Source organism: Capsicum annuum, chromosome 10 (genome assembly GCF_002878395.1).
Source record: "Capsicum annuum cultivar UCD-10X-F1 chromosome 10, UCD10Xv1.1, whole genome shotgun sequence".
Lineage (NCBI taxonomy): Eukaryota > Viridiplantae > Streptophyta > Magnoliopsida > Solanales > Solanaceae > Capsicum > Capsicum annuum.
This window is the reverse complement of record NC_061120.1, coordinates 149,205,502-149,277,590: the sequence shown is the minus strand read 5'-3', so window position 1 is coordinate 149,277,590 and position 72,089 is coordinate 149,205,502.

Here is a 72,089-nt window from a genome sequence, read left to right as displayed (position 1 = left end):
GATGCTTAAAACAATAAAAATATTCAAGTTTTTGAAGTTTTTTTTGTGAGATATGATGTGTTTTGGGTATGTTTTAAAGGAAATCAAGTTTTGGATGTTAAATGAAAGAAAAAGTTGAAAATTGATGTTTTGGGATACTTACTGAGGAATTTATGGGCGTAAGTGCTACTTATCGGGTAAAGGTGGCCAAAGTAGGTATCATAAATTGAAGTCTAGAGGCTCAGAAGCTGGAAAAAGAAGATCCTGTAACATACTAAGGGAACCTATGGTCCGTAGGTGCCACCTATTGCCTGTAGGTGACCTAAGTAAGTGTCAAAGGGCTAAGTAAAGAGAGTTTCAGGAGCTGTGCAGGAGGTCTGGCACTTACCAAGGACCACCTATGGTTCGTAGGTAGTGCCTACGCCGTAGATGGCCTAAGCAAGTGGCCAGTGACCTTAATTTTTCTTTTTTATTTGGGTTCTGATTTAGGGTTTCCTTGTACCCTATAATTACCCTTTTGATATTTTGTAGTTAGTTTACACACTCTTAATACTTATTAACATATATTTGATTCCAAGATTTGAATTTGATCTTGGGATTTCTTTGTTCTTGATTTTGGTTGATAATTCAGTTACAAACTTGGGGTTTTATTTAGTTATTATTGTGATATTGATTAAATGTCTTCAATTATGAATTTCGTTGATCGTTTCACAAGCATGAGTGGCTAAATCCCTTAGCTAGGGTTGTGGGAACCCTGGCATATTGATGAAGTAGGAGAAGTTCTAAGTTGTTCTGAACCAGTATTCTTTCATATATTGTATTATCTTCAGTTTAATAGATGTCTTAGAGGTTGTAAACTATAAGATATCACCTAGAATATCACTACTTACTCCACAATAGAGTAGTGACTATGAAAATATAATTACGACATTAATTTAAAAATTAATTGTCAATCTAGGCTAATTAGTATATCTATGTAAGACAGTTATCTATCATCTAATAACTTGAGACTCAAAAGGTAATATTTAACTGGACTATATGATAAGGGTTAGTAATGCCACATCCTGAGAATCAAAAGGTAAAGGATGTAATCCGTCAATGAGTCCACAAGATAGTTGATGGTACATAACTTATTAGATTCTACATTCAATGTACTGGGTTGGCTCAATAAAGCACGATAAGCCTACTGAGTTGAGAAGCCAGGGGGAACACAATACTAGTGTTCGTCTCTGACTGATTACAACAAAAGTTGAATTCTATTACTTGTTAGAAATTGTTACTAAAATCCCCCATTTACTTTTCAGTTCTACCCATTGAGTTCAATAATCGAGAGATAGAGATCCACGTCTTTCCTGTGGGTTCGACCTCAACTTTGTTGGCTTATTTTACTTGACAGTGATCTCTTTATCCTTTAGTTAGAGATGTAGTTTTGGCATTGATCAGTAAAACCTATGCCTTAATTGGGAAATGTTAAGTAAGGAGTTGAGGTCAATAAATCCTTGAGATTTTTAAAGTTCGCCTCACAAGCATCAGACCACTGGAAAGAAATCTTTTTCTGAGTTAACTTGGTCAAAGTAGCAACGATAGTTGAAAAACCCTCAACAAAGAATCAATACTAGCCTGATAAACTAGTAAAACTCTAAATCTTGATTAAAGAAGTTGTCCTATCCTAGTCACGAACCACCACAATCTTTGATGGATCAACCATGATACCATCTTTGGTCATAATATGACACATGAAAGAAATGAACTTCAGCCAAAACTCTTACTTAAAGAACTTGGCATAGAAATTCTCATCTCTCAATCTCTGAAGTACGATCCGTAAATACTCATCATGCTCAGAGTCACTCTTGGAGTTAACAAGATATTATCTATAAATACAATGACAAAACAGTTGAGATACGATCTAAACACCGGATTCATCTACTCTATGAACATGGCTATGATATTGGTCAACCCGAAGGACATGGCTAAGGACTGATAATGAATGTATCGGGTCTAAAAAGATATCTTTGGAATATACGAAGCTCTAATCCTCAGCTGGTGATACCTAAGCCTTAAATCAACTTTGAAAATACTAAAGCACCCTAAAGCTGATCAAATAAATCATTAATAAGAGAAAAAATATACTTATTCTTAAATGTCTCCTTGTTCAACTTCCAATAATAAATACACATGCACATAGACCCATATTTTTCCTTCAGAAACAAGACAGGAGCACCCAAAAAGGATACATAAGGTCGGATAAATACCTTATCCAATAATTCCTGCAACTGATCCTTTAATTCTTTCAACTCTGCTGGGGCCATCATATAAGGATGAATAGAAATGGGCTTGGTGTCCGTCTTAGTATTAATAGAAAAATCAATATTAGTATTTGGAGGCATATCAGGCAAATCCATATGAAACACATCCACAAACTCATGGATAGAATCCAAAAAAGGCGGTGAAAAAACACTAGTATCACAAATACGCACCAAGTAAAATAAATATCTTATTTCTACTAAGCGATGAAAATATAGAAAGGATATAACTCTCGTTGGACCCAAATGAAGCATATTGTAACACCCTGTGTTTTTGCTATCTTAAAATTCATTCCTAGAATGTGGAAGGTTAGCTTAAAAAATGAATAACATTTATTTCATATGGAATTTTCTATATTTATACCTTCCATTGTGTGGAAAATTGAATAAGCTTTCCATAGATACCAAATTCGCTCAAATCCGACACTCGGTGAAGAAGTTAGAGCATTTTTAGTAATGTAGTGTCCCACCTGGGCACTCACCGCATCGCGGTGGATGCCAAAATGGAAATCATCACATTCCGTGGACCTCCATGATATTGGCTCATCGTAGAGAGGTCTAAATTCCCAATTGTCAATTTCCAGTGGCGCAATGTGATAGTGCCGCATCGCGCCAGACTGTAAATTCACACTTGTCCTTTTCCAGTAGCTTAACACGATTTCACCGCGTCGTGGTGAAGGTGTAATTACCGTACTCTTGATCTATAATTTGAATTCTTGTGTCATAAATTTAATCCTAAGTATGTGAAGTTATCATTAGGTGAATAATATCCATAGAAGTCACTTAGAGCCAATTCAAGAACTCCAAGAACTCATCTTCAAAAGCATTACAAGAATACAAGATTCAAGCTTTATTATGTAAGATCATCAATTAAGGTATGTGGAGTTATGAACAAGGACAATCCTTTTGTCCTTGTGTCCAAAACTATCTTTTTTAAGTTAAATTTACATGATTTGCAATTAGGGTTCATACCCAATTTTTATTATTTGAAGATTTTGAGATTTCAAGTGATTGAATGTTAAATTGCAGACTATTTTCATATAATTATGCGTATAATGCGATTTTTGAGATTTCTTCAATTGAGTTTAAGCATGATATTGAGATTCTTGATTTATTATTTTGATATTATTGAAGTATTTTCAAGAAGCATATTGAGCATAATGTTTTGCTATGATTTTACATAAGTTTGAAGCATGGGTTATTACCCCAAGATTGAATACTATTATTTCAAGAAAGATGATGTTTTAAGAATCCCATTATCAGATTATTTCATAGATTTTCAGTAAAACTTTGATCTGTTGATCATCAGACTAGCTATGGAATCTACTTTTTAGATTGTTATAGATTACAGAATTCAGATCAGCTTTATTTATAGATTTTATTAGATAAATGGATAATTGGTTTTAGATAAACCCTTATGCTAGTTTTAAAATGAATTTCCAATAGAATGAGCATAGCAAATAAAAAGGGAGTAGTATTTAGCATCAAGCAGGAAGTTGGGTTTAGCGCATCTTACTTCCACAGAACTAGGTAGCCAACATAGGTACAGACTCAGATTATTCCCATTTATTTGGATGGAATATTTAGCTTGTTATCGATCACATGGGTAGGTTATACTCCTTGGCAAGAGTATGACGCCTCTCCCCAATGTTAGGTTTCTTCCTTAGGAGGACGAGATGTTGGACTCCATCTCGCATGGTTTATGTCGGTTAAGACAACCTCCCTAATAGTAAAGACTTCCAAAAAAAGATTTATAGAAAAGCTTTTAGAAAACTAAGTGTAAAGGCTCACATGTTTTACTCAGATTATATTTTACAGAGAGATATTAGCTACAAATTTCAGCTTTCAGATTTCAAATTTAAGAGTGAGTCCTTTTTACACTTAGACAGTATGATTTAAAGAGAGAATACAAGTACAAGTTTTAGAACTAAATGTTATAACTCACTAGATTTACAAAGTATGATTTGCTATTCATGATTTCAGATTTTAGTATTTTAGATATTCCATCTTATGTTAGTCATTTACATTTAGCATGCATTGTTTCACAAATTATGATGATGAGATGATATTTTACTTATGCATTTCATCCCCATATACTCAGTACATACTCAAAGTGCTGATGCATATATATGTCTATATGCTATATTGTCTCATAATATAGGTACGAGTTGTAGCATGCATACCATATTGAGATAGTTTGTAGATTCCAGCTAGCAGATGATGAGTCCTCCTACTTCGGGGACTTCAGTTAGATATTATTTATGTTCCTTACTTTCTTAATCCTATGTATTGATTGATGGTAGTTGGAGTCGCACCCCAACTATCTATAGTCAGAATAGTAGAGGCTTTACAGATGTCTGTTAGAGTTAGTCTTGTAATTTAAATCCTTATTTTCAGACTTTATCAAATGTAAAATTGTATTACTATTTATATTTTCACAGATTCCATTATTATGTTTTCGCACAGTAAACTCAGTCATTTTATACTTGTTTATTCCATTGCTTAACATTATGCTAGTTCATGGGTTAGCTTGGGATCACTTGTGGTCCTAAGCACCGTGTGACATCTCAAGGCAGATTTTTGGGGTGTTACAAACTTTGTATCAGAGCATAAGGTTCAAGTTTCCTAGGGTGTCTGTCAAGATATGTTTAGTAGAGTCTTGTGGAACGGCACGGAGATGTCTGTACTTTTCTTTGAGAGGCTACGAGGCATTTAAGAAAAGTTTCCTTTCTTTTCTACTCTAGATCGTGCAGTAATGTTATTGTCTCAGAATATCTTGTCTATTCTTGTGTTACCCTAAAATTCCTCATCTATGACTTCTTCTTGAGATAACATGATTAGCAAGTTCTAATTCCTGTCCAGATAATACGCTCAGATTTACTAGAAGAAACTTTAGAAGTCATACGAAGGGCTTGAGAGGAGCTCCCTAGTGTTTTAAGTCCTTCAAATTGAAAGTTATATCCTCATCCTTATGAGTTGTTCAGTTGAGACCAAATTAGATATGTATTCAGATTGCCCATTGACCCTTTTAATCCAGATAGTGCTCATGAGAGGAGATAGTATGAACCTAGATTATTAAATATAGTGTGCATTCAAGGGATATTAGGAACTTTAATGTTACGATTTATAAAATAGTAGAGCCTTATAGTTTGAAATATGTGTATAGAAGAGTAGTGAAAAGAAAAGTGGGAATGATGATTGATAGAATGTATAGAGATAAACTTAGGCATGTTGTCTAGTTTTGTTAAGGTGATATGCCCTTGTGTGCTAGTTTAGTGGAGGGTAGAGAATGGGTTATTAGTTAAGGTGAATTGTTGTCTTCTTGAAGTATGGAAGCAGTTATTGATGGTATTTATTGTATTTGAAAGGTATAGGATATTAATGAAGTGTTTGGTGGTTTAGTATCATTAATTTAGGCTTTCCTTGAGGTTACAAAAAGAAGGTTTAGTTGAAACTTAAGGAGCTATGATAGAAATCTAGATGTATAGAAGGGTAAATAGTAATGATGTGTATAAGGATGATGTGTTAATAGATTATGATAAGATAGGCCATATGATTTGATCGATTATTATTGTAAAGTTCTAGTAGACTAGTGTTTCTTGATGTTCTATTTTATAGCTTCCAAATGAGAATTGTTTGTAAGGTGGGTTGTTAAATCATGCCTAGCACTAGATATTAAGTTTGAAAAGTTAAAGGTCATCAAGGTAGATGTAATGATTTCTTGGTTAATGATTCTAGTTATATGGAAGTAATCTAGTAGGCTTGAACAGTGTGTGTAAGATCTTAAGTTTATATATTTGTAATTCAGTATAATATTGCAGGTATGATGTATAGGTGTGCCCAATGTGATATGGGGTTGCATTATTTTCTAAGGATATTATGTGTTGTGAGTGGTTAATAATATCGTTGAGTTGCTAAGTGGAAGAAGACTAGATAGATGGTATATAGTGCTATAAATAGCTAAGTTAAGGAGTTTTGATTTATAGTGTTGAGCCTTTTGATATGATCTTAATTCTCATGGTTTAGAAAAAAATATAAGTTTAGAAATGTAATATTATGTTATATTAGTAGATTATGAAGGAAGTTAGTATGGTTCAGCAAGGGTTTGGAAATATCCATGTTAAGTGAAGATTCTAAGTTAGTGAGTGTTTACGTTGTTATATAATGACTTTTGAGGCTATAGAAGTCTAAGAGTAGAATCTCAGAAGGAGGTACTAGCATTGGGAGTTACATGTTAAGATACAATCCTTCAGGGTAAGTTTAGTTTTATGTGTATTGATTCATCCTAGACTCTTGAGTAAAGTGATTTCAGTTTAGATTAGAGCTTATTCAGTGATCCACAGACTTAGAATAATGGCTTAAAGCTAAGGGGGAGATGATAGGATAAGTAACTAAGTCGGACTTCCAGATTCTAGTAGTGATGATGAATACTTGTGTAGATTGGAGAAAGTAAATATGTTATGTTTGGGAAGATTGTTGTATGCTTTTTTTATGTAGGCTATAAATAGAGGAATATTGAGGTGAAGCTTTTTGCGTATGGCTTGGTTAGTTAGGAATATTTTATGTTTGTCTTCCTAAGAATTGAATAGTGCATGGAAGTTGTTATTGATAGAGGTATTAGAGAATTTGAGAAAGATGCTTTTATGAGTGTTTGTTCAGAAGTGCAAATGTGGTTATAAAGATATGCTTGAATGTCATATTTGTATAAATGTAGATGGATGCATTTTGCGTTAGTGAGATACTAGTAGAAGGTTGAATGTAGTTATTGAAGTGGAATGTACAGTATGAGTTAACCCGTTTAGCCAGTAATTCAGTCTAGCAGCCATACAGGCAAGTTTCTATGGTTTTCAATCTTCCCATCTAGTCATATCATTCTAAGAGGAAATTTGTTCACTTTGTTGAATTTCTGAATTCAGCTCAGTTCATGCATCAAGCATTGGTTTCAGATTCAGATATTAAGTCATGATTCAGTCCGTAAGTATCCTGTATATCATCTCAGTCTTTTCCTAGTATTTCAACCAAATCAGTATCATTCGGGGATGAATGATCCCAAGGGGGAGATGTTGTAATACCCCGCATTTTCAAATCATAAACCTCTCATTCATTTTCTTATGAAATCAGATCCAGCCTAAAGTAATGGTTACTCATAAGTTGGCGCTCTCGTTTCTATCTCAGTCATATAGCTATTTTCTTGAGAATTCATGCACTCGCAACTCAGTTCAGTAGCTCATTATGTTTAAGATTCAGTTATTTCATTTATTTCAGTTGTTTATGATAGCTTATAACCTCAGATTTTGTCAGTGATTTCAGGTTAGTTATCCACATTCGAGGACAAATGTTCCCAAGGGGGAGATATTGTAAAACCCCGTATTTTTCCTAGCTTAAAATTCATTCCTAGAATGTCGAGGGTTAGCTTAAAAAATGAATAAACTTTATTTCATAAAATTTTTTCCATATTTATACCTTCCATTGTGTGGAAAATTTAATTAGCTTTCCATCGATATCAAATTCGCCCAAATTCGACACTCGATGAAGAAGTTAGAGCATTTTTAGTAATGCAGAGTCCCACCTGGGCACTCACCGTGTCGCGGTGGATGCCAAAATGGCAATCATCACATTCCAGTGGACCTCCATGATATTAGAACATTAAAGAGAGTTGCAAATTCCCAATTGTCAATTTTCAGTGGTGTAGCGCGATAGCACCGCATCGCGCCAAAGTGCAAATTCACACTCATCCTTTTCCAGTAGCTTAACGCGATTTCACCGCATCGCAGTGAAGGTGTAATTGTCGTACTCTTGATCCATAATTCGAATTCTTATGTCATAAATTTAATCCTAAGTATGTGAAGTTCTTATTAGGTGAATAATATTCATAGAAGTCACTTAGAACCAAGTGGAGCTAAGAACATTAGATTCATTCAAAGTTTGGTGTCCAATTCTACAAGGGTCAACTTTGAATGTGTATAAATTTTGATGTACGTGGAATCTTCCCGCTCAAGACCCACCAAATTGTAGATAATTTAATTATTTTTCCAATGATAACAATTTCTAAAACCGATACCCGAGTAAAATGTTATAGCTATTTTAGTGTGAGGTAGAAGCTGCTACGATGGTATCGCATCACGGCAAAGGGAAAAATTCAGATCCAGGTTACGAATTTCTCCTTTAAATTAATGAGAGATAATGGGGTCTTTCCCCCCCTCAATCTAGGTTGTAATATAGCAATTTATTTTACCCCCATTATCCTACTTTACTCCCAAGAACAAACCCTAATCAATTCTCTTCAAGATTTATCCATTCCATCACCTTCTATTTAAGAACACCATCAAGAATTAAGTTTTGTATTTCAAAAGAAAATCATTCAAGAACATTCCCAAGAACATAAATTTGATTCATCTTCTTCAAGAAATAATATTCAAGAATAAAAATAGGAATTCAAATCAAGCTTATTCATCAATTCTCTTTCAAAAGAAAACCCTAAAGCTCAAACTTACTGTCCAAGAAAACCCAATTTTCTCATCAATTCTCCAAGATAGTTCAAGATTAAGAATTTCAATTCAAGAACTCCAAGAACTAATCTTCAAAAGCATTACAGGAATCCAAGATTCAATCTTTATTCTGTAAGATCATCAATTAAGGTATGTGGAGTTATGAACAAGGACAATCCTTTTGTCCTTGTGTCCAAAACTATCTTTTAAAGTTAAATTTACATGATTTTAAATTAGGGTTCATACCCAATTTTTATTATTTGAAGATTTTGAGATTTCAAGTGATTGAATGTTAAATTGCAGACTATTTTCATATAATTATGCGTATAATGCGATTTTTGAGATTTCTTCAATTGAGTTTAAGCATGATATTGAGATTCTTGATTTATTATTTTGACATTATTGAAGTATTTTCAAGAAACATATTGAGCATGATGTTTTGCTATGGTTTTACATGAGTTTGAAGCATGGGTTATTACCCCAAGATTGAATACTATTATTTCAAGAAAGATCATGCTTTAAGCATCCTATTATCAGATTATTTCATAGATTTTCAGTAAATCTTTGATCTTTTGATCATCAGATTAGCTATGGAATCGACTTTTCACATTGTTACAGATTACAGAATTTAGATCAATTTTATTTATAGATTTGATCAGATAAATGCATAATTGGTTTTAGATAACCCTCATGCTAGTTTAAAGTGGAATTCCAACAGAATGGGCATAGCAAATAAAAAGAGAGTAGTATTTAGCATCGAGCGGGAAGTGTGGGTTTAGTGAATTCTACTTCCATAGAACTACGTAGCCAACGTAGGTACAGATTCAGATTATTCCTATTTATATAGATGACAGATTTAGTTTGTGATCGATCACATGGGTAGGTTATACTTCCTGGCAAGAGTATTACACCTCTTCCCAATGTGAGGTTTCTTCCTTAGGAGGACGAGACATTGGACTCCATGTAGCTCGCATGGTTTATGTCGGTTAAGAGAACTCCCTAATAGTAAAGACTTTCAAAAAAAGATTTACAAAAAAGCTTTTAGAAAACTAAGTGTAAAGACTCACAAGTTTTACTCAGATCATGCTTTACAGAAAGATATTAACTACAGATTTCAGCTTTAAGATTTCAGATTTAAGAGTGAGTCCTTTCTACACTTAGAGAGTATGATTTAAAGAGAGAATACAATTACAATTTTTAGAACTAAATGTTATGAGTCACTATATTTATAATGTATGATTTTCTATTCATAATCTTATATGAGTCATTTAAATTTAGCATGCATTGTTTTATAAATTATGATAATGAAACGATGTTTTACTTATGCATTTCACCCCTATATACTCAATACATCCTCAAAGAACTGATCTACATATATGTCTATGTGCTACATTGTCTCATAATGTAGGTACGAGTTGTAGCACATATACCATCTTCAGACAGTTTACAGATTCCAGCCAATAGATGACACGTCCTCCTACTTGGGGACTTAAGTTAGATATTATTTATGTTCTTCACTTTCTTACTCCTATGTATTGATTTATGGTAGTTGAAGTCGCTTCCCAGCTATCTATAGTCAGTATAGTAGAGGCTTCGCAGATGTCAGTTAGAGTCAGACTTGTAATTTAAATCCTTTTTTTCAGACTTTATCAAATGTAAAATTGTATTAGTATTTATATTTTCATAGATTCCATCATTATTATGTTTCCGCATATTAAACTCAGTCATTTTGTATATATTTATTCCATTGCTTAATAGTATGCCAGTTCATGGGTTAGCATAGGATCATTTATGGTCCTAAGCACCGTGTGACATCTCGAGACAAATTTTTGGGGTGTTACACATAGCCTTCCAAGCTATCCTTGGCACAATCAAAAAAGCTAAAGTCATGGTCTTAGCATAATAATCTAGAATAGCATGATAAAGAGCTAACCAATCCATACCCTATATGACAACCAAATCTACCATATCTAGGATGATTAGATCTACCCAAGCCTCACGCCCAGCAAAGGTCATAACACAGGATCGGTGCACCCAATCTACCATTTAAGAGTTTATTACAATGGTAGATACACAAATAGGCATGGCAAGAGGCTCACTAGTGAAATCAAATCATAAGAAAAATACCCAGACACATAGGTAAAATTCAACCCCAGATCAAATCACACAAATCCAGATCTGAAGCAAATTAGGATGATACTTATGATAACATCAAAATTCTAAAGCCTTAGGTTTAGCGGGTATCGCATAACACTGACCATATCCACTACTAGATTGAGCAACCTCACAACCACCACCATGAGTAATACCACCTCTACCTCATGTACCTCTAGCATTACTTCTACCACCCTGATATTTACCTTTCACTATCAATATAAGAGTAGGCCAAAAAATATAATGAGGGGCAATCCTTTTACACATGGCCAAACTCATCACACACATAGAAACCTCTGCGACCCAACCAAATTTAAGGAGGTAAGTTTGAGATAGAATGACTACCTTAGGATAGAACTCGACTACGCATAGCTTCTGAGCCAGAAGAACTACAACCTAAACCTTATAAAGTTGCTTGCACTGGTCTACCATGGTAACCTCTAAAATATCCATCTTGAGGGGTATGTCCACCAAACTCGCTATGATAGTGCACCCTCTTATTTCATCCCTAAGAAGCTCGAAGGATAGACCCAATCATCTTTGCATGATCTACCACACTCTAAAATGATAGCCCTGGAACTACTATCTGGGTAGTAGCTAACTGAAATGAAACATCCAATCCCTTCATAAACTTTTGAATCTTCTCAAACTTGGTGGAAATATTAGAAATAAAATATCTGGATAAGGTATAAAAACATGCCTTATACATAGAAATAGACACAGAGCTCTGCTCTAAGTGATCAAAATCATCTATCATTTGATCCCTCAAATTCTTAGGCACAAACCTGTCCAAAAAAACCTCAAAAAATTAATCCCAAGTTATCTCTGGTGAACCAAGGGGTTCACAATGAACAAGTTACCTCCATAAATCCCTGTCTACTTCTCTCAACTAATAGGTAGTGTAAGAAACTTCATGCAACTCAAGCGACCCAAGGTTATACAAATTCTCCCAATAATCAATCAAGAACTCGTAGGCAGCCTCTCCCATAACACTACTGAACTTGTGTGGACCTACGATATTAAATCTCTCAAATCTCTTTTGATCCTCAGAAGCCATAATAGGACCCGCAAAAATAGGAGGAAAAGTAAATTTAGTAGGATATGATCCTACATGATGCAACAACATATATGATAGCTAAACTCCCAGGCTTGGGATACTACACTCACATACTGGTACAGAACAAAGAACAATACGTAGAGTCCATCGAATACCATAAGTAGATATCATTATTGATGAAGTAACTACACTTGGAATTAGAGGAACACCATAGAAGACTCTGGCACAGATAGAGGTACAACACTCGAAGCTTGAGAAATACCAGGTGTAGTCAAAGAAACACCCTCCAAATAAGTCAGGAAATGAATTAATAAACCCTCTAAGATTGAGGTAGTAGCACTCTTTGGAAATTAAGTAGACCCTATATCTCTATCATAATTAACTTCGGGTTCAAGGAAGATCCCTCTAGTACTACCTCTAGAAGAGGAATATCCTCTTTCTCATCCTCTATCTTGAGCCCGTATGCGACCCATGATTCGTAATCTATGTTGGGATTGATCCTCAGATACTAGTCAATATCCCTATCCTAAAGGGATCTAGTCCTCACCATCTACGTAAAAAAGAGTGAAACAAAAATTTAGATTATAGGATATGGAAAACCTGCATGAAAAAGAACAAAATAAGAGAGTTTTCTAAATTTATAACCTCTCAAAGATAGATACAGATGTATATGTATTGATCCATAAGACTCTACCAGATGCCTTATTCTTACACTGATAAGACTGATGAGCTTAGTTTCTCTAATACCATTTTGTCACGATGAGAAAACTCAGGTCATGAGGGAAATCATTGTTGCTAATCCTTGATTAGTAAGCCAATCATGCAAATTGATATTTAAGAAGAAAATAGTATATAATTCCCAAGGTGAGACTTCTGGAGCAAAGTTAAACCCATACTAGTACAATAGTAGCAGAAGTCTGAATAACAAATATTCCATAAACCATTCCAAAACCTAGTGTCACAATGTAAGAACAATCTAAATAAAACTTAATCCAAAAACTACAAATACGTCTCTAAATAAAAAATAAAGACATCAATTGGATAGAAGGAGGTCTAAGGTCGAATTTGAATGCGTAGAGTAGTCATTACCTCAAAAGTGTTAATAACCAACCACACAATCTAAGCTGCTCTCGTACCTTAATATACACCGAATGGACACAATAGAGGTGAGTACGACCTAGTTGTACTCAGTGGGTATCATAGGCCGACTGAGAAAAATAGAAAATAAGGTACATAAATATGCACTGTGAGCATGACACTTATCATAAAAAAGTGTCCTAAATGGTAGCTCACATCATTTCCACTAATAGTTCAAAATATAACACACAAATAAGTAAACTGGTATGTAAAGAAAATAAAATAGATATGTGATGAATAAATCACCGAAACACAAAACTGAAGATGCATAATGTATGAAATACAATGATGATGATGATAATATGATATGATTGAGGTTATTGCACAACCTTAGTATACACCCACCAAGCTTCAGCATTTCTAGGTAGTCCTCTTGGGGGTTTTGCATCCCATATACTTTCTCAATACTCAATATCAATATCAATATTTATATTTTCTCTCTGATTCATGGATTATGACAATGTGTTTTATAAAAGAGTCTCATTACCCCAATAGTACTGATGTCTTATGTATGTATATATATGGAGGCAATGCTCCCAAGCAAACCAGTATGAATATCTCGAATTCATTCAATACATGTACACATGAGCTTAGAATTTACATAGAATGTTAACCATCCATGATTTAGTGTAAGTCATGTACCTTTGGAATAAGTACACATGTAAAGTATCATTAATATCGCATTAACCCAACTAAGGTACTTCTATCATGAAAAAGTAACCAATACATATACAAGGATAATAATATCAGATAAAACCCCCACATGGGCTACACACAATTAATATCATCTCAAATCACCACTAACAGCATAAAACCCCACACATGCACACAACAATAATTATATCATTGAAATATGATTTCCATGATTGATTACCCATACCCATAATATGATTTCATATACATATTAACTACTAATAAGTTGTTAGTTTGAAGACTTTTTATCACCTTTTAACCTTAAATTATCATGATTTTTTGTTTACTTCTTGTTAATCTCATACTTAATGCTCATTTGTGCAAGTAAAGGTTAAAAAGGGAAGATAAGCAAGTCGTTCAAGTCAATGAGAGGTTAAATATGAATGAAAAAAGCCATATACTTTGCATCTGCTTTACATCTACTTTGGATCTACTTTCTATCTGCTTTAGATCTCCTTAAGCAGATCAAGAGTAAGGTAGCATTTTTGTAATATTTAGCAAATATGGAATTGGGGCTTAAATAGGGGTTAGCTTATTTTCATTACTTTTTTATTTTTTCATCTTTCATCTTACGTTTTATCCTTTTAAAATCTTTTAGCTTCTGAACATTATTGCACTAATCTTGAGCTAATAAGAAATTAGAGTAATTCCTAAGCAAAAGATTAGCAATTTTCATTAAAGATTTATTGAAATTTAAAGTTTAGATTTGCATTTTATTTATCTTTCATGGATCAATTTGGTGGAAATTTTTATATATCCTTACCTTTCTATCTTTATGAGTAGCTAATTCTTCCTCTTGGGGTTGTGCTTGAATAGGTTGTGATTAGTTCATGGTTGTTGTTTATTTATCTTCCCAATTAGCTTTTTGTGTTGGGTTTTGCATTTATTCTATGTTTTAACTAAGAATTGAGGGTTACAAACCCCAATTACCTTTGAACGTATATCATCCTTGAAATAGGAGGTATGGGTGAGGAATAAATATAAAGAATAACTTAGATTATTTCATTTAATAGCATCTTTTAGAAGTAAAGATGTTAATTATAGCAATAGATTGGTGAAATTGTTACACTTATGAGGTGTTCGAAAGAATCCATTTGTGAAAATTGGTGTTTTATTGAAAGATTTACACCAATACCTCTAAATCTAGCCTACCCATGACTCTAGCAAAGTTTGGATAAATTTTCAATTACCCATGTATACGTTCACATCTATAATTACATAACCCCATGGTCCGCTCCTAATTTCATTATACTATAATTATTCTTTGCCTCAAGTTAGTATTTTAAACACTCAGAAATCATTATTTCTTTGAAAAAATTCTATAAAACCCCCAAATATTTGTATCCTAGATTTGAATTTTGCAAGTTACTCTCATTTTGAGCTTACTCAGTCACCAGTCAAATTTTTCCTTTTGGATTAGACCCTAAATCTTAGTTGGATAAATATATTAACAACGTCCACTACACCTATTCAAGATTGTAATCTCAGCATTATTAGCAATGCCACCATTGTTGGGGAATAATTTGGCTTATTTAGTTAGTTGGAATTTCAGCTTACTTGCTTTGATTAAAATTATGAATATGTATTTATGATTTTTTATTGTTATATAGATTTTTTTTGTCTACTTATTACTATGACATCATGGAATGAAAATGAGTTTGGTGGTTATAAATCTTATCATGATGATCCATGTCCATATTGTGGTGGATCTCACTTTTATAAAAATTATAAATATGCTCTTTGGAATGAGGTGTGTATACCATATCAATCCTATTGGGAGTATGATTGTTCTTTATATGGTAGTCAAGATGGATATTGGAGTAATTGTCTACATTCCCTCCCCTAATTATGCTAACAAAAATGCTAGTTCTTCTTATGAGTTTGATAGGTCTCATGATGTGACAACGGAAAAACAATGTGCCAGATACAAAGTTGTTAAAGAAATTCTTCTAACTATCTTAGATCGGGTGACTATAAAGAGGGAGGACATGCATCTCTTGCATCAATCCAAGAGATGAAAAAGAAGAAGAAGTGATTGAGGATGTCTATCTTTCAAGTGCCATGAATATGCTCAATATTCAAAATAAGGTTGATGAAAAAGAGACATCAAGCCATATAGTTGAGTCATAAATGTGTGATGACTAAAATAAAAGTTACCAAAATGAAGAAGTGACTCAACTAGAAGAAGAAAAAAGCTCGGACTCTCTAAGAAAGCAAATAAAGAAGATATTGAAGGACAAAATGGAGAGGAATGAAAACTGTTGAACAGTCTTGGATAAATGTGGGACTTAGTCCAATATGGTGACAATAAAATTTTTGAAAATATTGACTTTTCCATGGAAGGACTTTTGCAAGAGATTATTGAGTCTTAAAATAAAGAAAAACTTGACAAGGAAGAAATCGTGATCTAAGAATATCTAATGAATCAAACTTAACAAATTCAAGTCCATAAGTGTCAACTTGATAGTGTGTTACTTATGGTGGATGAATCTCTTAGATTTTATGTTGAGATACGTCAAGATTGCATTAAATTTGAAATGGCCACTCAATAATTAAAAACCGAATTAAATGTAAGAATTGAAGCATGTGGTGTAAAAAGATGAGGGTGAGCTTGTGTTGAAGAATTAATGGTGATTTGCCAACCAACCGAACCAAAATTAATAAAGAATGCCAAAATTAAAGAAGTAACACTACAGTTGCAAGAAAAATCCAAGAAATTCCTTCATGAAGGCTATAGTTCATTTTGGGGTGAGAATGTCAATAAGAATTCAACTCTGGAAATGGGAAGATAACCTCATTCCAACCACCTTTCGACATTATTCTTGGCAGACGTGATGGAAGTCAAACCACCCGAGCAAATGAAAAATTTTAGAGACGAGAAACAAAATACCTATATTTTTGAGTTCATCATTCCTAAAGGGAAAAATGCCGTCCTTTACTTGAAGGCCAAGAGGTGTAAAATCTGTTGTCTAACTAGTGGTTTATTTATGTTCTCACCATTACCCAACGAGCCTACTCAAAAGTTTGGGTAAAAGGTTCAAATCTTCAAAGTATTGAGATAGAATTAGTATTATTATGTCCTTACCTTTGCCCCAAGTACCTCAAAAGATATTGATCTAAAGTTGGGCCGATGATTTAAATCTTCTAAGTGGAGACATAATGATGAGTAAAAGATATTGTGTCGCGACTTTAACTAAGGTGATCCTTGGGAGGCAACCCAAAGAATTTTCTTGATATTTTCTAATGTTTTATATTCACATTTTAACTTATTTTTGGTATTTGTAGGTAACATCATAAGTCGGGATGTGTGAAGGAAGCTTCAGGAGCTCAAAACTATGCCTGAATAAATATTAGGCTGGAATATCACCTTAAAATAGTTATTCCATCTTGGACTTATGTTAGACATGCTTTAATAGTCCAAGCGTAGGCCAAGAGCAGCCATAACATAGCTTGGCAGTAACTATACTGGTTGGACCTACGTTGGACATACTGAAGTAGTCCAAACATAAACCAGCAGAATATGAGGCACAGAAGAGCAACTGTAACACTTCCTAGACCTGCTCTATACATGTTGCAGTAGTCCAAGCACAGGCTAGACATATCTATGGTATAGGACATCATAAAATGCTAGGTAACAAACTAGTTTGACCTGAACAGGAGCCGCTTGAGCAGTTTAGGCGTAAGTCCAAAAATGATACATGTTTATGAGATGTCTTAAGCCAATTTGGTAAAGGAATTTCACATGTTTTCAATAATTCAATCTTTAAAATTATTATCTCAAAAATAAAATCCCGAATGCTTTAAATTTGGATTTTATTTCATCATTTGTCTCTCTTAAGTAAGCTAACAAGGTATGATCTTTTATGGTTTTATCTTTAAAGTCTCTTTCAAGTATAAAATAGTGTTCATATCCCATGGTTTATTTTAGATTAAATTTGAGCTTATATTGGTAGAATATGTTTGTTGGGATGAAAATTTTTGAATATGCACCTTGTTTTACACTCAATTGCAAAGACTTTACTTGTTCGATGAAATGCCCACTAAAGTTTGGTTGATAAATTGAGCGACAAATGATATAATTTGGTTATTTTGAGTATAAATGGTGTGTTTGGTGATGGATTGGTGAATTTAACTTGCTTAAATGAGCCTCTATAGTCTTTTTCCAAGTTCGTCATTTGCGTGCACACCATGTGTTTGTTGTAATATTGATAAGAGTGAAATGCCTTATATATTTGTAATGGTTAATGTGATCTTTCTTGGGGAAGTATGTGATCATTTTTAGAGCATAGTTTTGAGTCTAATTGGTTTTAAATATTGGATAACTGGTGATTTTTAGATGATATTGTGGATAAATGATGCTTTCATGGTTTAGTTGGTAAATGTGCTTTTCATAGCATTCACGGGTGAAGTATGAGTAACCCGAGAGACATTAATGCTTAGCTTGCCCTATGATAGATTGGGTGACACCATTATTAATGGTATAGGGTCATTTGCATTTCTATCGGTGCCATGAATGTTTTGTGAGCTAAATGGGTGATAGGTGAAAAAGGAGCGACAGTTCAAAGAGTTGAATGTTGTGATAAACGAGTCCCATGAGTCATAATGATGCATTTACCTTGCATCCACCTTCATTATTCTTTAGTTTTATTTTCTTTATTCATATATTAAAATCACAAGAACATATTTTATCGTTTCTCTTTTACTTTTAGTTTGGTATTTTCTTTTTTCATAGGTATATCTCCAAGGAACATTTGCCATTGGATGCTATGAAGGCTTATGCTAGAATAAGGGATAGGTGGAAGCTACAACCAAAAAGGATAAAGTACCAACTTCTAAAGTAGTCCAACAAGGCTCGGAGGTACAAACCTTTTAGTTCCTAGGATTATGATGAAATTCCTTTGGTAGTGGACCTGATTAGAGGAGCCCAGTCTGATGAGGTTCCTAGTAAGGAAACATAACCATCTATTGACATAGACTCGAGCACATAGTGCTCCAGAGGTAGTCTTTACCCTCCTCTACTCTTACTTTATATTTACATTGGGGATAATGCAATGAATTTTAGTGGGGAGTGGGGTACCTTGCTCTATATTTGATAGTATATAACTGTTGATTTCATTTGATGGCATTGGTTGGATGGATTATGGAGATATACTCTACTTTATTATTATTTACATTTACTTTTGTCCTCGTGGAGCTTTCTCTTTACTTTAGCCCTCATGGATAAATATGTCAAGTATTGCCCTTGTCGAGCTTGTTTCATGTTCTTATTATTAAAGTGATATTAGATTATGATTGTATTGGTATTGATAGTGTATTTGGGTGTTGTAGTGCACATTGTTCTTGTTTCCTTTTGCATATACACATCCAATAAACTTCAAGTGTTTTCTTTGAAACTCAGTTTTTTTCTAAGGAGAAAAGTGTTGTTGTTTTTTTCTTTCTTTTGATCTTTTGTTTTTATTTTAGTTTAGTTTCTTTATCAAACCGAGGTGATAGTTAACCCATGATGTATTACAAGGCAACATCCTTAGGTGACGTATCAATTCTTTTTTGGTTGATTAGGAATAGGTAAAAGTTTAAAAATACTTTTAAAATGTCGTTGACAAGGAATGAAATGATTTTGAGAAAAACCAAAAATATAGTTGTCATTTTGAAAAAGAAAAAGGATGTTTTTAAGCTCTTTTTTTAGTGGGACCATTAAATACAATTGTTGGCTCTACAAGGATGAGTCTTTGACTCGAGGTAACTTACTAAGCTCAAATTGCTCAAATTGGTTGGGAGACTAACTTTTTGCTCTACGTATGATGCCATGTGTGGTGAGATTTTTAAATAATTCTTATCCATACATGTAGTCTAGAACTTAGCCCGAGTGTATTCAAAGTTAAATCCTAGGCAAGCTTGGATTGGAGGATGACCTAAGGCCATTTTTGACCCATCACATAGCCAAATTTCCATCTTTATTGTTCCCTAATTACCCCCTTTGAGACTTTTTCCCCATTTATCTTTATTTTTGAAATGATAACCTTGTTAAAACACCTAAACCCTTTTGAAAATCTTCCTTTTGGCACTTAAACTCCTTTGATATATCGCATGATTTAAAATATTAAAATATAGGCAAAAGCCTAAGTTTGGGGGGTTTATGGAGTTGGGAAAATAATGTAAGGGTGGTTCAAACTCCAAGTATGGGGGGATGAATGTGATGGGATAAGATAAGCCAAGAAGGGTGTATGTAAAGTTGTGAAGTCATGTGCTTAAGAGACAAGAGATATTCTTGATGAGTAAAGTTGAATAGCCTATCCCCTGGGACTTTAAGAGAAATCAGACAAATGAGGGGCTAAGAAGGGCTTGAAGTTAGAAATCTCTTAAAAAAGTCAAAGAAGTGAAGACAGAAAATGGTGGCTTTGAATTGTTTGGTAAATGCTAAGCAAAAAGTTAAGGGAAAAATGGGAAATGATTTGAAGGCGAATAAGGTGGATAATTTGAAAATTTAGGGGTAGAAGGGGATAAGCTATTGTATTAAAGGAGGTCTTTTAGTCACTTGATCTATATATATTCCTTACTGCACCTTAAACCTTTATCTAGACCTACAAAACCTTGGTGATTCTAAACTAGGAAAGTCTATATTAGCAACAAAAAACATAAAGGGCAAGTCTATGGTTCTACTCGTTGTACTTGAATTTATTTTCGAGAGTTCATGAATTCTTTCATTATTTGAGCTCCTTTAGAAATTTAAATTTCTTGTGTTTGTGGATCTAACTCTTCCATGTGAGAGACGTCGATAATTTGGGTAGAGGATGAAGTCGTACTATTGTTTTGGGTAAATAGGTGAAGTAAGGTGCATTGTGAAGATTGAGATAACTTTTGAAGATTTTGTGTCTCCTTTTAAGATGCTTTTTTGATTCAAAAGGTTCATTTGGCACAAACTTGCATCCTTGTTTAAATGTGCTTATTAAAGAATTTTTGTTTACTTGTTGCCATGACATGTTTGGATAGTTTTTTTTAGAGCTTTGTTAGCTTAGTCCTTTAGTATAGCTTTCTTTTTGGTGGATTTTAGTTAAATATCCTATCTCATTGAATTATTCTCTATTTCTTAAGGAAATGCAATAGTTTAAGTTTGAAGGGTTGATAAATCGTCAATTTTACAACTTGCTAGCACCTTTTAAACTTAAATTATCATGATTTTTTGTTGACTTGATGTTAATCTCATACTTAATGCTCATTTGTGAAGATAAAGGTTGAAAAGGGAAGATAACCAAGCCATTCAAGTCAAGGAGATGTCAAATATGAAAGAAAGAAACCATCTTCTTTGCATGGGCTTTACATCTGGTTTGGATCTACTCTCCATCTACTTGGGATCTACTTAAGCAGATCAAGGTCAAGGTGGCATTTTTGTAGTATTTAGAAAATGTGGAAATAGGGCTTAAATAGGGTTGTTAGCTCATTTTCATTACTTTTTCATTTTTTTTTTATCTTTTATCTAATCTTTCATACTTTTAACATCTTTTAGCTTCTGAACATTATTGCACTACTTTTGAGCTAAGAGGAAATTACAATAATTCCTAAGTGAAGGATTAGCGATTTCCATTGAAGATTTATTGAAATTTAAAGTTTAGATTTGCATTCTCTTTATCTTTCATGGATCAGTTTAGTGGAAATTTTGGTATATCTTCACTTTCTGTCTTTATGAGTAGCTAATTCTTCCTCTTTGGGTTATGCTTGAATCGATTGTGAATAGAGCATGGGTGTTGTTTATTTATCTTCCTAATTAGCTATTTGTATTGTGTTTTGTATTTATTCTATGTTTTACGTAAGAATTGGTGGTTGCAAACCACAATTACCTTTAAACCCATATCATCCTTGAAAGAGGGAGTATGGGTGAGGAATAAATGCAAACAATAACTTGGATTATTTCATTTAATAGCATCCTTTAGAAACAAGAATGTTAATTGAGGCAATAGATTGGTGAAATTGTTACACTTATGAGGTGTTCAAAAGAACTCATTTGTGAAAATTGGTGTTTTATTGAAAGATTGACACCAATACCTCTAAATCTAGCCTACCCATGACTCCTAGGTAATTTGAAAAAATTCTCAATTACCTATGCATGAGTTCGCACCTAGAATGCCATAACCCCAAGATCTGCTCCTAATTGATTACACTCTAATTATTCTTAGCCTCGAGTTAGTATTCTAAAAAGTCAAAAATTGCTACAGCTTTGAAAACTTTCTAAAAAACCCCAAATATTTGTATGTTAGATTTGAGTTTAGCAAGTTACTCTCATTTCGAGCTTACTCGGTCACTATTCATATTATTCCCTATGGATTTGACCCCGACTCTTAGTTGGGTAAATATATTGGCAATATCCGCTACACCTATTTAAGAGTGTAATCTTAGCTTTATCACTATCCAACCCATTTTGAAGAAATTTATGCCATAACCTACCTCATGATGTGAAAATCCAACCCTAATACCCTTCAACATGCAGTTTTCCCCTCACAAACGGCCTTGGAACCAACTAAGATATATAAATATAGAATCTACATGTTAAAAGAAAGCCAATGATACCCATATAGCCTATTTTCAAGTCGGGGTTAAAATGAACGCCCACAATAGGTTTTCAAAATGAAAGGGTACAAATGAAACTTTTTGTTTAGAAAGGCCTTACCCATGATTAAAGGAAACTATAGGAGAAAATTCAAGTGAAAATGTGGCTTTAATAAAAGAAATCTCAATTGAAATCAAGTTTTAAAATGTGTTTTAAATGACATAATCAAAGTTAAATAGTTGGAATAGTGATTTAGAGCTTATCCAAGCTTGAAAGTGAAATAAATCATCCCAAAATATATCAACCCAAAGCTCAAAGTATCACAAATGGAAAAAAGTTTGAGAAAATGGGATTTTATTGACTTCCAAGCTATGACCGCTTAAGCGGTAATCGCTTAAGCAAATGGATGACTCTTCAAGTGATCTATCCCCATGTGTGAGGCCGCTAAATCGGTTCGTACCACTAAAGCGTTCGATTGTACTCTTTAGTAGGAGTTTCTTAGTTTGACAAGGCTCGCTAAAGTGGTTCATGGGCCACTTCAGCGGTTAATGCTTAAGTGGCCAAAGGACCTCTTAAGAAGCTGCACCAGATGCAACTAAATCAACAACTTTGCTTAGTTTCAAAGTTGTCGATCAGCCCTCGGGATTTATTCAACATTCCGTAAAGGAAAACAAAATATGCTACTAGACTAAATTCGACACTCTGGACTCTGACAACATCAGATTTTAAAAAGTGGTTGTTTTCACAAAATTGACCCCCGAGATGTATTTCCACTAATTTCCAAACCAAGGGTCGAAATAAGATACAAAAGCCATAAAACTGAACCAACCATACTACCAACCCGAAATAGATATTCTGGATTTTCTAGAGAAACCCAGTTTTCCATTCGACATAGATAAAAACAAGTATTGACCAAAGTTAACGAGCCCCTTTTAACCTCTAAAAACCATAAATTTTCATAAATCATTCTGATCGTATTGAGAACTTTACCAACCATCTTTAAACCCCATAAATAACATATAGAAATCACAAGAAGGGGTAAAATGATCAAAACACATAAAAAAGAAAAGTTCACAATCAAGTCATTACATTAAGTGATAAGATGTGGTCATGAGCCAAACTCAGTCCTAAAATACTAGCTCATAAGAAGTAAAAGATCGTACAATGATAGATAACGATGCTAGAAATCTCTCTCTCAACCAACAACAGACTTACCATTTGGAACCAACTTTTATCTGAGTAAGAAAATAAGATAAAATTATGAAAGTCATTTCTATCATACATGTAAAACTTGATGGTACTAGAATAACAAAGAACAATAATATAACCAATAGAATCTCACGAATAGGATATTGGAAGGGGAGGGATTGGATTGTCTGTTTTGAGTATTTGCAAAAAACTAAAAGATAGCTATGTTTAGTAATTTCTTTAAATTGTCATCATAAAAGATAGATATCATATATATAAGTAGCCTGATCAGGTAATAAATCTTTAATTTGATGGAAGCCTATCCATATAACAATTGATAAAGTGATAATCATGAAATCTTAAGTGATAAGAATAATAATATATCCAGTAAAATTCGATGAGAGGGATATGAAGAGAAAGCACTATTCAAAATGGTTGAACATAAAGCATTTATAGGTAATATTTTTAAATCCGCTGTCAAATCTCAGAGCTCAACCCTAGACAAATGATGGAAACTACCAAGGTTTGAAGAATGGATAATAGAAATTTATCCAAAACTTGCTCTCATTTTTAAGGTGTTAACATTCTTCTTATGATTAGGGGTAGCGAGTAAAATGTACGCAGACCTTACCACTATTTCATGGAATGAAAAAACTATTTTCAGAGCTCGAGTACAACAAATTGAAATAGTATTTAAAAGGAGAAACTCCATATTAAAGAAAACATATCAACAAATATAGAAGCAATAAAAACAACAAAATAGTACAAAAATTGAAACACGACAAAATTTGGAAAAAAAATAAAAGTGTGCCTGCCTATGTTTTGCTATAAATACATTTCCAATACACTCGTTTTTTCACTCACAACGACACCATCTCTCTCATAATTTTTATCTTCTTTTACCTTTGAAAAACCTCAGCACTAGAAAAATTCCCCCATGTACCTTTACTAGCGACCTATTATAACGCCCCAAGACTACCCCCTAGATGTTACACGGTGCTTAGCACTACAGGTGGACCGAAACCTAACCTATGGTATGAACTATACCCTAAATAAGAAACACTTAGTGTGGGCAGAAGATGAAATATTGATTCATAAGCTGAATGACATTGAAATATCAATCTCAATAATACAGGATAAACCAAACCACAACTAAAGTTGAACACCAAATAAAATAAAACAACTAACAGGTTCTAACAAGCCTCTATCTCAACTGAAGAGCCATTGGGATATACCCTAACTGACTTAAAGAAAAATATAAAGTCTGCACTCTACTTATTAGCTGAACATTTGAATAGAGCATACTCTTAGCTCTTGTAATATGAGGACTCACCACTGGTGAGATATAGTAGGTGGTGATCTTGGATAATCAAACTGCTGAGAATTAACACCAAAGCTACATTTTAAAATAATGTAGCCACACATGCAGATATATGGTCAGTACTTCTAGAATATACAAATATATAGAGGTGAATGTAATAAATAAATCTGATACTAATCATAATCATAAAACATGAATAAAGAGACTGAAGAATGAATTAGCATAAGCATAAGTCATAAAACGTCATCTAAGTACAGCTTATGATCCATTACACTTAGTTTTTAAAATCTTCTTTACTAAGGTAGAATCTTATAACCGACATAAACCATATGAGCTAGCATCGATTACAACATCTAACCCTATTGAGGATAGTTGTTCTACCCTTTCCATCAGTATAGATCCTTAACTTAAGAGTGATAAATAAACTTAGCTCCTTGAGGCAAGGAGACACTCTCTAGCGAGGCCTTGTAAACCTACAATGGCATATAGTTTTTGAGAAATAGGATGGACTAAACTCACATTCCACTCTTAATGCTAAATACTACTCCCAAAATATATACTCGTATGCTCATACTTAAGAATATTTCTTAAAATAGCATATGGGCTTATAAAACTGAACACCAACTATGTTGCCCTTACTTAAATCATATTTATAAAGAACTTGTGAATTTCACATCTTACCTGAGATCATGAGATCAAAATTGAAACTTCAATCATGTTGTAATACTTTGTAACTTGAACTAATAAGCTTGAACTTCCTATAAACTGAGTACATAATGCTCAAATTGTAATCATTTTGTATATTATAGAAATTTCATCTAAAAATAACAAAATTAATGCATAAGATCACTTTTATGTTTAAAAACATAAGTAATAATGAAATCTTGTACTAAATAAAGCTTAATTCATGAGGAAACATCATAATATTAAAATATAAGAAAAGTAGTGTGAACCCTAGTAAATCAATTTCTTCAAATTAAATTAAAAATAAAACTTTTGGGCACAATAAAGGAATAATTTTCTTGTTCAAACCCCACATACCTAAACTTAATGAATTCTCTTTGAAGGAAACCTTAATTGAGCTTGGAATCTTGAATTTTGGAGAAGAACCCTTACTTGGTATTCTTGAGAATTTGAGAGGAGAGGAATCATATATTCTCACTTATGAGGGTGAGGAAACATATTTATTATTGTTGTGTGATTAATTAAGAGGTAAGAGACCAAAAATCCCTAAATAAACTATAATACCCCACAAGATCCTAGATAAGATTTCAGCTATACATCTCATGTTTAGAAGCCCCAAAGGCATTTATATCACACTAAGTACAAGAGTCTTACAAATTTCAAGACCCTAAAATTTAAAATTTTTTATTGTTGGCCTTCCTGAGTTTGAAACATTGATTTTTGAGTTAAAATATCTTTAGGGGTGTTATAAGGGTTATCCGGGAGAGTTTCTAAATTTTTGGAAGAGGTTTGTGGTGTTTTTATACCATGAAGGTAGAATGCCTATGTGATTTGGGTGTGTCATGGAGGATCTACCTCAGCGATACACGGCGTGTCATGGAGCTTAGTCTCCATGATACACGCGGTGTCATAGAGGCTAGTTTCCACGATAGCCTTTGTACCACGAAAGCTGTATTTTTTTACAGCCTCATTAAAGGTTCAAGGGAGCATTTTAGTCTATTGCCCCACCCCTTAATTTTCCAAATCAAGATTTAAAACCCAAAAGGGGTATTATTTTCCCCATTCCTCATTAGTTAACAATGTGAAATCACCCCACATTCCTAAGAACACAAAAAATCAAAGCTTTTCTTAAGAAGTCAACCTGTCAAGGTCCTAATTTTAAGTCTTCTTCAAGAATTCAAGCAACTCGGGTATGTGAGGTATTCATAAATGGGTTACTTCCACCCATTTATTCCCAAGAATCCTTTGTATTTCATGTAAAAAAACTTTTCCCTTTCTTTTATGAAATTTCAATGTTAAGTATAAATTTACTCAATGTTCTCTTAGTAGCTTTAAATTCAAGCCATGTCAATATGTTTCCCTATGTGAATTTTGCATTACATGCTTTAAATTTCAATTACTCATATCATGTTCAGTTGACACCATGCTAACTTACCGATTCATGAATTAAACTATATGTGCATATTGTCCTCACAAGTTTAACATACTTCCATACTCATAATCATAGATTCCATTCTTTAGGGATATAATCTATATTTTGGGTCACTGAATTATGATCTCCCTTATATTATTTTAAAATAATGTCATTGTATTTAAAATATTATTCAATATTGGAGGGTTATGAATACCCAATACTTATATGTCTATATATGTTCCCATTTTGACGTAACTAGTAAGTCAGATCATGATTTTACTACCATATTTATATTACCATGCCCATGATGAGCACTTATAAGTACAAGATCATTTTAAATAAATTATAATACCAGTGTTATTCAATTGGGAGTATAGCTTTGAACCGAGTGAATGCAGGGATGATGATTCCACCACCAACTTAGGCAGAATCATTGGTAGCGGTCCCTGAGTTCTAGTATTACGTAGCCAGTGTTGGTTATGAGGGGTCACCCATCATTTTAGGCTTGAATTCCTCTCAGGGGTCACCCACAAGTTTAGGCTTGATTCTATAGTCCTTCAATATATCAGCTTTGTGGATACACATTATCAGTGTCAGTACCCGTGGCAAGGTCTTGATACTCTTCAAACTTGGGTTACAGGTTGGACCCTGATTATCTTAGATTGGGCATATCGATTAATTGTTAGCTCCCACATTCTCAATTTAATATTCAAACCATATCAACTCAGGTTTGTATGACCAAGTGTATAATTTATTAGTTATTTAATTAACTAGTTTTTACAGATTATTTCAGCACATGTTTATGGTTGGTCTTGTATTCCTCTTATATATTCATACATTTATGCCCAGTATTTCTATATTTCTCAGTTGTCCCTATCTCACTAACTAGTACATTCAAAGTATTAATTGCATACTCTTTTTTGTGCTATGTTTTATTATAACAAAGGTTCAGATATTTAGTTACCTAATCACCCTTAGTCAGTTCAGTATCACTCAACAGCAGAAGTTGGTGAGTCCTCATCCATTTAGGAAAAGTTGTTTATAGTTAGTTTTAGTACCTTTTTTACTTCAATTAGTTAGATTTAGTTTGGCATTTTTCCCATCAACTCTCCATGCCTAAGAGGATTTCAGATATTCAAATATTTAGACTTGTTTTCATTCTCTTTTTTATCAGCAGTCTAGACATGTTGAGTATTATTTCAGTAGTATTCCTTAATAATATTTTATCTGTTTAAATTTTGTATATGATGTTTTATTATTGCTTTATTCAGTGCTCACATCAGGTACCAGAAAAGACTTAGCTTCGGGTCACTAGTGGCCTTAAGCACTGTATTAAAATTAGGGGGTAGCTTTGGGTCATGACAAAATTTGGTATCAGAGCATAAGGGTTTAAGTGTCCTAGTATGTCTAAAAGACGTGTTGATAAGAGTCTTGTACATGGGTATGAAGCACGCCACACTTATGGTCAAGAGGCTATGAGACGTTTTAGGAGAGTTTCCCTTCTTTCAGCATTCATGTGGTGGGGAAAGAGCACAACATCAATTGAATTTCCCTTTTTTTAACTATTCCTGCTAAAGAAATACCTCCTAGAAGAAATAACAAAAGAAGAAATAAGGATTAGTCCACCCCACCACCTATTTAGGAAGATCCTCTAAATGAATATATTTCCCACAACGAATTCAAGGCCTCTTTCACAACTTTGGCCTATTCTATGACTGCCATAATAACAAATAGGCTATTTCCCCAGCTAATCCAGTAATGAATACACCTAAAGCTAGGATTCGAGACCTTACTTGGATGGACCCTCCAGTGTTTTTTGGATCCAAGTCTGATGAGAATCCACAAGAGTTTCTAGACTGTGCACAAGGTGACCAATATCATGTGTGTCACTTCTAGTGAGAGTGTTAAATTAGCTACTTATCAGTTGTAAGAAGTATCACACGCTTGGTTTAAGTAGTGGAAGGAGGCCAGAGGTATTAAGGTAGGACCTATAAAGTGGGAGGAGTTTTCCACAACTTTCGTAGAAAAGATCTTCCTATTAGAATTGATGGAGTATAAGGTGCAGGGGTTTATGAATCTGAAGCAAGGTAACACAAGTGTGAAGGAGTACTCATTTAAATTCACCCAGTTTGAGAGGTATACTCCGACTATAGTAGCCAATTCTGGGTCCAGGATGAGTAAGTTCATGTTGGGAGTTTTTAAGGAAGTAGTTAAGGAGCATAGGACAACTATATTGATTGAGGAGATGGACCTTTCTAGGCTGATGCTCATCAGATTGAGGAGAAGAAACTCAAAGAAAAGGAAAGAAAGAATAAGAGGGACAAAATTGGTAGCTTTAACTTCTTACAACAAAGGTTTGATGGTGGGAATCATTCTCAGTTTTGCCAGATTTTTTTAGTTCTAGCCCCATCTTTAGCAAATGCACTAGTGCCTAAGTTCAGGCAGGACTATAGGGGTAGGGTGCTAGGCTCTAAGTCCCAAGGTATCATAAATAGTGATCACACCAATTTATTTTGTAGGAAATATGGTAAGAATCATAACGGTGAGTGCATGGCAGGTGGTGACACATGCTTTGGGTGTGGCAAGTCATGCCAAAAAATCAAGAAGTGTTTTATAGTTGCCCATCGAGGAAGAAATAATCATCAGTAAGGCTGGAATAATTCTTTTGGAGTGCCAGTAGGTTTCCCTACTCAGTAGGGTGCCATTTCTAATGTCACCAGTGGGTAGTGTCTGAATTGAATTTATGCTCTCCAGATTTTAAATGATCAGGAGAGTTCTCCTGATGTTGTTATGGGTACGTTACAAGTCTTCCATCTTCATGTTTATGCATTGTTAGACCCCAAAGCTTGACTTTTCTTTGTAACTCCTTATATAGCTGTAGACTTTGATGTCAGTCCTGGTTAATAGCAGAGCCTTTCTCAGTGTCTACCCTAGTGGGTAGTTGTATTATAGCCAGACGGGTATACAGAAATTTCCTGATCATAGTGTCTCAGAAAAGCACTCCAGTTGACCTTGTAGAGTTAGAGATAATTGATTTTGATGTTATTCTCAGTGTGGATTGGCTCTACTTGTGCTATTTTTCACTTGATTGTAGAAATAGAATTGTCCAGTTCTAGTTTCCTAATGAGCCTATTATTGAATAGATGGGTAGTACTTCAGTGCCTAAGAGTCAATTTATCTCCTACCTTAAGGCAAGAAAGATGATATCCAAGGGATGTATTTACCATCTCGTCTGAGACAAGGACTCAAATTCTGAAACTCTGAGTCTTGAGTCAGTTCGAGCAGTGAATGAATTTCCAAGAGTGTTCCTTAAAGTTCTTCTTAGAGTCCCTCGAAAAAGGGAAATTGACTTTAGAATAGATCTTCTCCCTGATACCTAGCCTATCTCAATTCCACCTTACATAATGTCTCCTGTTGAGCTTAAAGAATTAAAGAAATAGTTGAAAGATATCTTAGATAAGGGTTTTATTAGGCCTAGCATTTCTCCATAGGGTGCTCTAGTTCTGTTCATGTGCAAAAAAGATAGTTCCCGCAGAATATGCATTAACTATTGTCAGTTAAATAAGGTCACAATCAAGAATACGTATCCTCTCCTTAGAATTAATGACTTGCTTAACCAACTTCAGGGTGTAAGCTATTTCTCTAAGATAGACCTCAGATCCAGCTGTCATCAGCTAAGAATTAGAGAATATGACATCCCAAAGATAGCCTTTAGAACTCGGTATGGTCACTTTGAATTACTGGTTATGTCTTTTGGACTAATGAATACTCCTATAACTTTGTACATGTTTATTATAGTCTTCATAGATAACATGCTCGTCTATTCCCAAAGTGAGAACGATCATGCAGACTATTTGAGGGTTGTATTTCAGACCCCTAAGGATTAATAGTTATTCTCTATGTTCAACAAATATGAATTCTAGTTAAGATTAGTAGCTTTTTGGTCACATCATTTCCCATGATGGCATTCTAGTTCATTCTCAAAAGATCAAAGTAGTGAGAAACTGGCCTAGAACACTGGCCTAGAACCATCTCTCTATTAGATGTCAGGAGTTTTTTGGGTTTAGCTGGTTATGATAGATGGTTTGTTGAAGGATTTTCTTCTATTTATTCTCCCATGTCTTGATTAACCCAAAACAAAGTCAAATTTTAGTGGTCAGATTCCTACAAGAAAAGTTTTTAGGAGTTGAAGACTCAACTCACTTTCGCTCTAGTCTTGAACTTACCAGATGAGATAGATGGTTTGTAGTCTATTGTGATGTTTCTAAAGTTGGTCTTGGTTGTGTGTTAATACAGCAAGGTAAGGTCATAGCCTATGCCTCTAGACAGCTTAAACTCCATGAGAAGAATTACCCGACCCATGACCTTGAGTTGGCAGCAATTATCTCTGCCTTAAAGATTTGAAGGTATTACCTTTATAGGGTTCATGCTGTTGTGTTTATGGATTATAAGATTTTACAGTATGTGTTCATATAGAAAGATCTGAATCGTTATCAAATAAATAGTTGAAGGTCAATGATATAAGTGTCTTTATCACTCAGGTAAGGCTAATGTAGTGGCTGATGCCCTTAGTAGATTGTCTATGGAAAGTGTTACACATATTGAGGATGATAAGAAGGAGTTAATCTGTGAGATTCATCATCTTTCTAGGTTAGGTGCTTGGTTAGTTAATTCATAAAAAGGTAATATAGGTTTCAGAATTGTTTGAAATCTTTATTGGTTGCCAGAGTGAAAAAAGCAAGACATGGATCCTATTTAAGTCAAGTTGAAGGAGGTAGTTTGAGATAAGAAGGTTGAGGTTTCCTCCCAAGGGGGAGATGGTGTGCTTTATTGTCAAGGTAGGTTATGTGTTTTGTGTGTTGATGGTTTGAGACAACGAATATTTGCATAAGCACATGGTGTGTGATATTCTATTCACCTAGGAGCCACTAAGATGTACCATGATTTGTAAGAAATCTATAGGTAGAGTTGTATGGAGAAATATATTATGGAATTTATGGATAATTGGTTGAATTATCAGTATATTAAGGTTGAGTACCAGAGGCCTAGAGGTATACTTCAGGAGTTTAGCATCCCTACTTGGAAGTGGGAGATGGTGAACATGGATTTTATGATAGGGTTACCTTGTATGGACCGTCAGCATGATTCAATTTAGGGCATTGTAGATTGGAACAAGGCAACCAGTTTCTTTCCCATTCATACTTCTTATTCAGCTGAGGATTATGTTAGAGTCTATCATAGAGAGATGGTAAAGTTTCATTGAGTTCCATTGACCATTATTTCAGGTAGAGGTACCCAGTTTACGTCTCACTTTTGGAATGCCTTTTTGAAGGGTCTTAGTACCCAAGTTTATCTCAGTATAACTCTTCATCCTCAGACAATGTTCAAGCAGAGAGGATTATTTAGACCTTAGAGGATATGTTGAAGGCTTGTGTTATCAACTTCAAGGGTAGTTGGGATGACCACTAACCTTTGATTAAGTTTGCCTACAACAACAACTATCACTCTAGTATTCAGATGGCTTCATTTGAGGCTCTCTATGAAAGAAGATATAGATCTCTTATTGGTTGGTTTGAAATAAGTAAGGCTGGTTTGATAGGACTAGATTCAGTTTATGAGGTGATGGTGAAAGTTTAATTGATCCGAGAAAGACTGAAGACAACCCAAAGTCGTCAGAAATCCTATAAGGATGTGAGGAGAAGAGATCTGGAGTTTGAAGTTGGTGACTTGGTTTATTTGAAGATTTCAGCTATGAAAGGGGTAAAGAGATTCGGTAAGAAACGGAAGCTTAGTCCATGCTATGTTGGCCCATATAGGATTTTGAGCTATTTTGGGAAGGTAGCTTATGAGTTAGCGCTGCCCATAGATTTTGCATTAGTGCATCCGGTGTTTCATGTCTCTTTTCTAAACAAATGTATTGGTGACTCAGCTTCTGTTGTTCCTTTTGAGAGTGTGGTCATGAAACATATTATTTCCTATGAAGAAGTCCTCATTGAGATACTTGACCATCAGACTCGTAGGTTGAGGAATAAAGAAGTCCCTTTGGTTAAGGTTCAATGGAGAAATCAGTCTGTTGAGGGAGATATTGGGAAGCAGAATCAGATATGCGAGCCAAGTATCCCCATATTTTCTCTATGAATTCAGATTCAACTAAAGGTAATGGTTTCTCTTAAATTGATTCTCTCATTTTCTATCTCAGCTATCCAAGCATCCTTATGTCATAGAAAGTACTCATAAATTCAGTTCAGTCCACGTATCATGTTTTAGATTTAGTTATTTAATTAGGATTCAACTCATAAGTATAAATGATCTTAGTCTTCTTAGAATCTCATATTAACAATTTCATTTGGGGGCGAATGATCTCAAAGGGGAGATATTGTAATACCCCGCAAGATCCTAGACAAGTTTTTAGCTATACATCACATGTTTAGAAGTCCCAAAGACATTTATATCACACAAAGTAAAAGAGACTTAGCAATTTTAAGACCCTAAAATTTTGAACATTTTATTTTTGTCCTTCTCGAGTTTGACATGTTGATTTATGAGTTGAAATATATTTAAGGATGTTAAAAGGGTTATTTGGGAGAGTTTTGGAATTTTTGGAAGGGGTTCGGGGTGATTTTAGACCATGGAGGCAGAATTCCTCCATAATTTGGGTGTGTCACAGAGGCTGGACCTTTACGATATACGACGTGTCATAGAGGTTAGTATCTGCAATACATGTTGTGTCATGGAGGCTAGTCTCCGCGATAGCCTCTATGCCACGGAGGTTGTGTTTTCCTGCAGACTTATTAAAGATTCAAGGGGGCATTTTAGTATTTTTTTACCTCTCCCTAATTGTCCAAATATTGATTTAAAACCAAGCGGGTCATTATTATCCCCATTCCTCATCAATTAACAATGTGAAATCATCCCCCATCCCTAAGAACACAAAAATCAAAGCTTTTCTATAGAATTCAAGCATTCAAGATCCCAATTCTAAGACTTCTTCAAAAATTAAAGCAACTCAGGTATGTAGGGTATTCATCATTGGGTTTCTTCTTTCTATTGAGTCCCAAGAATCCTTTGTATTTCCTGTATAAACCCTTTTCCCTTGCTTTTATGAAATTTTGATGTTAAGTATAAATTTACTCAATGTTCTCTTAGTCGTTTACAATTCAAGCCATGCCAATATGTTTCCTTACGTGAATTTTGTATTACATGCCTTACATTTCAATCACTCGTATTATATTCAGTTGACATCATGTTAACTTACTAATTCATGAATTAAACCATGTAAGTATGTCTTCCTCATAATTTTAACATATTCCCAAACTCATAATCATAAATTCCATCAGTTAGAGATATAATCTATGTTTTGGGTATCTGAATCATGAAATCCCTTATAGTGTTTTAAAATAATGTCGTTGCATTTAAAGTATTATTCATTTGGAGGGTTATGAACACCCGATACTTATATGTCTATACATGTTTCCATTTTAACGTAACTAGTAAATGAGATCAGCATTTTACTGCCATATTTAGATTACTATGTCCATGATAAGCACTTATCAGTACCACATAGTTTTAAATGAATAATAATACCATTGTTATTCAGTTGAGAGTATATCTTAGCATCGGGTGAACGCAGGGATGGGGACTCCCTCGTCAGCTTAGGCGGAGTCATTAGTAGTAGTCCCTACGTTCCAGAACAATGTGGCAATGTAGGTTATGAGGGGTCACCCGTCAGTTTAGTCTTAGGGGTCACTCGCCCGTTTAGGCTTGACTCTATAGTTCTTTAAGATATCAACTTTTTGTATCCACACTGTCTGTGTCAGTACCCGTGGCAAGGTATTGACACCCTTCAAACTGGGGTTACAGGTTGAACCCCAATTAGATCAGATTGGGTCATGTAGGTTAATTGTTAGCTCCTATAGTCTCAATTTAGTATTCAGACCACATTACCTTAGGTTTGCATGACCAAGTGTTCAGTTTATCAGTTATTTAGTTAACTAGTTTTACAAATTATTTCAGCACATGTTTATGCTTGGTCTTGTATTCATTTTATATTTGCATGCATTTATGCCCAATATTTATATGTATCTCAGTTGTCCCTATTTTATGTACCAGTATATTGAAAGTACTGATCACATACTCCCTCTTGCACTATGTTGTCTTATAATATAGGTTCGGACGTTCAGTTCCCCAATCTCCATTAGTCAGTTCATTATCACTCAACAACAGATATGGTGAGTCCTCATCCATTGAGGACAGGTTATTTATAGTTATTTTTAGTATTTTCTTTACTTTAGTCAGTCGGAGTTTGTTGGGGGTTTGTCCTAATAACTCCCCATGTCTTAGAGGCTTTCATATATTCAGATATTTAGACTTGTTTTTAGTTTCTCTTTTATCAGCATTCCAGACATGTTAAATATTGTTGCAGTTGTATTTTTAATAGTATTTTATCATTTTAACTTCAACATATGATGTTTTATTATTACTTTATTCAGTTCTTATGGAAGTTACCATAAAAGGATTTTCTTGGGGTTAATTGTGGCCTTAAGCACTGTGTTATGACTACGGCGTAGCCTCTCTACACCCTTGGGTGTGGCACGCCCTAATCCCTCTAGGCCACTAGTTTTGTCATCAGGGTATGCTATGCCCCCGTGGCATGCCCTAATCACAGACCCTTACTATTTTGGGGTCCTAAAATGCCCCTATACGCATTCTAAAAGTTCTGAAACACTTCCTAATGGTCCTATTAATATTCCTCATTATTATTCAATTTAAAAATCACAATAAAAATACAAAGGAGCTACCAAAATAAAATTATTGAAATCTTGGGGTCTAACATTATCTCCCCCTTGGAATCATTCATCCTCGAATGAAGGTTGGGATGGAGAAATATCTATCTTATAGACTCACTAAGTTGGTGTCTGAAGCTTATCTTGATTTACAACTGAACTACTCACCTTAAACATGAAGTTTCAATTGAAATGATTTATTACACATTTACTTTATAAGATAAATTGATATGAGAAAGTATATCGGTTAGTATAATAGACTATATAGGATTTGTTACCTCAAACTAACTCTATTTGAGAAGTAAATTAATGAGGATATCGACTCATCATGTCTGCCTCTGCTTCCTATGTCGCTCCCTCAACTGATTGATTCCTCTGTAGAACTTACACTAAAGCCCCGCACTTATTTCTTAACCTTTGAACTTATCGATCAAGGATTTCAAATGGAATATCTTCATAGGACAAACTGTCTTTCACTCCAATACTCTCTATGGGAACTATAAAGGATGAGAATCCAATGTACTTCTTCAGCATAGAATCATGGAAGACTAGATGGAAGACGACTAATTTTGACAGGAGATCTATCACTTATGCAAGATCTCTAACACACTTTACAATTTCATAAGGAAAAATATATCAGGCATTGAACTTTAATATTATTCAAAATATCATCACCCCTTCATGGGTGACACCTTCAAAATTACCCAATCATCCACCACAAACTTTAGTTCTCTCTTCCTTACATCTATATATGATTTCTGATGACTTTAAGCAATTTTCAATCTCTAACAAATCAAATGAACCTTTTCCATAGATTTGAGAATAGTATATCGCCCAACCAAAGCTATTTCACTAATGTCAAACCAATCTATAGGTGATGTACTACGTCTATATAAGGCCTAAAATAGAGCCATATAAATAATAACTTAGTAACTGTTGTTTTAGGAAAACCAATTAAGGGTAGATGCTATCCCTATTACCTCTGAAGTCAATCACATAAGTTCTCAATATGTCCTCTAAAGTTTGAATAGTACATCAGCTTGACCATCTATCTGCGGGTCGAAAGAAGTACTAAGCTTCACCTTTATACCAATGCCTTTCTAAAATAATTGCCAAGAATAAGAAGTGAATTGAGTACCTAATTCTTAAATGATAGATAAGGGAATCCCATGGAGTCTCACCAACTTGCGAACATATAACTTAACATAATCTTCAGTTATATCTGGGGTCTTAACTGGCTAGAAATGATCTGACTTAGTCATTTAATCCATGATGACCCAAATCGAATCTATTGACTTTTGGTGTGAGGAATTCCTATAATGAAATCCATATTAATGACCTCCTACTTCAAAGTAGGTGTGCCAATATCCTAAAGTGTACCTCCTGGACTTTGATGCTCAACTTTCACTTGCTGACAATTGAGACACTTAGCCATAAACTCTACTATATCCCTCTACATAAAATTCCACCAATAAATTTTCGTAGGCCACGTTATGTCTTTATGGCACCAGGGTGAATCGAATACTTAGAACTGTGAGCTACTGCTAATATCCTTTATCTCGACCCATCAACACTTAGAATGCATAACCAAACCTAATAGAAGAGGACACCATCTCCCCTTTGGGAGAAAACCTTAACCTTTTACTGATGAATTGCATCTATTAATTGGCTATGTATAGGATCATTACATTGTTTCTCTTTCACTTCAGCCACTAAATACGACTCAAGAAAATTCTGGACCACTACACCACCATCATCCATGTCAAGCATACTCCCAATAGGGCTAATCTATGCACCTCCTTGGCCAACTAATTTTTCTCCTTTTCCATATGGTTTACACTACCCATAGACTACCTACTTAACACAGTATCTACTAAATTTCCTTTAATCGGATGGTAGAGCATATTTATGTCATTATCTTTTAGCAACTCCAACCATTTTCTCTAACAAAGATTTAACTCCATGTGAATAAATACATATTAAAGACTCTTATGATTGGTGAAAATATCCATATGTACACCATATAAATAATGTATCCAAATTTTTAAGATGGACAAAATAGCTGGTACTCCAAATCGTGAGTCGGATAGTTCTTCTCATGATCTTAAAGTTATCTAGAGGCATAAGCTATCTATAATACCCCGTATGTTTCCAAGCTAGGAAATGAATCAGTTCTCCACTGTATGAAACCTCATATCCTAAAATTCATATTTAAGTAATTGATTTACAATGAGTATCCTATCGATAATATAGCTTATGATATGTTAAGCATGCTCATGTGAGTCACTCAGAGTAAGGCAAGCTAATAGCTTTTGGATACATCAAGTTTTAGTGTGTGATTCTGCAAGAGTGAGTCTTGAATGAGGATAACTTGATTTATATGTGACATTTTGGTAGATTTAGACACACCAAATTGTAGATAACTGAATTAAATTTCCAACAATTCCAATTTTATAAAAATTCGACATCCAAACAAGAAGTTATGGCCCTGCAAAGTAGGAGTACGACGCATAAACAATCGCACATGGCTACTGGAATAAGTGTGCCACAGGTTGTGTGGCACACACCCTTAAGTGTGCGATAACATGTGCAATTCACACCTTAGCTTATACGATAGGATTTGGGGTGCACACCTTAGCATGTGCGATGAGGTGTGCCACGCACTCTTATGATTTCAGCCACAAAAAACACTTAGTTTTTGAGTTATTTTGAGGATAATTAAGTTTTTTAACACTCCTTACACGTCCCAATACTTAAAATCACAAAATTTATAGCTTCTAATCACATTAAAACCCTATTAACATCTTAAGCTCATTATCCAAGAGCACAAGAAGGAGAAAAACTACTAGGGTTGCATAATCAACCTTGAAGGTCCAATCTTTCAATAATTTCATTGCCATTAAGGTATGCGTAGTGTTCATCCACAGATCACTTTTGTTCATTGTAGTTCAAGAATCAATCTTTGATAACAAAATCATGAATGTTTTATGGTATATGGTTATATTTTTGTTGTTATTTGTGGTTTGTGTTATAGAGTAGGAATTTGATGAACTTCCAGGAAGATTGTGATCATACAGTTGGAACCCATGAGTTTGGGTGGATTAAAGTGGTTTAAGTTTGTAAATACACCTATGCCTTAAAGAGTGCATGTAAGGTATTTGATAAAATACCTAAGAGACTAGAAATCATGCATTATAGCTAAACTGTGACTAAGCGAAGGATTCATGATAGGCCTCTATGATTCAATGACATCCATGTTGATAATGTGTCTTGTGAACATTATTGGATTACTCATGAACTGGTCTTATGGAATTATGCTATGCTTACTTGCAAAACCTACTCATGTACAAGATGCAGAACACCCATGTACTTCATAAAATTTCCCAAGTTATGATATTATGGATTGTGGTTGTAATATGTAATGAACATAATAATGAAAGCTATGCAAGTATGTACATGTTGTATGAAATTCCCTTCCATGAAATAGATTGTTGAGAACCATGATTAGTATGAAATCCCTTATTTATGATATTATAGATTATGGACTCTACTCTTATGATCAAGTCAGTCATGTGTAAGTTTTCTTCCATCGAGTCCTGGGGGTACTTGTACCCGAAAATATAGCTATGTACCTAGAGCCATGTCATGTTTTCATAATACTCTCAGTTAAGCCATGATCTATAGAAATTAGTCAGTCATGTGACTCAGGAAAACTCAGTAATCTTAGTAGTTTAGTATCTTTAGTAATCTCAGTACTCAGTAACCTCCGTAATTACAGTAAATCTCAGTAACTTTAGTACTCTTAATAAGTCCCCATAACTCATTATATTCCATCCGTCATCGGAATCCAGTAAACTCAATTATCTCCACTAAACAATACCACTAGTATCAATTCAGTTAATTAGTATCAGTTCAGCTAATCAGTTCAGTTAAGTTATTTAGTTCAGTTCAGTGTCTTTCAGATGAGAGTAGGATTCAGCACTGAGCAAACCTAGGGTTGGGGGCTCACCCGCTAGAATAGGACTGAGACCGTAGAAGTAATCCCTAAGTTCCAGAACTATATTGCCAGCGTAGGTATGAGATGTCACCCATTTGATAGGACTGACATACTCAGGGGTCACCCGTTAGCACATTTATATGTATAGGACTAATCCCAGGAGTTGCCCACTAGATTAGGACTGACTCCATAACAAATGTCTTTACTGGTGGCACGGTACTGACACCCTTCCACTCAGGGCAGAGATTGGACCCCAGTCAACTTAGCTTTGGGCATATCGGTTAGATGAATACATCTCACAGTTTTAGTCATAGAAACAGGACTTTCAGACATAGTCAACTAAGCTTAGTAGTACAGATTCAGTACTGTTAGATACAATCAATGCTTATCATTATAAATAGACTTCAATATCACCCATTAGCTTAGACTGATCTCAACTATGATTAATCAGTATCAGAATCATTAGATTTAAAGATCACCCACTAGATAGGACTGATCTTAGACTAATTTAAATCATCCATATTATCAGTATACATATAATCACCCGCTAGATAGGACTGATCTCAGATTTAGTTACTCCAAGTAGAATGGGACTCAGATAGTTCCATCAGAACTTAGACTGTTAGATATAGTCGCTCAGTATCGGTTATATTGATTAGTCCGATCATTACAGTTATATCAACTATATTAGTTGTCATAGCTCACATTACCAGTATTCAGTTTCAGGACTGTTAGACACAGTCATTCAAACCAGTTCTTCATAATTTGAACTATCAAAAATAGTCAATAATCTATTCAGTACCTCAGTAACAGTAAAGTCATGTTGTCAGCATTTAGAATCAGTAGTCAGCATCATCACAAGATTATTATAGTTGTTTGTACATGTATGTATTCTCACGTTCGTATTAGTTAACATTGTTCATGCATAGAACCCTTTGCATTTAGCCTACCTCACTCGTATACTTAGTATATTCAGACGTACTGACGCATTTGTGCTATGGTGCTTTCTCTTATGTTACACCATAGGTTCAGAGGAATGCACTCTAAATCTGCAGTAGCATTCTAGTGTTCAGATTTTGTAGTGAGTCCTTCTCATTCGAGAATGATATGATTATTGGTATATTTACTCTTCACTTGCTAGATAGAATTAGTTGGAGACATGTTCCTTCAACTCCTTATTCAGTTTAGTTTAAGTCTTTCAGACTAGATGTCAGATTAGCTATTCAAATTTCATTATTTTCAGTATTTATGACTTGTTTTGGTATTGTTATACCTTTTTCAGACATTTTGTTATCAGATGTTTATTCAGTTCAAACTTTATAGCCTTTTAAGTTTATGTTTTTGTATTTTATGTATATTATACAGTATATAGGTACAGATATCAGTCATCTGTTAGCTTGTGGTCCTTTGGGATCATGAGCACCGTGTAGCATTCCGGTTCAGAAAATTAGGGTGTTACAAACTTAGTAGCAGAGCGTAAGGTTCAATAGAGTCCTAGGAAGTCTGAAAGCTGCATCTAGGAGAGTCTTGTACATATGTGTGTTGTGCACCACACTGATGTGCAGGAGGCTATGAGATGTTTTGGGATCAGTTTCCCTTCTTTCAATATTCATGTTGTGCCAGTGAGCAGTCAGATTTGTATAGCTTGTTTTCCCATCTTTACATCTATTCATGCTATCCAAAATATCATAGAATATAACTATTTCAAGGTAGAACCTCCTAGTATTTACAAGTTCAGTCTATCTCATGCATTAGTTTCAGACTCCCAAAGTTTAGAGGGATATAGCATCCCAAGGGAGAGATACCTCACTTTCTCTTAACGCTCTCATGCCTTAGATCCTTCAATTTTTCCTTGCATAATGAATTCAGTCTAGAATAGGGGGTACTCATAAGTTGACCTTCAAGTTAGACCTCAGTTGTAAGTCAAGTATTCAGAGGTTCAGTTAAGTTCATGATGTTCAGTCCATATGTCACATAGAAGAATCAGTCATGTTCTCATGTTTCAGGTCAATCTTAGTGCCTTTACCATTGCATGTTCAGTCGCATATTAGTAAGTCTGTTCTGTCATGTATTCACGCATCAGATATGTATTGTCAGCTTATCAGTACTTTCAGTCATGTATTCACGTATTATATCAGTCATATAATCATGCATTAGATACGCATGGATCCAACTTATCAGTTAAGTATCAGATATGCATTCTCAGTTTAAGAAACTTAGTTTATCGAAACACTCAGTCCTATATTCATAAATCAACTACCCATGCATCAGATATGCATGTACAGTATGATATGCTCAGTTTTTAGTCATGTCAGCCATGAAATCATGATCAATCATTCATGCTATATATTTATGTAAGTTTTTTTTTCTCTTATATTAACCAGTATCATTTGAGGATGAATATTCCCAAAGGGGAGATATTGTAATACCCCATATGCTTCCAAGCTAGGAAATAAATCAGTTTTCCTACGTATGAAACCTCATATCCTGTGATTCATATTTGAGTATATGATTTACAATGAGTATCCTAGCAATAAGATAGCTTATGATGTGTTAAGCATGCTCATGCAAGTCACTCAGAGTAAGGCAAGCTAATAGCTTTTGGATCCATCAAGTTTTAGAGTGTGATTCCGCAAGAGTGACCCTTGAATGAGGATAACTTGATTTATATGTGACCCTTGATTTTGGATATTTAGACCCACCAAATTGTAGATAATCGAATTAGCTTTCCAAAGATTCAAATTTTATAAAAATTTGACACCCAATCAAGAAGTTATGGACCTGCAAAGTAGGAGTATGATGCATAAACAATCACACATGGCTACTGGAACAAGTGTGCGACAGGTTGTGTGGTACACACCCATAAGTGTGCGATAGCATGTGCGACGCACACCTTAGCTTATGCGATAGGATATGCGGTGCATACCTTAGCATGTGCGATGAGGTGTGCGACACACACTTACGATTTCAGCCATGAAAAACACTTAGTTTTTGAGTTATTTTGAGGATAATTAAGTCTTTTAACACTCCTTACACGTCCCAATACTTAAAATCACAAAATTTATAGCTTCTAATCACATTAAAACCCTATTAACATCTTAAGCTCATCATCCAATAGCACAAGAAGGAGTAAAACTACTAGGTTTGCATAATCAACCTTGAAGGTCCAATCTTTCAACAATTTCATCGCCATTAAGGTATGCGTAGTGTTCATCCATAGATCACTTTCGTTCATGCAGTTCAAGAATCAATCTTTGATAACAAAATCATGAATGTTTTATGGTGATATGGTTCTATTCTTGTTGTTGTTTGTGGTTTGTGTTATAGAGTGGGAATTTGATGAACTTCCAGGAAGATTGTGATCATATAGTTGGAACCCATGAATTTGGGTGGATTAAAGTGGTGTAATTTTGTAAATACACCTATGCCTTAAAGAGTGCATGTAAGGTGTTTGATAAAATACCTAAGAGACTAGAAATCATGCATTATAGCTAAACTATGACTAAGTGAAGGATTCATGATAGGCCTCTATGATTCAATGACATCCATGTTGATAATGTGTCTTATGAACACTGTTGGATTACTCATTAACTAGTCTTATAGAATTATGCTATGCTTACTTGCAAAATCCACTCATGTACAAGATGTAGAATACCCATGAACTTCAAGAAATTCCCCAAGTTATGATATTATGGATTGTCGTTGTAATATGTAATGAGTATGCTATTGAAAGCTATGCAAGTATATATATGTTGTATGAAATCCCCTTCCATGAAATAGATTGTTGAGAACCATGCTTAGTATGAAATCCCTTATTTATGATATTGTGCATTATGGAATCTACTCTTATGATCAAGTCAGTCATGTGTGTCAGTTTCCTTCCATCGAGTCCTGGGGGTACTTGTACCCTAAAAATATATCTGGGTTCCTAAAGCCATGTCATGTTTTCACGATACTCTTAGTCAAGCCATGATCTATAGAAATCAGTTAGTCATGTGACTCAGGAAAACTCAGTAATCTTAGTAGTTTAGTATCTTTAGTAATCTCAGTGCTCAGTAACCTCCGTAATCACAGTAAATCTCAGTAACTTTAGTACTCTTAATCAGTCCCCATAACTCATTATATTCCATCCGTCATCGGAATCCAGTAAACTCAATTAGCTTCACTAAACAATACCACTAGTATCAATTCAGTTAATCAGTATCAGTTTAGCTAATCAGTTCAGTTAAGTTATTTAGTTCAGTTCAGTGTCTTTCAGATGAGAGTAGAATTCAGCACTAAGCAAACCTAGGGTTGGGGGCTCACCCGCTAGAATAGGACTGAGACCCTAGAAGTAATCCCTAAGTTCCAGAACTATATTGCCAGCGTAGGTATAAGATGTTACCCATTTGATAGGACTGACATACTCAGGGGTCACCCGTTAGCATATTTATATGTATAGGACTAATCCCAGGAGTCGCCCACTAGATTAGGACTGACTCCATACAAATGTCTTTACTGGTGGCACGGTACTGACACCCTTCCAATCAGGGCAGAGATTGGACCCCACTTAACTTAGCTTTGGGCATGTCGGTTAGATGAATACATCTCACAGTTTTAGTCATAGAATCAGGACTTTTAGACATAGTCAACTCAGCTTAGTAGTACAGATTCAGTACTGTTAGATACAATCAATGCTTATCATTATAAATAGACTTCAATATCACCCATTAGCTTGGACTGATCTCAACTATGATTAATCAGTATCAGAATCATTAGATTTAAAGATCACCCACTAGATAGGACTGATCTTAGACTAATTTAAATCATCCATATTATCAGTATACATATGATCACCCGCTAGATAGGACTGATCTCAGATTTAGTTACTCCAAGTAGAACAGGACTCAGATAGTTCCACCAGAACTTAGACTGTTACATATAGTCGCTCAGTATTGGTTATATTGATTAGCCTGATCATTACAGTTATATCAACTATATCAGTTGTCATAGCTCACATTACCAGTATTCAGTTTCAGGACTATTAGACACAGTCATTAAAACCAATTCTTCATAATTTGAACTATCAAAAATAGTCAATAATCTATTCAGTACCTCAGTAACAGTAAAGTCATGTTGTCAGCATTTAGAATCAGTAGTCAGCATCATCACAAGATTATTTATTGTTGTTTATCCATGTATGTATTCTCACATTCGTATTAGTCAGCATTGTTCATGCATAGAACCCTTTGTATTTAGCCTACCTCACTCGTATACTCTGTATATTCAGACGTACTGACGCATTTGTGCTATGGTGCTTTCTCTTATGTTACACCATAGGTTCAGAGGCATGCACTGTAAATCAGCAGTAGCATTCTAGTGTTCAGATTTTATAGTGAGTCCTTCTCATTCGAGGATGATATGATTATTGCTATATTTACTATTCACTTGCTAGATAGAATTAGTTGGAGACATGTTCCTTCAACTCCTTATTCAGTTTAGTTTAAGTCTTTCAGACTAGATGTCAGATTAGCTATTCAAATTTCATTATTTTCAGTATTTATGACTTGTTTTGGTATTGTTATACCTTTTTCAGACATTTTGTTATCAGATGTTTATTCAGTTCGAACTTTATAGCCTTTCAAGTTTATGTTTTTGTATTTTATATATATTATATAGTATATAGGTACAGATATTAGTCATCTGTTAGCTTGTGGTCCTTTGGGATCATGAGCACCGTGTAGCATTCCGTTTCAGAAAATTAGGGTGTTACAAACTTAGTAGCAGAGAGTAAGGTTCAATAGAGTCCTAGGAAGTCTGAAAGCTGCATCTAGGAGAGTCTTGTACATATGTGTGTTGTTTACCACACTGATGTGCAGGAGGCTATGAGATGTTTTGGGAACAGTTTCCCTTCTTTCAGTATTCATGTTGTGCCAGTGAGCAGTCAGATTTGTATAGCTTGTTTTCCCATCTTTGCATCTATTCATGCTATCCAAAATATCATAGAATGTAACTATTTCAAGGTAGAACCTCCTGGTATTTATAAGTTCAGTCTATCTCATGCATTAGTTTCAGACTTCCAATACTTAAAATCACAAAACTTATAGCTTCTAATCACACTAAAACCCTATTAACATCTTAAGCTCATCATTCAATAGCACAAGAAGGAGTAAAACTACTAGGGTTGCATAATCAACGTTGAAGCAATCTTTCAATAATTTCATCACCATTAAGGTATGCGTAGTGTTCATCCACAGATCACTTTCGTTCATGCAGTTCAAGAATCAATCTTTGATAACAAAATCATGAATGTTTTATGGTGATATGGTTGTATTCTTGTTGTTGTTTGTGGTTTGTGTTATAGAGTGGGAATTTGATAATATTCCAGGAAGATTGTGATCATATAGTTGGAACCAATGAATTTGGGTGGATTAAAGTGGTGTAATTTTGTAAATACACCTATGCCTTAAAGAGTGCATGTAAGGTGTTTGATAAAATACCTAAGAGACTAGAAATCATGCATTATAGCTAAACTATGACTAAGTGAAGGATTCATGATAGGCCTCTATGATTCAATGACATCCATGTTGATAATGTGTCTTATGAACACTATTGGATTACTCATGAACTAGTCTTATAGAATTATGCTATGCTTACTTGCTAATCCACTCATGTACAAGATGTAGAATACCTATGTACTTCAAGAAATTCCCCAAGTTATGATATTATGGATTGTGGTTATACTATGTAATGAGTATGCGATTGAAAGCTATGCAAGTATATATATGTTCTATGAAATCCCCTTCCATGAAATAGATTGTTGAGAACCATGCATAGTATGAAATCCCTTATTTATGATATTGTGCATTATGGACTCTACTCTTATGATCAAGTCAGTCATGTGTGTCAGTTTCCTTCCATCGAGTCCTAGGGGTACTTGTACCCAAAAAATATATCTGTGTTCCTAAAGCCATGTCATGTTTTCACGATACTCTCAGTCAAGCCATGATCTATAGAAATCAGTCAGTCAAGTGACTCAGGAAAACTCAGTAATCTCAGTAGTTCAGTATTCTCAGTAATCTCAGTGCTCTATAACCTCAGTAATCACAGTAAATCTCAGTAACTCTAGTACTCTTAATCAGTCCTCAAAACTTATTATATTTCATCCGTCATTGAAATCCAGTAAATTCAATTTTACCTCTGCTAAACAATACCACTAGTATTAGTTCAGTTAATCAGTATCAGTTCAGCAAATTAGTTTAGTTAAGTTATTTAGTTCTACCTAATTATTCAGTTCAGTGTCTTTCAAATGGGAGTAGGATTCAGCACCGAGCAAACCTAGGGATGGGGGCTCACCTGCTAGAATAGGACTGAGATCCCTAGAAGCAATCCCTAAGATCCAAAACTACATTTCCAGTGTAGGTACAAGATGTCACCCGTTAGATAGGACTGACATACTCAGGGGTCACCCTTTAGCACATTTATATGTATAGGACTGATCGCAGGAGTCACCCGCTAGATTAGGACTGACTCCACAGCAAAAGTCTTTACTGGTGGCGTGGTACTGACACCCTTCCAGTCAGGGCAGAGATTAGATCCCAGTCAGCTTAGCTTAGGTCATGTCTGTTAGATGAACACATCCTATAGTTTCAGTTACAGAATTAGGGCTTTCAGACATAGACAACTCAGCTTAGTAGTACAGATTCAGTACTATTAGATACAGTCAATGAGTATCATTGTAAATAGACTTCAAGATTACCTATTAGATAGGACTTATCTCAACAATGATTAATCAGTATCAGAATCAGTAGATTTAAAAATTACCCACTAGATAGGACTGATATCAGACTAAGTCAAATCATCCTTATTATCAGTATACACATAATCACCCGCTAGATAGGACTGATCTCAAATTTAGTTACTCTAAGTAGGATGGGACTCAGATAGTTCCATCAGAACTTAGACTATCAGATACGAGCGATCGGTTATATCAATTAGTCCAATCATTATAGTTATATCATCTATATAAGTTGTCATAGCTCACATTACCAGTATTCAGTTTTAGGACTGTTAGACACAGTCATTCAAGCCAGTTATTCATAATTTGAATTGTCAGAAATAGTTAATAATCTATTCAGTATCTCGGTAACATTAAATTCATATCGCCAACATTCAGACTTAGTAGTCAGCATCATCACGAATTTAGTTATAGTTGTTTATGTATGTATGTATTCTCACGTTCATATTAGTTAGCATTGTTCATGCATAGAACCCTTTGCATTTAGCCTACCTTACTCGTATACTCAGTATATTCAGATGTATTGATACATTTGTGCTATGGTGCTTTCTCTTATGTTACACCTTAGGTTCAGAGGCAAGCGCTCCAGATCAGCAGTTGCATTCTAGTGTTTAGATTTTGCAGTGAGTCCTTCTCATTCGAGGACGATATGATTATTTCTATATTTACTATAAAGTTGCTTGATGGAGTTAGTTGGAGACATGTTCCTTCAACTCCTTATTCAGTTCAGTTAGAGGATTTCAGACTAGATGTCAGATTAGATATTTAGATCTTATTATTTTCAGTAGTTATGACTTGTTTTGGTATTGTTATACCTTTTTCAGGCATTTAGTTATCAGACATTTATTTAGTTCGAACCTTATGGCCTTTCATGTTCAAGTTTCCGCATTTTATGTATACTATGCAGTATATAGGTACAGATATCAGTCATGGGTTAGCTTGTGCTCCTTTGGGGTCATGAGCACCGTGTAGCATTCTGGTTCAGAAAATCGGGGTGTTACACTCTCACCTTATAATTTAGCATCAAAATACAACCTAACTCAACTTTGGAGGCATCAAAATACACCACAAATTCATCTACCTCATCTGGCGAGGCTAATACCAGTATTGACGTCAATGTATCTTTCAACTCTTGGAAACTCCGCTCATACTTATCTGATAATTGGAATTTCTTTGTCTTTTGTGTCAACTTGGTCAGTGGTGTGGCTATTGAGGAAAAACCCTGAACAAATCTCTTATATTTACTGACTAAACTAGAAATCTCATAATATCAAATTGAGTAGTGGGACTAGGCCAGTGCTTTACTGTATCTATTTTCTGAGGGTATACATGGATACCTGAACTCGAAATCATATGTCCCAAAAAGGTAATCAACTCCAACCAAAATTTACAGTTACTAAACTTTGCAAAAAATTGGCGATCTTTGAGGTTCAACAATAATACCTTTAAGTGGTTTGTGTGTTTCTCCTCATTCCAAGAATAGACACGTATGTCATCGATGAAGGCAATGACAAACATGACCAAGTAATGCTTGATGACTCTGTTAATTAAATCCATAAATGTGGCAGGAGCATTTTTTAGTCCAAAGAACATAACCAAAATTTCAACATGAGCATTTTTTAGTCCAAAGGATATAACCACAAATTCAATGTGACCACATCGAGTTCTGAAAGTAGTCTTTGAAATGTAAAAGTCCTTGACCTTCAACTGGTGATATCCAAACCTGAGATTAATTTTTAAAAACCAACAGGCACCCTGAAGCTAGTAAAATAAGTTATCAATTCTGGGGTTGTGGTACTTGTTTTTAATTGTGACCTTGTTTAGTTGTCTATAATCTATACACATTTTCAGAGTACCATCCTTTTTACACACGAATAGGACTGGAGCACCCAACAAACAAACATTATATGTGATGAAACCCTTATCTAAGAGGTCATTAAGTTGTTCGTTACACTTCTTAAGTTCTGTTGGAGCCAATCTATAAGGAGAAATGGAGGGGGAATGAGTATAAGGAGTAGGTAAATACTGAATTTGATTTCCCTATTGGGAGGTACTCCAGGTAGATCCTCTGGAAAGACTTCAGGAAACCCAATAACTACATGGACTGACTAAATAGTTGGGGTCTTAGAATTAGTATCTTTAACCTGAACCAGGTAATAGACACACCTCTTTGAGATTAACTTCCTAGCTTTAAGATAGAAGATGAAATGACCTTTAGAAGATACTGAACTACCCTCTTACTTGAGGATTGACTCATTGGAAACTGAAACTTCACCACTCGGGTGTGATAATCATTTAAAGAATAACATGAATAGAGTCAATCCATAGAATGGCATCAAAATCTATCATCTCTAGTTTTATTAAACCTGCCAAAGTAACTCAATAGAGGCTTTTAATATAACACTTTCTATACACTCATTTTTCAAAATCTGACTCACCAACAAGAATGGAAATTGAAAAAGGTTTAGGAAGATTCTCGGGACTTACACAAAAGTTTAAAACAATAAGTAGGGTTACAAAAGAGAGGGTTGACCTCGTATCTAATAACACATAAGCATCAAAGTTATAGACATGAACCATACCATTGACTACGTTTGGGGAGCTCTTCTGCTTCTAATGAGAAGGTATAACATAAAACTAGTTTTGATGCTGACCGCCACCAGTATTGGATGTTGCGTCTGCTATAGGGCTAGGTAATTTTACTAAGCTATTGTATGACACGACCCGAATTGGGGTCTTGTTGTAATGGGCACCTCAAATCCAAAAAGGACAGGAAATTATCTCGCTATCCAATCCCACCAATCAACAACCACAATATAATTAAGATAATAACCAAGTCCATAACCATACCATAACATAATATACCCAAGTCCACTGTCTGTCCATACAAAGCCTCTAAAAACAATCCAAGAATATCCGATCGAGAATGCCCCAAACCATAGCCAAACTAATATCCAAGTCTAAACAATTAAAGACATAATAAAACTCAAACAAGAAATTGAACCTTCCGAAGTATGAAAGCTCAATACTTTAAGTCACCACAAGCTGATCCCGAGTCCAATAACTGAGTAGGAGGTGTAGGAATATGACTAACACCTGCATCATGTAGGGATATAATGTCGAAGACGGTTAGTGGTTGGAACACTAGCATGTAACTCAAGGGTAAGGATAAAATAGTAGTAATGGTTCAAAACCATTCAACCAATACAATATACCCGAGGCCATACATACAAACATACATATATATATATACACACAAAGAGTCAGGCCACACATACAAACATTCAGTCTATCATAATATTAGCCAAGGTAATCTTGAGCCCATACAAAGAACTTTAGACTTTGTTAGAAAGTTTTCGGATATAATTACTGATAAAACTCAGTTACAAATATTTCTTGGTAGTCTTAACTACATCTCTCCTTTTTATAAAAATCTATCCAGAGATTTAGCTCCTTTATATGATAGACTGAAAAAGGATAATAAAACACCCTGGACTCAAGTTCACACTGACTTGGTTAAAATAATCAAAAAATGAGTTTAAACTCTTTCATGTTTAACCTTAGCTAATCCTGCATGGTTAAAAATAATTAAAAATGACGTGTCAATTATTGGTTGTGGAGGAATACTTAAACAAGTTAATCCCTATAAAAACATTGAATGTTTAGTTAGATTTCATTCTGGTAAATGGTCTGAAAGTCAGAAAAAATATGCTACGGTGACTCATGAAATGCTTACTATTGTAAAATGTGTTTTAAAATTTCAAGATGATTTATATGATTAAAAATTTATAGTTAATACTGATGCTCAATCTGTAAAATACATGTTTGACCTAGACTTTAAAATTAGCCCCTTTTGATTTCGAAATACAATATAACAAGGGTACTAAAAATTTATTGCCTGTTTTTCTATCTCGAGAATATTTAATCGATTAACATGAATTTTAACACGTACTTCCTATCTGAAAAAACCATAATTACTATTATCAAATGCATTCCTTTAAACGAAGATATTTATTTTCTTATCTTAGAAAATCTTGTTAGTGGTATAATAGAAGAAGAATTATTCCTTAACCACGATGAATTTCTTGATAATGATATTTATTGGTTTGATATTGACTTAAGTAATTAATATTTAATTTACAAGATTAAAAGGAATAATGAAGCTCTTTTTTCACTTCTTCTCTAAAAAATTCTTAATCATTTTTATAATGGCAACTCCTTTAAATGCGGATATGCACATGCTTATATTACGAAAGGTCATTGATGATCTTATCACAAGGACATACTTTATGAAGATCTATTCGAATATATGTTATGGTATGCTAATCAAATTCCTGATTATTGATGTAGCATGGATCCATCCTAGCAAATAGCCAGAGGACGTAGCAGAGGTGGACGAAGTCAAAACTCTTCATATTACAGAGGACGAAGAAACCCTACTTATTTTGGTAATATAAATAATTCTGCATATAGCTCTACAAGTTCTAATTTTCCGGTATTACAACAAGGAAATAGAACTTTGGTCAATCCAAAAATTCTCCAGGAAGGATCATCATTATCAAAAACTCAGATTATTGGTTCCTCAATTCATTTGCAAGATATTCCAGAAGATCATTCTTTGTACAAACAACTTCAATCTTATATATCCGATCAACAAAAAACTGCAGATTCATTTGCATCTATAGTGCAAGAAAAGTCCAAAAATTAACCCACATATGAGAAATCAGATGCTAGAGAACTCATCCTACTTATTGAAAATCTGCATATTCCTCGATAAAAAAATTCTATGGAAGCATGGCGATTACTCCAAAATACTTAACTACTAATGTTTATTTCACATGAGAATCATATAAAACACGAACTTTTTATGAAAATATTTTGGTTTAGACATTCAGTGAAGATTTTGATCACATTCCAATGAGAGACACTACCCCAGGTGTACATGGATACTCCAAGATGATTGTTAAAAGGCTTATTTCTATTGAAGAATGGGGAATTTCATCTATGACTCAAAAATCTATGCCTATGAGACCAATGGGACAGTCTCAGATAAATGTAACATATTGGGATTATATTAAAGCATTTTCACAAGTTTTATATTATAATAATATTAAACACAAACATATAAGGTTTATAAATATTTGTGCCAAGGTTTTTGATAAGCCCATTCCCAATTGGTTTGTGCAATGGTGGACTTATCATGGGCCTACCATTAAAATATTACCACCAGAATATTCTTCTCTTTATCATACATGGAAAAAATTCTCACCCTTCTTGACTGAATTATACCTTTCTGAATATATTTGTAAGATTTACACTATTGACCAAATGTATTTCTTTGTAGAATTCTCTATCCCTTGGATTCATAGATGGTCAGTTGAAATAGGTTGTACTAACCAATAAATTCCTATTTTATACAGAATATTTTATTATAATTTTTGGGACAAGCTAACTCGTGAAGATCCAACTACAAAACTCACATATGGACATGATCAATGAGAAAATATCGTCAAGAGAATTGCTGAATATGAACAGACTCCTCAAAAATCAATTTTAGTTGAAGATAAAAGTCTCAATTATGTTTCCAGAAGAATATCGCTCACGATGGAAATAAAATGGAGATGATCGAACAATACTTAATAGAGGTATGACATAAATTACTCTAAACGGTTGAACCAAATTCAGATACATCAATGAAAAGTGATAAAGTAAACACTGAAGATATTACAGAGTCTCAACCTTCAGAAGTATGGGCGAAATAGATGAAGTTATTGAAAAAGCTGAAGCATTTATTAGAAAATAGAAAGGAAAAGATCAGGCAGGACCCAGCAGCTAAATTATTAAAAACTATTACTATGCTATACACAGGGACCCACCTAGTACTGTGCGAGATTCTTTTCTTTTCCTATTTAAAGCTACCTCATTCAGTTGTAAGAGGAGCAAGTTTTTCTTTTCATTTTTCTATCTCCAAAGCTCTCTCTTCTCTCTAGATCCTCCCTCTTGTAAAATCTATCTCGAATATAAATAAGAAGGCACTAGCCACTGTTTGTTAATATTTTTAGGCCTTTCTTCCGGATATTAAGGTGCATATTGCTTTCTTATTTGTGTACATTTAATATAACTTCTACCCTCGTCCAGCCATGACTATGTTTGGCTAAAAAAGCTTCTTATATCTATGTTGAAAATCTAACTTCGTTTACATGGTAACTATTAAAGATCCAGACTCTATCAAAATATAAATGAATTTTTCTATAGTTTCTTGACTTGGTTCCAAAATGGTGGTATAGTCGAGTTTAATAAACTTATGTTAGCTTCGTCTCTGTGACTACGTCTAGTAAGTTGTGCCTCTTTAGCCCGTTGTACTGATGCGAAAAGGGCAACTTTTGCACAATTAGAACTTGTAGATACATGGGTTTAACATAAGGCTATTAAATCTCTGATAGGTCCCTTGTTTGGATAAAAGATTCCATACAGTCGTTAAACTATTCGAAATAAGGCTTTTATAATCATGGATATGGGAGAAGTCAGTACTAAGAGTACAAAACTCGAAGAGGTAGATTTACCTCAAGATATGAATTTATTAAATAAATGGAAGATTCCAAAAGTTGAATTAAAACCATATATGAATATGGATTTTTTGATAAAATAAAACATAAACAAATTATTAAAACAACTGAGCAATCTCTTGCTTTAAATGCTGATGAACAGACTATTCAACTCCTCAATAAACATGATATTGATATTTTTAAACGCCATTATAATTATATGCATATTGGTCTGGTACAAATTGCCTTTGGACGTTAACGCTAAAAGGACTCCCTTAAACATTTTTAGCTGCTTTACTGATGCTAGAAATTTAAACTTTAGAAAATCTTTAACGGTATCTATTAAATCTACCCTTGCCTATGGTCCTGTATATTTTAATACTTAGCTAAATTTGTAATTATCTCTGACTATTGTAAATATTCTTCATGCTTTAACATTAAATGTGAAAAATCATGGTTATGATTATGCACCTGGATCTGAACTTGTAGGATTATCTTACCGCATATATTATCTCTTATTATCAACCTTAAATCCTTGATGTAAATTAATTGATGATACTTCTAATTGCACTATGCTTATTGAAACTAACTTAATCAAATCCAGGGTTACTACTCGAAGACCTATCCGATGGGATGAAATTGATTTCCCAAAAACATGGATTTTAAATTCAGTCACTTCTCCAGACCAATTGGCGGAGGATGTGACTAATTCTGAGTTAACTCATGTAACTCAAAATTCTAATGGTCGAATTTTTCTGCAATTTGATAATAATCCTTCAGTCTATAGAAATTCTTTTTCTCTACCAAAAAGACTTCCTTATATACATCATATTTCTCCTATAGAACCTGATTATAGTCCAGCTAGGAATTGTGCTGCATCTTTGCATACTATAAATTCTGTAGATTCGCATGTTACACCTAAAGGTGTAGAAAAGATTAAAATCAACTCTAAAACTAATATAGTTTAAGATTTTGATAGTGAAAATCCAAATCTGAGATGGATTTTGATATTAATTCTGTTTAATTATGATGACACAACTTATTGATTTTAGTCTTGGTTCTCAAGTAAGAAAATATATTCAAAAAGAATTTTTTTGTGAAAAATGGAAAACCTTTAGGACATGGTTTTTTGAAACTTATAGTCCTAATGAATTATGAAATATCTCTGAATAATTCTATAAAATATGTCTCTTACATAATAAAATTATCTTTTTTTGTGTCATGGTTTATGTCTTCATATTTGTCTTCCTATGTAAAAATTATTGAAAGATCTTATCAAAATTCTGATGGTACAATTATTCAAGCCATGTATCCTCCTCAGTCTTCCTTTGTATTACCTTATAATACTGAATGACTTTTTCTGCAGTTCAAAAGTTTGTTGATGAGGATGTTAGAAAAATCATTGTTTCTGAAATAACTAACCTTATCGCCCAAAATAATTATTTGAGTCTATCTATTAAAGTTTTAGGAGAACCTATTTCATCTCTTGATAAAAAACTTGATGAATTAATTGCGTTAGTTAAAACTTGGTGAGCAGATGGATTCCTCCAACATTCCTTCTACTTTCGAAACCAAAGAAGAAGAAAGATATATTTTATCTAAACCTTGTATTCAAAGACCGCCTGAAATTGAAGGATTTGAAAAAATATCTCAATTAGACAATTAGAAAAACTTTTAGATAAAAAATTCTCTCGTTTAAACATACAAGCTCTTGATGTATCTGATGATTTTGTGCAAAAACTCGAGTCTAATTTTGCTGATAATATAGCATCTACTCAAAATACAGGCGATATTATCTCTTCCGAGCTAAATAAGCTCAAAGGTATGGTTAGAAAACAACCGGGGGAAAAATGTGCTGACATTTCCCATATGTCTACTGTGTATTATCCATGTCCAACTCCTCAAGATGTTCTGATAGAGGAAATGGATTGGAATAAAAAAAATACTTCTTATAGTGGGGATGCTATTTATGAATGGAATATTGATAGATTATCAGATTGATAAATCTCTATTCTTATCCACCGTATGTCAATGTACTCTACTATTGCCACAGCTACTGTATCAACAGAGAATCGAGCCAATTGTACTGACCCAAGAATTCATAAAATGATTGTTGCGGGGTTTACTGGCCAACTTCGAGGCTGGTGGGATAATTTCGTAGACGATGATAAACACGAAGCTATTTTTAATGCCACTAATGATAAATGAGGTAAAGATAATTTAGGTTGACCGCTATGGGCAGGACGACCAGATGTTGTTTATACCCTTATGCTTACAATAATTGAATAGTTTGGAGGAAGATTTACCAATCAATATGAAAATATTAGAACTCTCCTTAATGGTTTAAAATGCAGACATTTGGAGGAATTTAGATGGTATAAGGACACTTTTCTTAGTAGGGTTATAGATTTACCCGAAAGTAAGTATGAGCATTGGAAATCAAAATTTATTGATGGTCTTCCCCCTTTATTTGCTGAAAGAGTTAGAAAAACACTTAGAGGATCTTATGGTGAGATCCAATATTCAGAGAAAACTTATGGTCAGCTTATTGTAGCTTGTACTCAAGAGGTTTTAGCCCTTTGTAATGAGCTAAAATTAGCCAGACAGATTAAGCTTGACAAACTTAGAGAAAAATTCCCATTAGGAGATTTTTGTGAACAATTTGGTATGGATAAACCGATCGCAAGAAAAACCCAAAGATATTCTAAGTCTTATAAACCCTATAGAAAGAAACGCTCTAGACATTGAACCAAAGAAGAATGTGAAACAAGAAAAAACTATCGTAAGTCTACCAGGTTTATGAAAAATAGATCCAAAAGAGAGTTAGCAAAAATCAAGTGCTAAAGGTGCAACCAATATGGTCATATAGCTCCAATCTGTAAGTTAAAAAAACTCAAGTCTTTAGGACTTTTTGATGAAGTGCATGACCAAGTCTATGGTTTATTATATACTTCTAGTTCTGAATTTGATTGTGATTCTGCATCTGAATATGATTTTGAACTATCTAGTTCTGGTAGTGAACTAGATCAGGTTAATAAATGCAATGACTATAATAATGATACTTATAATCATGACGAGATGATGTATAAACTACAAGCTCAATTCGAAGATATTGATTTAAATATTCAAACTCTTACTGTTGATAATGTCCTTGAATTACTGAAGGAAGTTATAAATGAAAAACTATGAGAAAAATAATTAATTTTGCTACTAAAAAAAACTTTTACTAATACTGCTAATACTTCTGAAGATACTACTTACGATAATTATCATATGTCTTATTCTTTATTTGAGGTAAATCAACGTTTTGCGTTGAGTCAAACTCCAGGTAGAGATACATCCTTTGATGATTTAAAAATAGAAGTTGAAAAATTAAAAAAAGAAATTAGTTCTTTAAAACAAAAATAGATGATCTCCGATCATAAGATTTTAAAAATTGAAGAAAAAATTTCTGACATTCCTGAAAATACTATTTCTTTTACTTCAAAAGGAAAAGAAAAGGATTTTGAAAACTCTGAAGATTCTGAGATGGATAAACTTAGTCTAAAAGATGATTTGAAAAAGGGATTATTTCTTAGGTATGATGCAACTAGTTACTGCTCGTAAATGGTATATAAATTGCACTATTCTAATTAATAAAGAATTTTCTATCACTAATATTGCTATGATTGATAGTGGTGCTGATGTCAGCTGCATTCAGGAAGGTTTAATATCTATCAGATATTTTGAAAAAAGTACTCACATAATTAAGTCTGCATCTGGTCATAAACTTGATATCAACTTTAATTGCCTAATACTCATATATGTCGAAATAAGGTTTGCATTCCGCATTTCTTCTTTTTGGTAAAAAAAAAAACACTAGTTATATCCTCCTATTATTTTAGAAACACATTTTATAAATGCTATTTATCCTTATACGCATATCGATGTAACTGGTTTTAAGGCTACCTATAAAATAAAGAAATCTCTTATCCTTTTGTTACTGATCCTGTAACAAGAGATATAAATGCTCTTATTAATATGAAGCAAAGGCAGGTAAATTTCTTATAATTATAACTAATGTGTATAAATATTCATGAATCATTGAAGTCTGTAAAAATCCAAGAAAAAATAAAAATGATTTTTGATCAATTGACTATTGATATTTGTTCTGATCACCCAAATGCCTTCTGAGATCGCCAGAAATATATTGCTTCTCTTCCTTATGTAGATGGTTTCAGTGAGGAAAAAATACCCACTAAATCTCGCCCCTGCCAGATGAATACCGAGTTAGTAGAATTCCTAAAAAAGGAGATTGATAGTCTACTGCAGAAGGGTCTTATAAAATCTTCAAAATCCCCTTAGTCTTGTACTGAGCAGGAACGTTGTATGCCTAGACTAGTCATTAATTATAAACCCTTGAATAAAGTTTTAAAATGGATAAGATACCCAATACCTAATAAAAAAGACTTGCTTTCTAGACTATATGATGCCAACATATTTTCAAAATTTGACCTTAAATCTGGTTATTGGCAAATTCAAATTGATAAAAATCATACTTATAGAAATGCTTTTAACATCCCTTTTGGGAAATATGAATGGAATGTTATGCCATTTGGTTTGAAAAATGCTCATTCTAAATTTTAAAACTTTAAGAACGACATATTTAATTCCTAGATGGATTTTATAATTGTTTATATTGATGATATTCTTGTGTTCTCAAAAACCCTTGAATTACATTTTAAATACTTAAATGTCCTTGTTTCAGACAAATGTTAGATTTCTAGGTCATAATATTAGCCAAGGTATTCTTGAGCGCATACAAAGAACTTTAGACTTTGCTAAAATGTTTTCGGATATAATTACTCATAAAACTCAGTTACAAAGATTTCTTTGTAGTCTTAATTACATCTCTCCTTTTTATAAAAATCTATCCAGAGATTTAACTCCTTTATGTGATAGACTGAAAAAGAGTAATAAAACACCCTGGACTCAAGTTCACACTGACTTGGTTAAAATAATCAAAAAATGAGTTCAAACTCTTCCATGTTTAATCTTAGCTAATCCTGTATGGTTAAAAATAATTGAAACTGACACGTCAAATATTGGTTATGGAGGAATACTTAAACAAGTTAATCCCCATTCAAACACTAAATGTTTAGTTAGATTTCATTCTGGAAAATGGTCTGAAAGTCAGAAAAAATATGCTACGGTGGCTCATGAAATGCTTGCTATTGTAAAATGTGTTTTAAAATTTCAAGATGATTTATATGATCAAAAATTTATAGTTAAGACTGATGCTCAATCTGTAAAATACATTTTTAACAAAGGCTTTAAACATGATGCCTCTAAATTAATATTTCCAAGATGGCAAGCTCAATTAGCCCCTTTTATTTCAAAATACAATATCAGAAGGGTAGTGAAAATTCTTTGCCTGATTTTCTATCTCGAGAATATTTAATCCACTAACATGAATTTTTACACGTACTTCCTCTCTAAAAAAACCATATTTACTATTATCAAATACATTCCTTTAAACGATGATATTCATTTTCTTATCTTAGAAAATCTTGTTCGTGGTATAGTAGAAGAAGAATTATTCCTTAACCACGATGAATTTCTTGATAATGATATTTATTGGTTTGATATTGACTTAAGTAATTAATATTTAATTTACAGGATTAAAAGTAATAATGAAGCTCTTTCTGCACTTCTTCTCTAAAAAAATTCTTAATCACTTTTATAAAGGCAACTCCTTTATATGCGGATGTGCACATGCTTATATTACGAAAGGTCATTGATGATCTTATCACAAAGGACACACTTTATGAAGTTCTATTCGAATATATGTTATGGTATGCTGATCAAATTCCTGATTATTTATGTAGTATGGATCCACCCTGGCAAACAACTAGAAGACGTAGTAGAGGTGGACGAAGTCAAAACTCTTCATATTACGGAGGACGAACAAATCTAACTTATTTTGGTAATAGAAATAATTCTGCATATAGCTCTACAAGTTCTAATTTTTCGGTATTACAACAAGGAAATAGAACTTTGGTCAATTCAAAAATTCTCCATGAAGGATCATCATCACCAAAAACTCAGAATATTGGTTCCTCAATTCATTTGGAAGATATTCCGGAAGATCATCCTTTGTACAAACAACTTCAATCTTGTATATCCGATCAATAAAAAACTGCAGATTCATTTGCATCTATAGTCCAAGAAAAGTTCGAAAATAAAACCACATATGAGAAATTGGATGCTACAGAACTCATCCTAATTATTGACATTCCGCATATTCCTCGACGTGAAAATTCTGAAGAAGCATGACAATTACTCCAAAAATACTTAACTAATAATGTTTATATCACAGGAGAATCATATAAAACACGAACTTTTTATGAAAATATTTTGGTTCAGACATTCAGTGCAGATTTTGGTCACAGTCCAATGGGATACACTACCCCAGGTGTACATGGATACTCCAAGATGATTGTTAAAAAGCTTATTTCTATTGAAGAATGGGGAATTTCATCTATGACTCAAAAATCTATGCCTATGGGACCAATGGGACAGTCTCAGATAAATTTCACATATTGGGATTATATTAAGGCATTTTCTCAAGTTTTATAGTATAATAATATTAAACACAAACATACATGGTTTATAAAAATTTGTGCCAAGATTTTTGATAAGCCCATTCCCAATTGATTTGTACAATGGTGGACTTATCACGAACCTATCGTTAAAATATTACCACAAGAATATTCTTCTCTTTATCATGCATGGAAAAAATTCGCACCCTTCTTGACTGAATTATACCTTTCTGAACATATTTGTAAGATCGACACTATTGACCAAATGTATTTCCTTATAGAATTCTCTATCCCTTGAATTCATAGATGGTCAGTTGAAATAGGTTATACTAGCCAAAAAATTCCTGCTTTATACAGAATATATTATTGAAATTTTTGGGACAAGCTAACTCGTAAAGATCCAAATACAAAATTCACATATGGACATGATCAACGAGAAAATATCGTCAAGAGAATTACAGACTCCTCACAAATCAATTTTAGTTGAAGATAAAAGTCTCAATTATGTTTTTAGAAGAATATCAGCTCTTGATGGAAATAAAATAGAGATGATCGAACAATACTTAACAGAGGTACGACATAAATTACTCCAAACGGTTGACCAAAATTCAGATACATCAATGAAAAGTGATGAAAATAAACACTGAAGATATTACAGAGTCCCAACCTCCAAAAGTTATGGGCGAAACAAATGAAGTTATTGAAAAAGCTGAAGCATTTATCAGAAAATGGAAAGGAAAAGATCAGGCGGGACCCAACAGCTAAATTATGAAAAACGTTTACTATGCTATGCACAGGGACCCACGTAGTACTGTGCAAGATTCTTTTATTTTCATATTTAAAGCTACCTCATTCAGTTGTAAGAGGAGCAAGTTTTTCTTTTCATTTTTCTATTTCCAAAGCTCTCCCTTCTCTCTAGATCCTCCCTCTTGTAAAATATATCTCGAAGATAAATAAAAAGGCACTAGCCACTGTTTGTTAATATTTTTAGGCCTTGCTTCTGGCTATTAAGGTACATATTTCTTTCTTATTTATGTGCATTTAATACAACTTCTACCCTCGTCCGGTCGTGACTATGTCCGGCTAAAAAAGCTCCTTATATCTATGTTGAAGATCTAACTTCATTTACATGGTAACTATGAAAGATCCAGACTCTATCAAAATATAAAGGAATTTTTCTATAGTTTCTCGACTTGGTTCCAAAATGGTGGTACAGTCGAGTTTAATAAACTTATGTTAACTTTGTCTCTGTGACTACGTCTAGTAAGTTGTGCCTCTTTAGCCCATTGTACTGATGCAAAAAGGGTGACTTTTGCACAATTAGAACTTTAGACACATGGGTTTAATATAAGGCTATTCAATCTTTGACAGACCCCTTGTTTGGATAAAAGATTCCATACAGTCATTAAATTATTTGAAATTTTTTTATATTTTGGTTGGTGCTTTGGTTTGGTTTTCTGACTCCGGCGTAATCCGATATTGTTACATGGTCTAGTAGGCTGAGCGGCATACCCCAGCCTAGTGAGATCCTGTTAGTGTATTATTATTATTATTATTATTATTATTATTATTACTACTACTACTACTACTACAATACTTCTATTTCTACATATTATGCACTACTATTGCTTCTATCAATATACCACCACTACTACATCTAATTATTATTATTATTATTATTATTATTATTATTATTAATAATAATAATAATATTTTAATAAAATTTTCATCTTAGTAACATTTTATTAATAATGTTTTAATAACATTAATTTAATATACTACTACTACTACTGCCCTTAATAACATTTTCTTAATAACGTTTTAATAACGTTAATTTAATAACATTAATATAATAATAACATTAATTTAATAAACTACTACTACTTTATAACGTTTTAATAACATTAATTTAATAACATTTTAGCAACGTTAATTTAATAATATTTTAATAACATTAATTTAATAAAGTTAATTTAATAACTTTAATTTAATAACGTTTTATTAAAACTATAATTTTTTTATTTATTATTAGTATAGTTTCATCTTTGAGCTGAAAATAATGAAAAAATAATAGTGAAAAGTCATTTAAATATATAATAAGAAATTAGGAAGGGTATAATAGTCATTTTTACTCTTTTTTTTACTGTTGGAACGTTCAAATTTTTAGCCCGACGCATCCAGTTTTGCATGTACAACACACATTTTGCCACATAGGATTGGAGGTCATATTTGTACAGTTTTAAATAGTTAAAGGTCATATTTGTGCACTATCAAAGTTTAAGATCAAAGTTATAGTTTGGTGTCTAGGGTCATATTTATGTATTATGCCTTTCCAAACTAGTAATCAAAGATGATTGTTGAAGATTTTATTGTCTGACTGCGTATTGAAGAGGATAAAAAGACGGCCGAGAGAAGGTCAAAAGGTAATTCTACAATTAATGGAGCACATATTGTAGAAGATGACAAAAATAATTCTAAGAAAGGGAAGAAAGTTTAACAAGGAAACAATCAATCAAAGAAGAAATTCAAGGGAAAGTGCTTCAATTGTGGAAAGATTGGATGCAAGTCTACGGATTGTCGTGCCCCTAACAAAGGCAAGAAAAAAGACCAAGCAAATATGATTGAGTCCAATAAAAAGTGTGATAATTTGTGTGCTGTGTTTTCAGAATGCAACTTGGTGGGGAATCCTCGCGAATGGTGGATGGATTCTGGTGCCACCTACTATGTTAGTTCCAAAAAAATGTTGTTTTTGTTATTTGCTTCAGCTCAAGTAGAATAAATAATCTACATGGCTAACTCTGCTATTGTAAAAGTAGAAGGAACTGGAAAGGTGTGCTTGAAGATGACTTTCGGCAAAGTGTTGACACTTGACAATGTCTTGTATGTTCCGGAGTTACGGAAGAACTTGATTTCTGTTTTGCTTCTAGACAAGATGGATTCAAATGTGTTTTTGTTTTCAAAAAAATTATACTTAGTAAATGAGAAGTGTATGTAGGAAAAGGCTACCTCACTTAGGGCCTATTCAAAATGAATGTAATGAATGTTGAAATCAATAAAAGTTCAATTTCTTCTTACTTGCTGGAGTCTTATGATTTGTGGCATAGACGTTTAGGCCATGTTAAATACAAAATATTACGAAAACTGATTAACTTAGAACTTTTACCAAACTTTGAGTGCAATAAATAAAAGTGTCAAACCTGTGTAGAATCAAAGTATGCAAAGCATCCTTATAAGTCTGTTGAAAGGAATTCCAATCCCTTAGACTTAATAGCACTGACATTTGTGATATGAAGTTAACACCATCACATGGTGCGAAAAAGTATTTCATAACTTTTATTGACGATTGCACTAGATATTGTTATGTCTACTTGCTAAATAGTAAGGATTAAGCAATAGATGTGTTTTGGAAATACAAATCTAAAGTTGAAAATCAATTAGAGAAAAAGATCAAAATGATAAGAAGTGATAGGGGTAGAAAATATGAATCTCCCTTCGCCAAAATATGTGTAGAGAATGGAATTATCCATCAAACTACGGCCCCATATTCACCTCAATCTAATGGAATTGCGTAAAGGAATAACCAAACTTTGAAGGAAATAATGAATACCTTACTTATAAGTTCAGGTTTACCGCAAAACTTGTGGGGAGAGGCTATCCTTACAGCCAATCGTATACAAAATAGAGTTCCCCATAGTAAGACGCAATTAATTTCTTATGAAAAATGGAAAGGAAGGAAAACCCAACTTGAAATATTTCAAAGTGTGGGGGTGTCTAGCAAAGGTCCAAGTTCCTATGCCTAAAAGGGTTAAGATAGGACCTAAGATGGTGGAATGTGTGTTCATAGGATATGCTAAAAGCAGTAAAGCATGTCCATTTTTGGTTCATAAATCTGAACATATGGATATTAATGAAAATACGGTAATTGAATCAGATAATGCTGAATTCTTTAAAAATATTTATCTGTATAAAACTAGACATAAACAGTCTAGTGGGGGGTCTAAATGACCTTGAGATGAACCAAGTGAGAATGTACATAATAAAGAAAATCCAAGACGTAATAACATCAAAGAACTTCAACGTTGTTTGGTTCAAATTTTGTAACATTTCTCTTAGAAAATAAGCCTCAAACATTTAAAGAAACGATGTCATCATCAAAATCATCCTTTTGGAAAGAGGCAGTCAATAGTGAGATTGATTCAATCTTAAGAAACCATACTTGGCAATTAGTTGATCTTTCTCCAGGATATGAACTTTTAGGTTCTAAATGGATCTTCAAAAGGAAAATGAAAGCGGATGGTACTATTGACAAATACAAGGTAAAACTTATAGTAAAAGGCTTCAAACAAAAAGAAGGCCTTGATTACTTTGATACATACTCGCCTTTTCTTACATACTGATAGGTGAACTTGGTCCATTCATGAGTCAGTTTGAAGTCGTGAGCCTTGTTATTCCAAAAGGCAGTTACTTCTTGGTTTATTCGTGTCATAGACTATTTCCTATGCTTTCTTTTGTCTATTGTCGGGGGCATGCCCCGACTTAGATTATTTTAGGATAGTAGAGGCTTCATGGATACTGTGGATTGGGATTGCTTATGCATATTTTAGTATTCATCTTGAGTTAGATATTCATCTATCTTGTTATATGTTGGAAATTCATCCGCTGGTAGTTGTATTGTGTTCTGGTTGACTAGGGTAAGAGGTGGTCTCTGATCCTTGGTAGACTTGAAATACCCATCACGGCTAGGCCCTAGTTCAAGTCATGATAGTTGGGGTAATAGAAATCAGAGAAGAAATAGTTTTAGGACATACTTATGGACCCAGCGACGAGGGCCGCAGGTGGCCTCGTAAGTGGTACAAAAACTTTTGGCCCCAAATTTTAAATCTGAATCGGGCCTATACTACCCTCCTCAGTCCAACCCCTATAGATCTATTTTTACCCAAAACCTGACCCCTCACTGCCCTACCTATTCAAATCAACCCCACCCCTTAGAATTCAAGCATCCTATTTAATTACAAACTCTTCATCTTCTCCTCAGTGCTATAAAAGTCAAAACCCATCTCAACCACTCATAACTTGCATAAATTTCATAAAAGCTAGGGCTAACACTAATTTCATCATCTTCAGCTTCCAAAATCTCCATTTATGTTAATAATTCTTGGCTCTAACTTGTTGTAAATTGTTTTATTAACCTTTAACTTGAGAAAGTGCTTAGTATAGGCCTGAAATCATTACAATCTCATGATTCTTGAAATTTGTGGAGCCTAAAATGGGTAAATTTAATTTGTTTCATGATTTTTGTTTGAGAAACCTGTGATCACATAATAAATAGAAGTAGAACTTGAATAATGAGATGGAATCCTAAAATATATGTACAAAACCTATAGAAATTGCCTTGTTGGATGTTGTAGTGTTTAAACTTGGTAAAAAACTGAAATTATATCTGTGTGGGATGAATTTTTTTTTACAAATATGACTTGCTCTTAGCGAAGCACTTATGTAGAGACTTACGAGCCTCATAAGTATTATCTACATGCCCATAAATGTCCTCATAGGTATCAGACTTAAACACCTAAAGCTTTAGGGCTTTATCTGGTATGTCAGAGGGTACCTACGACCCCCAAAAGTACTACCTACAACTCATAGTTAGGGGTCATAGATATCCCCTACCTTGGGTGATCAAATTTTTTATAAGTTTTGTTCCATTATTGTGTTTCAATCACTAACAACCACTTTTTTAGGTATGATGACACAAAAGATGCTCCAAAGAATGGAGTTCAATTCAGGATATGAGATGAGTCTTCTGAATAGAGTGGTACCATTGAGGAGTATCTTGTAAGTCCAAATAGCACATTATTGCTCCCATGACAAACTCGAGGATGATCAATGAGATAGGCTACAACTGTAATAATTATTGCTAAGTTGGGCACTCGGCTGCCCCACCACAAGATCTACAGGCCCCACCGACTAGGGCACAAACATCATAGTCTCCATATCATGTGATTTAGAGTATGCCTTAAATAAATTCAACATCAAATTCACTGCGACACACTCCTTATTTGAAGAGGGAAAATTTCAGGAAAGGAGGTTTAGTCAGGTATAGGTTTTGGAAAGGAGGAGAATGCAACCAGCTTCCAATCAAAGGAGGGGCTAGAGCTATATCCGATTTTGAGAGTGAGTCTACATCAGGATCAGAAGCACCCTAGTCTGATGATGGTGTTGATGCAGCTCAGGTTTCAAAAAAGATATCATCATTTTTGTCTTAGTGTACTCAGGCCACTTCTCAGGGTAGTCAGGCTACTGCTTCTGCACCTACTGCACTAGAGTTATACTCCACGCATATCTCTGTTGTACCTATAGTTGTGATTTATTAGAGATGGTGTATTGAGAGGATGCAAAAGCTTTATGGAAGAGATAGTTTTATAATAGAGAAGGGTCGACCATGACGTAGCTTTGTATGTGAGGTCAAGATAGTTTTGATAGGGTTAGCAAGAGATCAAGACCCGTAGGCCTCTTTTGTGAGATACTGACTGGTGTGGACGACCCAGCCTGCTACTTCATACATCCCTAATCTTATTTAAGAGTTTTATGCATTCATATTATACCAGGTTACCCAATTAAAGGTAGAGTAGTTGAGCAACCCTAACTGACCTACACTTTGGTCAAGAGGATTAGATTTCATATTTCTGAGGCAGTAGTCCATTATGTGTTATTTGGGCTAGATTATATAGGGCTAACTACGATAGCTAAGTTTTATTATTGCATGAGAATTGTGTGTAATAGGCGCACTAGAGGGATAAAAAGCACAACACTTAGTGTTGATTTAAATAGATAGATATCCACACACATAATTGAGTTTAGCACTAATGCCCCATGGGTTAAGGAAAAGAGATAGATCAAGAAGGTATTGCTGGACTTTATAGTGAAGTTTTTGTGGGTTGTAGTATGATATAAGTTAAGTTTGACTTACACGGAAAACATACTCACCTAGGATAGAGCAGCTTTGATTTCCATCTTGATTACTCGATATGATATTGACTTTGCTAGTTGGATCTAGAAAAAGATACACGTGAGAGAATTTAGTGAGACCACTACCTTCTTTTGCCTATGTTTGATAAAACAACTGTGTGATGTAGCCAGAGTGCCACCTATTATGGATATGGATCAACAAATCATGGTGACCCGCATGGCCGACATTAGCTTAATTAAGGATGCGACAAATCTGATCCTTGTATATAGAGCATATCCATCTTCTACTTCTAGTATGACCCAATTTAAGGGGCCTTCTATTTTGGTTGAGCCTATTAAGAGTCCATATGTGTGTATTGATGTTGAGATATTTTGATCATAGAGCTAATCCCATGACTATTATAGGTGGTGAGGGTAACACGGGCATATCTATATCGTCCTTAACATTTACTTTTGCACCAACTGAGGCTACCATTTTTTCTCCTCGCCTGATAGCTAATAGGATTATTGGTGTGTAGCATGAGTTTCTACAAAAGATTGTGGAGAGGACACATGAGGTAAATGAGTGACTCACCTAAATAGAGACTTAGTAAGCTATGTTATTTGGTTAGATATGGCCATGGGTCCAGACTACTTTAGAGGCTTGTATGTCTAAATTTGAAAGGAGTAGTATGGAAGCCATAGAGGAGTATACTAGGGAGTTGTATTGCTATATAGAATGCTTTGAGACTTGGATGAGTGCAAGACTGCATAATTCTAGGCACTAAAATTATCTGGCCTACATGACGAGGTGGCTACATTCCACTCAGAGGTACAATCATTATCTAAGAGCCATATTTCAATTGTCCCTCCATTCATTCTATCTTTTACGTGCCTCTATCCTGAGATCCTACTCTAGTATTTGATCTATTTGTAGATAATGATATGGTCCTGGTTATTGGGACCATGAGAGGTTGTGACGAGGAGTTATAGGATCCAACTATGGATTATCAACATGCCTTGAAAAGGGAAGCTTATGATTTGACTGTGTTGTTTTTGGTTGATGAGCGGAGGCATCCCGAGATGGCAGTAGGCACTTTATCTAGTTGTGCACCACCACCACCTCCTCCAGTTGAGCCATGTCATGCCTCAAATAGGGGTGAGTCAGATTTGAACACATAGAGCATCCCAGGTATTTCTTCATCCCTTGTTTTTACATTATAGTTATGCACTGGGACAATTCATAGTGTTTAGTTGAGGTGTGGGTATACCACAACCAAGGTTTTTTCCTATCGTATTTTTTTTCCTATTGGTTGTGTTATCCTAGTAGAACCACCATGTTTAGGTTGTGTTTATGTCATTATTTGTGTTATGTAATTTTTGTGTTTAATCAGGAAAAAAATAAGCAACCTAAGAAAAGTTGACATGTTTACTTTGTTCTTAAGTGTTTTGAAAAAAATGGAACCCCTCCAAAAAATTTATTAATTGTGTGATGTAAATATTTTTGTGACCATTCTGTGAATCTTGTCATGGCATTAGGATTAGGGACAAAATAATCATAGCTAGCATTGCATGAACTGGATAGGTGGTAGTTGATGATATAACCTTCTACTATATGTGTGTGAGGTTTCTACCTAGTTCTCTTTGTGTATTTAATCAAGAACTTGCCCAATTAGTCTTGCCTAGGTTGTAGGATAGTTGGTTAGGATATAATATAGGCCATTTTTTACTTAGTCCACTCTTAGCCTAAATAACCATCCAAATGTGAATAAGTATCCCTTGATCCCTGATTTGAGCCTACACTGACCTATTTTATTATTTTCACCTTTTTACCCTCCCAATTGATTACAATAAACTTGTTTTGGCCCAGGTCTCTCCTTGGACACTGTGCACCTCAACTCAAGCATATCGTCTAAGTTAAGGGGGGTTATCATCGGGGTGCATAGTTAAAATTAGGTTTGCAGAAAGGTATAAATGTAAAGGATAAAGAAAGTAAGGTTGGTGTGGTAGAAAATAAAGAGAGAAAAGGAAAAAAAATAAAAGAACTTGAAAATAAAAGAGAATAAATTAGAAGCCAAAAAAACCACACCTAATTTGAAAAATAATAAAAGGAGAAAAATGGAGGAATAAAAGAAGAATGGTTAAGAAGTGGAGCTAAAATGTAAGTTTAGTGTCAAGGAGGGTGAACCACTATTTCCCCAATGTACCATACCTATCCCTAATCATACATTACAAGTCGAGTAAAATCCGATAATGATCCTAGTCCAACTGTCCAAAAAACTAAGGTATAGAAAATAAGGGTAAGCCTATGTTATTCAATGCACATTGATTGAAACTTCTCTTGTGAGCATGAATGTCCTGACATATTACCTTGTATTGACATGCATGATATTGTGAGAGTTGAGACTTATTTTCTATGAGGGCACATGGGTTATGTTGTTAACTGCTTATTTGCTCGGTAACTTGCATAGTTGCTTATTGTTTTTTTTTTAATGTAATGACATTGCTGAATTTCTTTATGTCATATTGTTGTGCTACATAGATCTACACAATGGTTTTGAAAAGGTGGAAATAAGAGGGGGTAAGAGTTTTTGAGCAGGTGACTTAGGTTTCTCTTAGTTAAGCATTGTAACGTTTTTGTTATGTGTTATTTGCCTGACAACGTGAAAACATTCTAAGTTGAGGGCGTTGATGTGCCATGGTTTCATGGCACTTTCAATGCTTAAAACCAGAAATTATGCAAGTACTTAGGTCCTTTTTGTTAGATGTGATGGGTTTTTGTGTTGGTTTTTCAAGAAAGCGAGTCTTAGAGCAGAAGAGGAAAAAAAGATGATAAAAAGTTATAGATTCCCACTTATGGACTGTAAGTGGCACTTACGCCATTCGTAAATGGGGTTGTAAGTAGAAAAAAGTTTTAAAGATCTGAAGTTTGCTCTAAGAGGTATGAATGCCACGTATGACGCATAAGTGGCACCTACGACCCTCGTAGGTACCCTTATAGGTAGATGATCTACAACCTATTGATTTCTCTGAGACCTACGGACCCATCTCTGGTTCGTAGGTAGCACCTATGGCATGTAAGTGGGTCCAAAGGTAGGTGCCGACATGATTTTTCCTATTTTCTTTTGGTTAGGATTTTTAGGTAGATTAGTTGGGTTGTAAGTAGCAAAAAGTTCTGAAGATCTAAAGTTTGCTCTAAGAGGTATGAAGGCCACCTACAAGGCGTAAGTGTCACCTACAACCCTCATAGGTACCCTTGTAGGTAGATGATCTACAACCAATTGATTTCTTTGAGACCTACAAACCCACCTATGGTTTGGGGTAGTACCTACGACATGTAAATAGGTCCATAGGTAGGTGCTGACATGATTTTTCCTATTTTTTTTTTAGGATTTTTAGGTTTTTTTTTGTAAATAAACAATTTTAGTTCACCAAAGAATATTTAGAAGTTCCAAATAGGGCCAGACCCCCTGTTTATTTAATATGAATAAGACCAAAATCTTACTAGTTACTAAGACTGCACGTATCAACTAAGGAATCCAAACTAGTAATAGACAATCATATACCTTACAATTAATACAATTCAAATAATTGTAAAGCAAAGTAGCAGTAATTGACCTTCTTCAGGGCTCTGCAGCTTGTTGTTGTAGAGAAGGCTCTCATTTCATACATGTTTGGCTTTAAATATGAAAATGGATAACAATTTCCCTGCACACCTAATCCTCATGATAGCTTCCCTGTTAGAATTTGATAAGGTTTCTATTTCTCTACATTATATTAACCATCATAGTAATGACACATCAAATGATATAGCTCTTAGAAGATCTTTCTTTTGTTTGTTTTACAACCCATTCCACTTTAATAGTCCAATAACCCACATTTCTTTGTACTCCCATCCAATTCAACAGTGTATCAACCATAAAATATTGATGACATTACATTCCAGAAATAGATGATCATGAGTTTTATCATCACTTCTACAAAACACACATTTAGTAAGTGCCTGTATCCCAATCTTTGCTAGTCTCTCAACAGTAAGGAGCTTGAGGAATAGTGCTAGTCATAATTTAAATTTGTTCCTTGGATGTATACATGGATTCAAGATGATACCTTTCCTAGGAACTTTTGGAAACTGGGGTGAGATAGCATCATACATCTTTTTTATTAGAAACTTTAATCCTTTGACATAGGATGCCAACCTAGTTTACAGATTTCCTTGTAATCCAGTGGAAATCATAACATGTTTTCTTGAGCCTATGATCTTCTTGATTGGCCAAGTAGAATATTTTGGGCTTTCACTAGTTTTCACAGAGTCATTTTTCAAGTAATAAATATGCACCCATTTTATTCATATATCATCCTTCTTATCAACACGTGCCCAAAGCTCTTTTGTAATTGTAGCTTTATTCCACAAGTAGAGGTTCATGACATTTAGTCCACATACTAATTTTGGGAGCCATATATTCTCCCAAGAAACAAGTGCTTTCTTAGAGGTCAAATT